Raw genomic sequence first — 72,089 nt, forward strand, 5'->3', positions numbered from 1 at the left:
AAAACTAGAAATTTACATTTAACATTCATGTGATTGCACCGAGGCATCGTATCGCCTGCAGCGATGTTCCATTGTAGCTTTCAGTCGCTGAAATATTTTGTTTATTATTTATTTTGCTCTTTATTGTGGAAAGTGTATAATTATAGCTGTCACAGGCCTGTGATTTGAGCGCCTGTGTTGTGAGACTGGCCCAGGTGTTGATACGGCTGCACATGCTGATAGTGCCAGTCGCCATCCTGACAATTACAGACGGGGTGATTGCTTGATTGGCAGGGTTATTTCTGGGCAATTATTTTGATTTTATGTCAGTCAATCCTGTATATTTACACTCGGCAGACCTTGACCTTTTTTTTTTTTTTTTTTTTTAACTGGGTATCTTTTGATGGAATTTATGCTGGGGGTTTTGTGTGTTGTGTGTCTGTGGAATAATAGATATGCCTGCTTGTTTTAATTTTATTGAATTCCAAAATGACATTTTTGACATCTTACTGCTTTTTACCCTCACCAGTTGTGTTTCTTAAAGGGGTCATATGATGCTAATTTAAATATCATTATTTTCAAATACTGTACATTATTGTAGTTCCTCTATGCCCCGCCTCTCTCAAACGCATCATTTTCTACAAAGCCCCTCCTTCCGACAAGCAGTCTGCTCTGATTGGCCAGCTGACAGTGCATTGTGATCGGCCGAACACAACAAGCACACATCGGAAATGTAACGCTCCCCTTTCCATAATCGCCAGCTTCAGCTTTCAAAATAAATGCAAAGACAGTTAATAATGTCCTTAGTTTTACCATCAGTTCAAGCCCGAGAGGGGAACAGAGTCGCATGACAGACACAGTGATGAAGCTCGTATTTGCACACAAGCCGCGGTTAAGAAAGCTGACTCCACTGTGATGTGACCCTGTCTCTCTCTCTCACACACACAAGACGTGATACTCTACATGGCGCAAAATTCCGCATTTGAACAGTCAATAGCAAATATTTAAACTATTAACAAAACATACGCCAGATTGTCATAGCAAAGTAAGAATTTACCCTTTTTTTTTTTAGATCTAGCCTTTGCACAGCCAGTCTTGTACTCTCCTAGGTTCACGAAACTGTCGTCCATTTAATGTGTTGCACAAATTCAAACATTTGGGTTGTGCTGTTCTGTTGTAAGTAATCTTAATGATTCCTAACTGCATCTACTTTCGGAAGGCCAAATAAAGTGCTTTTGCGCTAGCACAGAAACAGTGTCTCCCTGACATGGCTGCATCAACACTGCGGTTATTGAAACCACGCCTTCTTTCTTTGCATGAACATTTGGGCGGCATTACGCAAATATTTCCACATCGTGACATAGACATGTGGGGGCGTGTTTTAATGAGGCGTTTTAGCCCGGTCTGGATCAGCCTTCTCTTTTAGACAGAATAAATCCTCTTGTGGGAGACTTTGAGCTTTGTAACTCTGCAGATCTGATACATGTACAAACTGCTACATACCACACTAAAGAAAAGGAAAAATAGAAATTGCATCGTATGACCCCTTTAAAGGCTTAATTTAATCACCCTCACAATATTCCAAACCTGTTTGACCCCCTTTCTTCTGTGGAACACAAAAGGAGATATTTTGCAGAATGTCAGAGCTGATATTTTACTTACAATGAAAGTGAATGGAGACAGATATCATTTTTAGTAAACAAACAAGCAAAAAAAACATCAAAATATTGTATATGACTAAACAAAGTTTTGTTTCTCACAAAAAACAAACAAACAAACATTAAAATGTTTGCTTAAAATCACTGAAAAACATCTATATGCTAACATAACGTGTTAAATCCCAGAATAATGTATATTGAATAATGTATATGGTATGGCTTGAGGGTATATATATATATATATATATATATATATATATATATATATATAAATTGTATTATTTGTTGGTGTTATAGTAATCACTATAATAATTATAGAATCTATAATAATTGTTTAAATATATAATAATATATGACTGATACTAAAATATTGCAGTCCTTGTCTTGTATAGACAAGAAATATATTTTGGTGAGATTTTTTTTGTTGTTGTTTGTTTTTGTTAAATGCTTACATGTGCTTTGCGCAAACCAATCATATATCTTCAGAAGACAATTACTGCAGCACGCAAGTCATATGAGTTGCTTTTATTTGTAATTTTTGGAGCTCTGCAGAATCTCTGTTCTCCATTCAATTGCATCAACATTCTACAAAAGTACTTTTTTGCGTCTCACCAAAAAAAAAAGAAAAAGTAAGTTGAGTTACTTACAGGTTTGGAAAGCAACATAAGGGGGGAAAATTGTGACCGTATTTTCATTTTGGGTGAATGATTCTTTTAAGCTTTAATAGTCCTTGATTTATCTGTTTTTGGTAGTCATATTCATAGAATCACAGCTGCAGTATCTCCTGTTATTACACACTATAATCTTACAGTTTCTCCATCTCATATTTTTGCACCTGAAGCAATCTCTACCTAGACCACCACAGCAGCCAAGACCATTATCACTAAAGCACTGTTCCTCCGGCTGCAAATGCTGTTGATAAGGAACAGAAACCTACTTTGTGCCTTAATGAAAATGTCAGAAGACAAAAGGTCATTAGTGAATGCTGTGTGTGTGTGTTTGTGTGTGGCCCCTTTGCACCTCAGTTTTTTTTGCAGAAGGTTTCCCTTGGCTTTCCAAAAGCGAACCACAACGACCTTACTTTTCATGTTACTTCAAGGACAACACTGCACATGCTCTTTCAGACTAAATAGAATATCCATGGCAACTAGGATGTGTTGCTGCAAGGTGCTTTGTGTGTGTATTTAGTGATAATTCGTTTAATGAAAATCAATGAAGGTATTGCACAGAACAGTGTAGGCCGCACTAATACGGGTCATGTTCTCAGATTAAGAGCGGCAGCCTCTAAACAAACTATTAGTTCTAATGAAATCTCATCAGTACATCAAAAGAAAAGGTTTTGCTCCACGTCGTCTCAAATGAGCTCAATTAAATCAGGGCTTTTAGCTCTATTACAAACAGTGTCAGCAGACGCTACCTAAATAGCTTTCGGTTACAGTAAAGAATTACGCTCAGCATAACAGATTTTAAAGAAACGCTGAGGAGACTTACCGCTGTCTACAAATTGCCAGTAATCTGTCTTTTGGAATTGTGGGAACCAAAAATAGAGTCTAAGATCAGAGCGTCGCAGCAAAAATGAATTGACGTTGACACATCAACCACAACTATGAAGAAACTGCATGAAAAAGCACTTATTTAGCTTGGACGCCTGAGTAATGCGTTTCCTTCTGATGATCAACGGTTTTCCCCCTCACCTCTTTCTTTTAATGTCTGGGTGGTAATCGTTCCTGCTTGTGAGGGGGGCATCCATGTCAGATATAGGCTTGCGCTTCTTAAAAGCTTGCAGTGCTTTAAGCGCACGGGCCGAAACGCCTGAGTCAGCATCGGTGAAGCCAGTTCAGCGGGTGCGACGCGAGGCTGGGAAACACATCAGCACCTCCCCCTGTTCGATGAGACACGCCATACACTCATTTCTCCCCCGTGTTCATGAATTTACATGAGGTCAGTCATCTCGCTGACAATTTTCAGGGGCAGCGAGGAAATCCTGTTGTGGGGCAGAAATTTGATGTGATGTAAATTGCTCTAAACGCACGGCTGAGATTGACTGAGTTGTTACCGGAGCCGAAATTTTTCACTCTTCTGTAATGACGTTTGGCTCAGTGAGATCTATGGCGGAGGATGCCGTAAATAACGTACTTATCATAATTCTATGTAGCTCTGAGGGTTCTGGGCTAATTCACTCGTCGTGGCGTGTGCGGTGGGATAATTTCATGCAAACAAGCCAAAGAAGCCACTTACATGCCTCAGCGGTGGTTCATTGGCCATCTCCAAAGCAAACCAATTAACCGGCGACTCAGCATCTGTCAGGCTGGAAGAAAAGTCTGTAGAGAACGCCTGTGGATTGGTGGGTGGTATTGTACGAGACCTCTGTATGGACTGAAATGACGAAGGCGTGTGTTTAGAAACCGTATCACTGACATGAAAGGCTTCTGGACGCTGTTACGCGTCAAGAATCCAGTGCGCTAAGCTGCCTCCGTTTTCAAAGCCAATTCAGTGTCAAATCTTCCAAAATAAGCTTCAAATGAGTGCCAATGTAAATTTCTGCTGTGGAGTTAGCAGGGGTTCACTAGAAAGCCTTCACACTCTTGGTTGGCTGATCTAGCGAGGGCAGAGAGATTTGGCCTTAAAGTGTTTAGGTGTCAAACTCACTGCCCGCACCCTCCCCAGGGAGTCAACATTTTGCAGAATTACATTGGCCGCACAAAAGGAATTCTTAATTGGATGCTAATTAGGGGCACGGGACTGATAAATACCTTGGCAAGGCTGCTTTTATCCAGACTCAGGATAAAAGAGTCAGATGAGAAGAGTCAGAATCCCCTCTTCCAGTTCCATTGAAGAAAAGGCAGTTTTTGGCAGGAACAATTGCACTGCACTGGTCCCTTGAATGTGTCAGTCTTGAACAAGGAATTGCTAACGTCATACACCAAGGAGAGGGGTAATGTCCTCTTCAAAGGATGCAATATGTATGTCAATTTTTATTTATTTATTTTTCTTAAAACTATGAATATGACTAAATTGTAGAAATTAATTGTAAAATTGAACACTAGCATTTATTTATTATTATTATTTATTTAAAAGAACCACAAGCTTGGGAATGAAACTTTATTGGTCACACTTTATACATCTGATTCACTAAAAAGAACCAGCTCATAGGAATCATTAGCTTAATAATCAAACTTCACTGGTTGTGCTATTTGTTATGGAACTTTGAAAAATAATCAACTCATAATAGAATTGGACTTCACCGGTTGCACAGTACTGCATTGAACAACGGTGTTCCATCTGCACTGATACAGTACAAAGAACGCACATTCAAGAAAATCTGCTTAATTTTCATTCTAGGCTCATTGGAAAACTTTGAAAACTTTTCAAAATAATATTACATTGCTTCTTGCACATTTTTGGCACTTTCAAAGTGAAACATGACCCTGGACCACAAAACCAGTAATAAGGGTAAATTTTTTCGAAATTGAGATTTAAACATCATCTAAAGCTGAATAAATAAGCTTTCCATTGATGTATGGTTTGTTAGCATAGGACAATATTTGGCCAAGATACAACTATTTGAAAATCTGAAATCTGTGGGTGCAAAAAAAAATCTAAATGTTGAGAAAATGGCCTTTAAAGTTGTCCAAATGAGGTTTGTAGCAATACATATTACTAATCAAAAATTAAGTTTTGATATATGTACATTAGGAAATTTACAAACTATCTTCATGGAACATGATCTTTACTTAATGTCATAATGATTTTTGGCATAGAAGAAAAAACAATAATTATGACCGATACTATGTATTTTTGGCTATTGCTACAAATATACCCCGGCGACTTAAGATAGGTTTTGTGGCTCAGGGTCACAAATGTCTAATGGGTGATGATCAACTGTGAATTTGGTAATGTTTTATTTCAGTTGATTTGGTTGGTTGTTGTATGTATCGTGGTAATACATAAATTGGCCTTGGTGAGTGGTGCTAAAAAGTTCATGAAATCACATTTGAAAATAGTGAACTACCCACACTAAATTTATCTAAGAGTGTTAATTAGGGCTGCACTTTGATAACTATTCAGCTTTTGCCATTTGTTAAAATATTGCGTTATACAAATTCTATAAACATTAATTTACATCAAGATCTACTTTATAGCAAAAAAAAAAAAAAAAAAAAAGAGGGAATTCTAACTGAATGTGACAATGACAATGTTCAGTGTTTAATACTATAAAGCTGCTTGCTTTAAAGCAGTCTGTTGCATGCAGTGTTATATAACGTGGCATGACTTTACTACAGTGCTGATTGCAGAGCTTTTGCCAACGTCCACATCGCTATAGCCAGATGCTTGCTTAACTGATATTTTCTCAAGCTTTCATTTTTGTTGTGTCTTTATTTTGTTATTTCGTGTAGCACTACTTGCATATGGGTCAATATCACCATGTGCCTTTCAACCCTCACAATACTCAAAAAGTTTGGTTTTAATTTTCCATTCGCTTTATGTCATATCATAAATAGTAGACACTCAAGTACTATAGAAACATATTAGCTGAGCTCCTACACATTTTTTTTTTAAAGATAATTATGGGCCATTATTTGAAGCATAAACGATAAGATATGTCACCCTGTCATGGGCATATATATTACTGTTAAACATGTTTTCATTGCAAAATTAAGATTCAAATTATATTTTCTGAAAGGTATGATGTCCCTTTCCTAAACAGCGTTATTAAAAAATTATATAATAATAATAAATAATATAATTACATCCTCAATCACATTGATATTTTTTTTATTTATTTTATGATTTGACAATATTCTACTATAATTCAAATTTAATGAGCCGTGTATGGGACATTGCAAAATAACACACATCCTCTTGCATAAAACTAAAAATAAATCTAGAAAATGTATCTAAAGAGCCAAGTAATGCCTTTGTTATGAATATAAAAACTTAGCCTAATATAACAGACCCTTTCATTTTATGTTACGTTATCATGGCAAATGAGTTATTTATGTACAGGACACCAAAAGGCACCCTACAGTGATATTGACCCATATATCAAAATGCGTTTACCTTTAAACAAAGAAATAATGTAGCTTTGCAGTGAGTATACTGGGGCCTTTATACATGCCATCATTTTTTGTTTGTAGTTTTGTAAAAATGTCCCACATTCTACTGATTCAGCTCTATTTGCTCTTCTCATTAGCAATGATCTACCGGGTGAGCTACTGAGCAAGTTTACTACATCAGAAGAGCCATGTGAAGCTGGTGTTTATCTGATGAAAATACATAAATATATCGGTATTTACAAATAATACACAATGGTACAAGTGTTTTGAGGTCATCACTTGGTATTGTGCAAGAAATCATTAAAAAATGATTGGCGTTTTACTGCCACTTGTTCATTTCAGCTGGAAACTGTATTGAAATATATGTATGGACATGTTTTTAGAGTTTTGCAAAAATGTTTTTACAGCCACAGTTTTCCAATGAGCCTATGTTGTCCATTTTACTAGAAAAGAAGTAAAAGAGTGAGATGAAGTGATTGTGAGATACCTCATTCTGCTCAGCAATACCCCAAAAAACCAGCAGCCCCCGAGTACAAGACCCTCCCCAAAACCCCCTAATACATGCATGTGTCTCCACTGCCTCTTCGTCGCTTTGTTGCCATGGAAACCTGAGGATGAAAAGAGTTACTTGTAGATTAAATTAGATATTTGAAGGACAGCCACCCCTCAAAAACACACAGCAAAGTATAAGCTCTTTGGATAATGTTCCTCAAATTCATGTAGATAACATCATTTTCACCCAGTCAGCCTTTGATGGGCTTTAAACGCATTGATCAAATGCATCAATGTGCATCTGTGTACTAACAACGTTGCTGAATGCAGCATTTTTTTTTCACCTGAGTTTATGATAAAGCTTTCAGTAACATATTTATGAAACTGTGAAATAAGAACATGAAATATGATTTTTCTCAGGGGTGACTCTGAGTAATGGAAGAGATCCAGTTGAGTCATCTGTCACATAGACGTCTGCGTGTGCGTGTTTGAGTCTTCGCCAGACTACTTTGAATCGTTTCTGAAGACTGCTACATTTCCACAGGCTTCAACAGATGAGTACACCAATGACGGGATGACATCCGAAAACGGTCGAGCCGTTTGCATGCTTGCTGCCGCTCGGTGTGTGTGTGGATGCGTGTTTGTGTGAATGTCTCCTTTACAGATGGCCGCTCTCTGAAGGAGATTAGCCTGGCTAGCCTTCCCTATGACGAACACGGACAGAATATCCCAATTCCCTGGACGAACAAGCAACTAAGATAGCAGGCATTCAAACCGAGGAGGCAGCAGACACATAAACTGTTTCCCAGTCTGTCTCAATCAGAGTCCACTGAGCAGCCAATATAGAGTGTAATTTATTGTGCACCTTGTCTGCTGAATGAGGCCTAATGAATCAAGGAATTAGAGTGTTTATGGGTGGCAGCAATGTCCGTCCCACTGCTTCATTATAGCGCACTGAATTGCATGCTCTAGTAATGGACAGGCTTGGAGAGCAGCGTTGAAAGAAAAAAAAAATTGCCTCCCGAAAAGGGTTGCCAGATCTGCGTAACAAAACCAGCCCAACTGGTACTCAAAACTAGTCCAATCGTGTTGCATGGGAAAATGACTATTGCTCCAAAGTCACATTCTGGGGGTTTAGAATTTATTTCCAGGGTGTTACACCGTGGACTAAATACATTCCAGTCCACAAACTTAACAACAACCTGTAGAAGCAGTATAAAGGTAGCCTAATTCTACATAAAACCTGCAGATTTGTCAACACTGCTCCCAAACTACAGACTACTAATAAAATTGACTTCCTACCGACATTCGAGGAAAGCATGTTTGGTTTCTGCCTCAGTTTACTTAGCTGTAAAGCTACAAGTGCATTGAGACACAAAAACCAAGAAAATGTAGCTTGTTACTGAAAAAGCTACTCTATAAAACAGTTGCTGCCAAGAAATGTACAGTCATTATATTACTACATAATCTATGTTCAACTACTTTCAGTTAGTTACTCCCTATAGATTACTTGGAACAGCATTACATAACCAGAATATAAAATGTTTCCTATTATAGCTGTAAAAAATGCACATTGATCACGCCTTGTAAACATGGGAATTACTACATGATAACATTTTTCAATGTATAATGCCAAATTGTAAGGGGCCATTCACGTAGAACATGTTTTTGTGTTTAAAAAAGTGATTTAGAGACTTTTTTAAAAAGCTGAATTCCTTTTAACTTGAGCTTCATTCTTTTAGAATGTTGCATTGCATGCAAGACGGTGTAAAAGACATGAGATGAGAATGCAATGGTCAAAGATCCCTGCTGAAAAAAAACAATAGAACCCTGCCCAAAACACAATAGAAAATGTAATGGTTTTAATGGTTATACTGGGAATTGTACTGGTTTTAATGGAAACTATAATGGTATCTACTGGTATGTGATGGATTCTGTTGGTGGGATGTTAAATCTTATTGGAAAAATGCCCAAAACACACTACAAAAAGTTTTGTAAAAACTAAAAAAAAAACAATTTTGTAATGGTTTTACTGGAAAAAGCTAATGGTTTATAATGGTATTTTAATGGAAACCATTGGAATTTCTGTGATGGTTTCTATTGGGATTCTATTGTTTTTTGTTTTTACAGTACCCATAAATCACATACTGGTACTGAGTGTGTTAGCTGGGAAGGATTTGCATGAAGGTATGATATTAATTCTATTCAGGAGCAGTTTCCACGTTTCATTAACAGTTCATGTTAGTAATGTACAGGTAACTGTTGTTTCCATAACCCAAAAATACCATGTTATTTTCACTATATGTCATATTTGACACATGACTGTGGTGGCCCATAGTACCAACTTAATTGTATTAACAAAAACTAGTTTAGGACTGCTATTTAATAGCCTTTCCTTATGGGCTGTTTATTCAGTATTAGTCATATTCTTAACAGTCAAACTAAATTTGCTTTGTTTTATATATAAAAGTGGGTCGCAGCTTGATGACCAAGGGAAAACTTGGGTCCCAAGGCCAAACCAGTTGAGAACCACTGCTCTATTTGGCCCCTAAAGCAGCATTAAAGAATGCAATCCCAGAATGCATTGTGAGCTCAGTGGAAAAAAAAACATATTTTTAAATTACACATTAGCATGTTGCTAAGCTAACAACATACTAGAAATAGTTCATTTTTATTAGCATAAATCATTGTTATTGATAATTTTCTGTACTGAATGAATTGCATCTAAGATTATGATGTATTTTCAAGACTAGGGCATCTTGAAAGTGATTCAGAATTTATAAATGCAATTCATCCAGTACAAATATGCATCAAAATAGAAATAATTTTCATTACAACTTTTCTGCATTTTCATAATACATAAAAAAATGGATAATTTTCATTAGGTACACCTACGTACTGTATTTTATACTTAGGGTGTCATGTTGTTAGCTTAGAAACATGCTAACAAATAACTTTTAAAAATAAGACAAGTCATGTCTCCTGTATGCATATTGTGAGGAACACTGTTTGTCATTAAATCAAATAGTCATTTCTGAAGGAATATATTTTTAGGTAACCCTGCCATTCTGTTAATGGATAACTCAAAGGGGGTGGAAGGGATGAAAATGCCTGTCATATTTCAGATATATCAGCCGATCTCCCACCGGACTAAAGATTAACCAGAGCACCATTGTGTTGGTCTGTATACCTATTCACCTTCCTTTCTCGAGATCCCATGGGTAAACATATAGTCACACATGCGCTGAGCACAACACGCTTCACGCTATCAGCCCTCGAGGTGATTAGACATAATTCAACTTTAGCGCTTGCCAACAAGCCCAAACTATGGCGCTGTCGGGATGGAGGTCAACGTGTGTAAATATCTCCACACTTATTAATGTGTCAACGTTCTAATGTGGCCACAAACAGCCCACAGGGGACCTGTGGCGAAATAAAAATGGGTGGCTGAAACAAGGTTCGCCGCGCCATTATTTTTACACGTCTTTACGACTCAATTTAGGCCGTGAGGAAATAAAAGAAGCCCACGTCAAAGACAAGGGTGCAGATGATTTACCAGGCCTGCATGTGTGTGTGTGCGTGACTGCAATAGCTCTCTCGGCTGGCGTGGGTGTCAGCCAGCGAAGTCTGCTAATGAACAGGGCTTATTTTGATGAGTCTCTTTAACCTTGGTTAAGAGGCCTGGATGCATGGGTTCCGCCGGGGATCGGGTACGCTGTCATGAAACACTCGGTTGCCTGGCAGAAGCTTGTGTGTCTCACATGCGTGCAAAAAATGCCATTTCTCTCCTAATTACGCAAACAGTCTCAATTAAACTCACATTTTAAATGCAAATGAATGAGCTTTTATCAAAAGAAGACCCCCCACCCCACTACCCAGACTTCATATTCCAGATGGACGCCATGGTTAAGAATTGATTAGTTTTTTTTTTACACCTCAGTTTTTTTTTTTAACCAAGGTGGTATAATGGTAGATTGGCTGCTGGGTTTTTAATTGTGTTGCAGCTTTTAGAAGAGAGCCGGTAGCGTCTGTAATGATGGTGACTTGCCTCGCGTCGGGTTATTTTGCAGTTGTTTCAGAGCTGCTGGGGCGTACTAACACTGGAGGAGAGCGACAGTCAGTAATTAAAATTCTGTTCAGCATGACAACGCTGTTTCATGCCTCATTTTTCACACACAGGAGGAATACACAATCCGCACCATGAACACAATAAGTAAATAACAGACGAACACTTACTGTCATAAGAGACATGCAAATGAGGAGAGGGGAATGAAATCACAGCATGCCGTGTTTACACTTTACATAAATGTACAGTTTTACATATGTAACACTGTGAAGATTACACATGTATGCTATGTGGTGTACCTCATGTAACAAGCTGGCATGTTATTTCAGGTGATATATGGAATATGAATGATACGTTTGTAATAATTAGCTTACAATTTAAATTAAGCAACATTGTGATTATCATAATGACTTTAATGCATTTGATCATTGAGATGAGTCTGTCTTTAGACTAGTTTGACAGTCTTTACTTATAAAAAGCAAAAATAAGCTGATGTATTTCCAAATGAACATTGTAATTTTGATAGAATTTTATGAAGACAAACTTTTAATATGCTCATTTGAAATAAGTGTCTCTAAATACATTTCTGCAGGACCGTTATTACGTACCTTACTGCACGTTTCAAAGTTAAACATCCAGTGAATGGCGCTAAAACTCTAAAACGCCACATTTTTGTTACTTTGATACAGGCACATATTGCTGTGTTTGTATTAAGTTGCTTCAGGAACGTATTGCGGTGGTTCATAATTCAAATATCCGATGAGTGTCGCTAAAAGTTAATGCTCTATTGTGTTGGAAATATCCCCTACACCAGGGGTCTTCTACTAAAACGGCTCGAGGTCCAGTAATGAACCCTCCCCACCAGCCAAGGTCCGAACAATTATATATAAAAAACAATTGATGGTTTTTGCCAGGCCAGGGCAGGATATTTAAGCTTAAATTCAAGACTTTTAAAGACCTTTTTTAAGACTTGCACAAAAAAATTAAAATAAATTAAAAATTAAATAACTCTAAAAAGCATGATTTACAGTTCAGATGCAGGTTTTCACAAAAACAATCAAGTATTATATTAATTAAACAACATATAAATATATTTTACTGCCTTAATTTACATTTTATAACACATTATCTTCTTGTTGATCTACCAGTTCACATGCTTCAGTTTGCTGCTTAAAAACATGGGTTGATTTTCACATTGGCCTTTGACAACAGCAGACATACGGGCTGATTGAAAATGGAAAATCATTCTCTTCCAGCAGATGGCGCTTTGGGAATGGCAAAGCCCAAGAGACAGACTCCACAAAGCAGCGAAGCAGATGACTTTGAAATGTGCAGCGCTCATATTTATTCAATGAATAGCCTTTTTTAAGTATAATCGCAATTCTTGTCTTTCAGTCCCCACATTTAAGACCTCCTGAAATCATAATTAAGACTTTCTAACATTTAAGATTTTTAAGGACCCGTCAACTTTCCTAATTTTTGAAAATGCCATTGTTTTTCACCCACTGAAAGTTTCATCTGTCTGTGCGCAGACTCATCACTGCACACACGACTGCACCCAAACGTCTCTAGAGCTGACCTTGATCTGCTAGATATAAATTTGATTTACTAGAAATTAGCGTTTGGTATTTATTTCATTATGTCAAAAGCCTTCACGGATTCGGACCGGAGTCCACTACTGTAAAGACTACAAAAGCTGCGCCAGTTGAAATAGAAGCTAGATACGTAGGTCCGGGTCCAAATGGGACGGCTTCTGGGTCCGGACCCGGACCGCGGTCCGCCTGTTAGTGACCTATGCCCTACACCAAATATGATGCAGGGCAAAAACTCCATGAATGCAGTTTTGCCCTAAAATTCAAGATATTGGTGCAAAAAATGGTGTTTAGTTTTTGAATGAATCTGCATTTTGAACGAATCGTGTGAACTAATGATTCAAAGGCCCATTCAGAGAGAGCCACTTACTTCATTCCTGAATGAATCAGCCATTTGAATGAATGAATGACCTTTACAGCCACCTGCTGGCAGATTGTTTCTTATTTAGAGTATCATTTCATTAAAGAGATAGTCCCCCCCCCCCAAAAAAAATAAATTAAAAAAAATAAATAAATAAATAATTCTCTCAGCATTTACTCATGCTTATGTCGTTTCAAACCTTTCTTTTGTGGAACATAAAAGAAGATATTTTGAAGACTGTTGGTAACAAAGCTGATTTGGTTACCAATGACTTTCATTGTATGAACAAAAAATACTGAGATGTTTCTCAAATTATCTTATTTTATGTTCCATAGTTTACGTTGTAGACTAAACGATTATGTGTAAGAAATGTTATGTTGAATCAAAATATTTCTTTCTAAAGCTACAATTTGATACTTTTTCATTTAACACAAAGATAGCTTTAAATAATCTTTTGTGGGTATTTTCACAGTCAAATTTATTTTGCGATTAATTAATCGAAACATCATGCAATTAATTAGATTAAAATGTTTTATAGACTGACAGCCCTAATATATATACAGTGTGTATATATATATATATGTGTGTGTGTGTGTGTTACTATTTATAATATTTTTTGTTTTATTTACTCATAATTAAGTACTCATCCTTGAGTTAATTGAACAAAAAAATTATTTTTTTACTGTGTTTTTATTTCATTTTAAATACTGAATTCATGTAGCAAAAACGGATGCTTGGTTGAAATTGAGAAAAAAAAAAAAAGCCTGTTTGAATCATTTCTGATCAAATCAACTGACTGAAATACTGATTATCACTGAAAAGCTTATTTGCTATATCACCTAGCCCTCTTTATGTCATTTATACCTCTAATCAGATTATATTGTATAAGTGTGATTTGTAGTAATGGACATGTGTGGGCATTTATCACAAGCACATGACTGTGAATTCGGTGACTAGTTAGTATGACTGAAGGCAGACGCGGGTGGGTCTCCAGGGACGGTGTCCGTGGGGCTCGTCAATTATTGTCAGTCAGTTATCAGCGTTTCTCCCGGTATGCGGAGGTCTCGGCGGAGCAGGAGCCCACAGTCTCCGCGGCTCCTCAGCATTTAACCTGGGCCTCCACACTCTCGGCTCTTTCATCAAAAGCATCCTGCCTATTTTGTTTCCCAGCACCGCTGAGAGTTATTGCTCATGACAACAACTGCAGTTCTCTCTTTTCTCTTGCTCCCTCTCTCTCTCTCTCCACTCGCCACTTGCTGGGATTGTATTACCCTGTGATATTCTAGCACTCTCTATTAAATATGCATGAACCCCAGAGATGAAATTAATTTTGGGAATGCTCACTTTTGAATGTTCAAATATGCCTTCATCTGCCTTTGTATCAAACCTTGAATGTGTAATTTCATTTAGGATAGAGGCAGTAGATTAAAGCAGCACCATTTGGCCAGTGATCAATGCAATGCTGAAAAAGAATCGCAACAAAAAATATCAATATCTGTGGGTAATTTGGATAAAAAGTGAGGTTCAGTTGAAAGGCCTTAAGATATTCGAATGACTGGAGTGAATTAAAGTACATACTGTACGTTCACCAAAAAATTTTAATTATGTTATCATTTAGTCACCCTCATCTCATTCCATAACTCATTTAAATCCGCATACATTCAAATATCGGCGTACTAAGATGGCACTGTTTCAGCAAGGTGGTGATAGATCTCCTGGGGTATCTGGTACCCTAATGTCAACAGCAGGGGCTATGACCTCCAGTTCCTGTACATTGTGGGGTGGTGGTGATTGTAGCTCGATCCTGCTTTTCGAATGGTTCATGTCAGGTGAATTTGGAGGCCAAGGCATTAACAGAAATTCACCATCGTGTTCCTCAAACTGCTCCTTGACAATTATGGCATTGTGGCATGGTGCATTATCCTGTTGGTAATGGCCATCACCGGCAAGGAACACAGTTGCCATGAATAGGTGCACTTGGTCCGCAACAATGTTCAGACACCTGACAGCCGTCAGGGATTGTGCTTTTGGATAATGGGGCCTAAGGTGTCCCAAGAAAACATCATCCACAGCATAACACCGCCATCCCCCGCCTGTGTCCACGCACCAGTGCATCCAGGTGACATAGCCCCTTTTGGTAATCTGTGTATCCGTGCTCGGCTGTCGACGTCATACACCAGGAATCTCGATTTGTTCACTTTCTTCCAATCACCCATGCTCTAATCTTGATCTTGGGCCATTTCATGCGTTGTTGGCAATGGCGTGCAGTTTGCATGGGCACCCGGATGGGTCACCGCCTACGCAGGCCCAAACGCAGAATGAGCTGTGGATGACACCTAGCTAGACAGCAGTTCATCATTTGGCCATCTTTGCACCACTTTTGATATGTAATATTAATTTTTATTTTATTAATATTTTATAATATTTAGTTTCAGTTAACTTGATTTTATTTCAAGTAACGGAAGTGTTTTTATTGGTTTTAGTTTTAGTTAACTATAATAACCCTAGAGCTGCACCACATTTGAATCTACGCCTAAAATCCATGTCTAAAACTATTTAAAATTCCTTTCGATAACTGAATTTTTTTTTATAAAATATAAACATTAGATGAAAAAACTTTAACAAAATTAAATAATAAAGTTCCAGTAATAAAGATGGCAAAAGTGCATTATGACAGAATTACTAAAATTTAAACTAGAATTAATATGAGAAAAAAAGTAAAGTAACGCTAATTTAAAATATTAATAACAACTTTTATGATACCTTAGTACTTTTTGGGTAACACTTTAGTATAGGGACCAACTCTCACTATTAACTAGTTGCTTATTAGCATGCCTATTATTAACAAATTGGCTGTTTATTAGTACTTATAAAACACATATTCTGTATGATCATATTCTACATACCTAATCCTCCTACTCAATAGCTAAACTTAACAAATACCTTACTAAATATTAATAAGCAGCAAATTAGGAGATTGTTAAGGCAAAAGTCATAGTTAATGGTTTGTTAAGAGTGACTTTTTGTTATTTTTAGAGCTCATCCGCATTCATGGCTGTTCACTTCCACTGTATTAAAAGAGCAGCTTGAACATTTGTCAAAATATCTCCTATTGTGTTCCTCTGAGAAACAAAGTCACACTGGTTTGGGAAAACATAAGGGTGAGTAAATGATGACAGAATCTGCATTTCTGGGCACACCATCCACATTCTGTCACAACCCTGTTGTTGTTGTTGTTGCTGTCGTACGCTCCAGCTGTGAAGCTTCCCGTAAATCCCACACTCACCAGAGTTGAGACCCAGCATAAAAGCAAAGTGTGCGAATGGTTCCAAACACACTTTCCCTCTAACTACATCTGCATAATTACATTCTGCAGCAGGGAAGTCTCTCTGGAGCCATATTGTTTGGAGACCAGTCAAATCCCCTCTCAGGCAGATAACCCAAAGGCTAACCACAGCTGATTCCAGAAAGGTGTTTTTTTTTTTAGCCTTTTCCCCTCAGAGTTATAATTGGAAATCCAGTTTACCATCTTTTTATCGATGGCGAGACTATGAGCCTAACTGCTACCTTGATTGGGGTGGGTCAATAACAGTTCGGGTTGGATATGGCGGGTCGCTCGTAGGCGACCCCTTGGTTCTTATCAAGTAAAGTGGTTTTTGATTAGTGTTAATGGGGATTGGTAATGGCCTTTGGCTGTTACATGGACGGTCATGCTTCAAGTCAGGGCGCACAGTGGGAGTTGTTTGTTGTTGCGAATGCACACGCATAATTGCTTTTCTCAAGGGCACATAAGCCATGCGTCGCTCTTCTATATTGTGTGTGTGCCGAGAAACTCATAAATCCATTCGCAGCGTCTTGCAGCCAAGTTATTCGAGTAATGCTTTAATGTTTTGCGCTCACGTGCACCTGGGTGGTACAAACAAGGCCGGTTAAACTGCATGCGCTTTCTTTTCGCCCACCACACTGAATGCATATCGAGCTTCGCCCTTGCATGCTAATGCATGCGTAATATTATTCTTATGAACTGCCAGTGACTTCATACGTTAGCCAGCACTCTGTCAAATTAATGTCAATTCCATTAATGGCGCTGTCCATTTTCTCGCTCTCTCTCTTTCGCCGCTCAAAGTTTCTCTCCCCGGCACGGTCGCAGTGGGCCGTCGCTGCCGCTCTGCTCAGATGAAAGACAGAGAGAAGAGAATTAACGTCCGGGGTCATTTATCAAGAAGGGGACCCAAAAGTGCGGATGAAACTCTGCCGATGAAAATCTGTCCTGAGAAATGTCACTGAGATATTAGGTTTAATATATCAAATTATGGGTCTTCCCAACAGTGCTGAGCCAACACCAGTTCACCGCCTCATGCTGCGCGTAAACACCGCGGCACGCCATCGGTTTCATCATCTACAGGAAACGGTCAGCGTGCGAGAAACGCCAAAGGTGTCATGATTGATGTCTGGTTTTGCATGCTATCATCTGTCCTACAATAAAATTTGAGAATCTAAGAAAACTATCAGCTCACTATCTGCTTCATGAGGGATGAGCTCTTTTTGAACGCTGTGTCTCTGTTGTCGTGATCGATGTTTCGTTTTAGAAACCAATGTGGTGAACAGCAGCTGTGATTGTTGAGAAGACAATGCTAGTTTTGATGAATGCTGCTCACCTGAATTCTGCACAACCTCACAGTTCATGCTGGATTTGAAATCTAAATTGATCAACAAAGTGTGAGAGAGTTGAGGCTGGAATACACTACATGATTTATTTATTTTATTTTATTTTTCGGATTTTTGCATGGATTTATAGTCTGGAGTAGTTTGACGATAGATGTCAAAAGTCAGAGCCAGCCTGTCAACTCAGATTTCATAGAAAATCGTGTAGTGTATGACGGGGCAAAGACTCCCAATTTATTTGTATTTATTTATTTTTTTCGGTCACCCTGTTTTTATGCGCAATTTGAAGTGTCGCATCAGAATCAAGTGATGAAAATGGCAAATTTCTAAAGAAAAAAAAAATCCCTTAATTCACATAAAAAGTTCTTACACTTGCTTGAGGTGGTTTTTGACTTTAATGCAAATAATGGGAGATGGAAAGACATTTGTCAAATAAACTCCTCCATGAACCTCAAAAAAGTCATATAACTTTGTGCAATGGAATGGGATAACTTGACTAATCTTGTTGCACAGCATCTGAATTGTTGTTTTGGTCATTCTGAAATGCCTGAGCAGAGTCTTTTGTCAAAGTATTTTGGTATAATTGCCTCTCAGAACTGTCTTACATGACTGCATTCTCAAACAGCAATGACCGCATTTATTGTGTTTCGTCTGCTTGCTCTAAGGCGCAAGTAATTTATTACTTATGAAAATGATTTTATTCAGTGGCTTCTCCTACTTCTCTTAGTGATATTAAGTGCAGTTTATCAGGAAGTTATTCGCAAATTTTTAATGCAATATTCCAAATTTGCACATTAAATTCGCAACTTTGGTTGGAAACATAGCTTATCATTCCATCCAGCTGGACAATATCAAACATGTTTGATATTTTGAGCCATTTTTAGAACACATTGTATACCATTATGCAGACAAAATAATTGGTGGACATTTAAATTTTGATTCTTGCTTCAAAAATTGCCAAGTGGTACAGAACGCACTCTAAAAAGCTCACGCCTCTCTAAATTAGACCAATAATTTAGTTAGTTTATAGTTTATATCCACCCCTACATTATACATTATTATTATTATTTGCAAAAAAAATCATTTTTCAGTGTGGAAATGACACTGTTGGTGGTAAATCCAAATAATGTGTACCAATTTATATACATTTACAGTGTGTGTGTGTGTGGGGGATTTGACTCCTGCACGTTTGCCAACTGACAAAGAAATGATTAGTCTATAATTTTAATGGTAGGTTTATTAGAACAGTGAGGAGCTGAGATTAGGAGCACTCTCTTAAAGGGAGTCTCAGCTTGTTACCTGTATAAAAGACACCTGTCCACAAAAGCAATCAATCAATCAGATTCCAAACTCTCCACCATGGCCAAGACCAAAGAGCTGTCCAAGGATGTCAGGGACAAGATTGTAGACCTACACAAGGCTGGAATGGGCTACAAGACCATCGCCAAGCAGCTTGGTGAGAAGGTGACAACAGTTGGTGCGATTATTCGCAAATGGAAGAAACACAAAATAACTGTCAATCTCCCTCAGTCTGGGGCTCCATGCAAGATCTCACCTCGTGGAGTTTCAATGATCACGAGAACGGTGAGGAATCAGCCCAGAACTACACGGCAGGATCTTGTCAATGATCTCAAGGCAGCTGGGACCATAGTCACCAAGAAAACAATTGGTAACACACTACGCCGTGAAGGACTGAAATCCTGCAGTGCCCGCAAGGTCCCTCTGTTCAAGAAAGCACTTGTACAGCCCGTCTGAAGTTTGCCAATGATTCAGAGGAGAACTGGGTGAAAGTGTTGTGGTCAGATGAGACCAAAATCAAGCTCTGGGTCGTGAATGGGTATTCCAGCATGACCATGACCCAAAACACACAGCCAAGGCATCAAAGCAGTGGCTCAAGAAGGTCATTAAGGTCCTGGAGTGGCCTAACCAGTCTCCAGACCTTAATCCCATAGAAAATCTGTGGAGGGAGCTGAAGGTTCGAGTTGCCAAACGTCAGCCTCAAAACCTTAATGACTTGGAGAGGATCTGCAAAGAGGAGTGGGACAAAATCCCTCCTGAGATGTGCAAACCTGGTGGCCAACTACAAGAAACGTCTGACCTCTGTGATTGCCAACAAGGGTTTTGCCACCAAGTCATGTTTTGCGAAGGGGTCAAATACTTATTTGACTCATTAAAATGCAAATCAATTTATATATTTTTTTAAATGCGTTTTTCAGGATTTTGTTGTTGTTATTCTGTCTCTCACTGTTCAAATAAACCTACCATTAAAATTAAAGACTGATCATTTATTTGTCAGTGGGCAAACGTACAAAATCAGCAGGGGATCATATATATATATATATATATATATATATTTTTTTTTCATTGTATGTTTTGCATTTGTAAGTCACTTTGGATAACTTTGGATAACCACCTACTGAATGAATAAGTATAATCATTTTCCAACATACTTTTAGGGTAACTTGTAATTATGTTACATATTGATTGGTGGCTAATTTGTATGAATTTGTATGATGCCATTCATATGTTTTCACAGGATCTGCTTACTCACCACTGATGGTTAGGGTTGGTCTTCCTTAACATTTTTTTTTTTTTAATAAATATCACATGTTTTTGTACGAATCAAAACATATGAATTTATACAAAATTGCCACCTTGTAAAATAGTTTTCTTTAGTTATCTTTCTTTTTTTTTTTTTAATTACAAATCAACCATTTGGAAGTGCCTGTATTTAAAGAAATATTCATAAAGGAGGAGGGCCAGGAGGGCATGGGTTCATCTTGGGAGTATATGAATTTATGACTGTTAAGTGCCCTGTTCAGAGTTCAAAAACAAATTACAGCTATTATTCCAAATTAGAAAACCATTATACTAGGTTTTATATTAGTTATGCAATTACCTTTTAAAGAAATCTTGCTTCTATCATCTTCCTGCTAATCTTGCTTAGAAAAATAGCAAAACATTTCATTTTGACAAATAAAAATGATCCCATGGCACATAAAAATCTAAACTACTGGCTCCCCTGGGCCAGCAAAAAAAAAAAAAAAAACTCAGTTGATGAATATGAAAAGCATTGTTCCTTTTCTTCTCTGTTTAAGCAAGTGCAGGAGAGCAGATCAGCAGTAAGGCTCTTGATACCATCTCCAATAACAGACGAGAAAGCAGTGAAGCGTACAGCCCTTAATCAATGAAACATCCAGCGTCAGATACTGTACAGCACACAGTACAGTAGAGATTTGTTCAATCTGCCTGCGAGAAAGCTTCAAAAAGTCCCACATTCATCATTCACGTTTTATCGAGCTGCAAAAGCTGGAACATTACGCCAGTTTATTTCTTCATGGATTTATTCATTCATAAATATTCATCCTCCACATATGTCACGCACACACACACATGATTTATCTGAAAGAGAAATATTGCTTTTCTAATATTACACACCGAGATTTATTGTCTCTCATTACCATTGTTATCGCAGTAGCTTTCAAGTAATCTATTTTTACCACTATGGGCGTTCACTATTTACTGCACGGGAATATCATTCAGGATCATACGTCTTTCTCCAGAAATCCATATAAGTGTGGAATCAAAGGCAGAAATCTGCAGCACAAAGCATTCTGGGACACCACGGTGCCTGAATTAAGCGTCTCTTTAATGGTAATGCTCTATTTTCCAGGGCATTAGAATGATCCAGGCCTGGAGTTTAATTGGACGCTGGGTTTCAGAGGAGTGATGTATGAAATGAAGTTCAAGTCAGGCAAGTCCACGCATCTGGGCCTGATACGGAGCCTCAAACGAGTCGTCCATCCGTTGGGCTCAATCAGTCCGATGAGATCAGATTCTGATTTAAGACGGAAGGAAATAACAAGGGAGAAATGAAATGGTAATTACTATTGATTACCTATGTGCATATGACCCCACAGGCCTTGCTTTGCATACTTAAATCAACTTAAATAATTGGATTTGCTAATTTTTGTATGTGTAAGCCAGTGTGTGTGTGTGTGTGTGTGGCTATGAAATGCGTCCAAGAATAAAACATAAAAAAAAAAAAAAAAGTGACTGACAAATGATGCAGCCATGACCCTTGTGATGCATTAGTTTAAGGTGAACTGGTTTTATTTGTGAAGTTTGCTGCATTGGTCGTTGCTCTGCACTTGATTTTGCTTCAGCAAACAGGAGGTTGTGATTCTGAATTGTCTGGGAATCATTTATTATGTGATACTTATTTACAAACAATACTGCATATATTTATGCTGTGAGTACACAGGCGGTATAATGAAAATCAGGAGGCAAGAAGCAGTTGTGGTGTGTGTGTGTGTGTGTGTGTGTGTGTGACAGAAGCATGGCTGACCATGCTGCAGAACACGTGCTCACAGCTTTAATGTGACAATGCACTGCTGCCCCCTACTGGATCAGCAGCCAATCACATCATTGTAGCACTTACTACTATAAGCAATCGCTAATTATCCTACAGACTTTATAATGCATGTTGCTAAATCTGAGTTTTGCATATAAGTGGTTTTGTTACAAAAAATAAATAAATAAATAAACTACAAAATGTAAAATGTTCTGCTTTGTGTGATAATTAATTCAGTTATTCCATTCAGTATTAGATATATGGATCACATAGACTTTTCTTTTTCATTTCACTATGGTGAAAACAGAATGAAGGACACATTACTTCACATGTCTGTGGCTGGCATACTGAAGTTTATGGCTGGCATACTTGGAACATAAAACATAAGTTACGTTGTAAACTTGGTCGATCATGCAGTAGATATTTTAGATATTTTATGTCACCATTATGTCTTAAATTTTTTTTATTAAATCAAAATAACTTATCTTTTATCACAGTATAACAATCAGTGGTGACAAAGTAGTTTCAGTCCGTGATTTTTTTTTTTTTTTTTTTGATTCAGGGAGGCTGATGTACACCAATATTTATAAAACCAATATAAATACATTTTGCAAACTATATTTGCTGCTAATTGATTCAGTTTAAGAATTTCAAATGTTACCAATCAGATAAAAACAGTACACTCTAAAAAATGCTGTGTTAAATATGGACAAACCCAGCAATTGGATTGTTTTAAACCAACAGTTGGGTTAAATGTTTAATCCAACCTTCTGGGTAGTAACCCAAACGCTGGGTTTGTCCATATTTTACACAGTGCTGGATTGTATTTACCCCAGCATTTTTTAGAGCGTATCATCAAAAACACAGATGTGGCATGAATGCATTACTGCAATTACAATTGCATAAATAATATTATGAGATAATAGTTTAAAAATAAATACTGAATACAGAAAAAAAAAATATTTTAAAAATGAAACAGCCGATTCATTCATGGCTGCATCTGAAATCACATACTTCCCTAATATACAGTAAGTGAATAAAAACCGTATGTGGAAAGAGCAGTATGTCCAGATTCACAGTATTTCCAAAACATAAATTACCTGGATTGCTTACTACTGTGGCGAGTTTGTGGCTAAGTGTGTATCTGAAGGACACTTTTCTCACACTTTGTTGATGGTCTGTGACAGTAATGGAGAAGCTAAAGCCAATGGTTTTGTCCATTATACTGCACTTAAAGCTGCTGAGAGGCAGTTAGGAAGATGGTGTGCTGCTAAATGACCGTCTAGTGACTATATATGCCACGAGGCCAAATGAGGAAAACACACAAAGCAAAATACCAATCCAGACCCAACAAAAAAAAAAAAAAGAAAAAAAAGATTACAGTCATCATGGCAAAATTTGCCTTACAACTTGGGCTGTGAGGAGCTGTGCTCTCTATTTTCGGTGTTCAGATGTGTCTGCAGTGCAAATAATGAAGAACATCCAGAGCATGGGTTATAGTTTTGTATCAAATTCCTCTCTTTATACCAGTAATGAATGGCTATATTGTCAGTAACCAGCCATTTAAGGTCACTTTCTTCCAGAGTGTGGACCAAAAAAAACTAATAAAAAAGGAAAGAGAACCCCAGCGAGAGAAACCCAGACATGTCACTTCCTGTCAGAAAAGAACAAGACCAGGCCGACCCCAGTGAGAGCAGCTCTGATGCACCAGCTCCAACATGCCACTTACTGTCAGAGACCAGGATGAAACTAACACTGGGCAAACAGTGAAATAACAAAACACTTATCCCATCCCTGGTGCGAAGAAAATAATAATAATAAAACCTGGTGCAAAACCCCCAAACCTTTAATAATAATAATAATAATAATAATAATAATAAAACTTCAAAAAATGTATTTGTGTGTGCAGCAATTAAAAATTATTCACTGATCTTTCTAATATTCCTTAGTCTTCTAAATTGATTGCATAATTAATTATTATTATTCAAAATGATTAAATCATAACTTGAAAGTTATTTATTTAAAAACATATTATTATTATTTTGTCTTTACCTGAATGATGAATATATAATTATTTATATTTTACAGCTGATGGGACATATTTCACATAAAATTGCATGCATACATCATTCACAAAAATCCTAAATTTGCAATACTGAAATAAAACTAATGTTATTAATTAATGACTTTATTATAGTTATATATTATTATTATCAGTCACTTTTGCCACAAGCACTTGTTGATTTCTCATCTTGCTGTCAGCCTCCTTCAATCAATCAATCAATCAGTTTGTACCACAATATTGGCATTTTCAAATACCATGGTATTTATATAGTGCAGTATTCATTACATGGTACTTCAAAGAATACGAGTAGCATGGCACAAGTCAAATAACCGGGATAATGTGTATAATCAGACAGCAGACCGATATTTCCACACATGTGATTGTGGTCTTTATTGGTCAGGCAAATGTTAACACTTGATGCAATACATTCAAACATCAAACGGTGCTCTAGCGATGTGGATGTCACCGCATACGGCGCTTCACACTGGAAAGTGGAATTTTTACTTCTTTCCGAGAACTTCAGAGAGAGAGAGAGAGAGAGAAATGTGCTTTGAAGCGGAACACTATTGCACAGAGACGGGGTGACAGCGGGGCGTCAGGAGCGAAGGACATAAAACAGCAAAATGAAACGCCACTGCTTCTCACACTCTGTTACAATTAACAGTGATTTCTGTAAAATAACAAAGGGTGACATTTTTCAAACAAAGTGCTGACAGAACAATGTGCTGCGGCCCAGAGAACAAAAGTGTCAAGGACAGCGGTCGCAGGACAGGCGGCCCATCTAAAGCGTGACCTTTGAACAGCGCCGCTGTTTGGATGCGTTTAAATGGCAGCCATGGCCTCAGACTCTTTGGGTCGGTTGAGCACCACGTGTTCCAGCTGTCCAGAGTCTGACACGTCGTAGCTGGTCTTGTACTTGGCCAAGATCTTCATGAGTGGACGTAACTTCAGCCACCACTGTTCCTTAGGGATTCTGTGACTGAACACAGGAGAGAAGTTCCGATATCATTACAGATATGAAATATTTGATCTTGTGTTTAGAATATATATTTATAAAAACTGTGGTATGTACTTACACAAAGTCGGTCTCGTCTTTGAGCTGAACCACAGGCTGGAAGACCATCGCACGCCGCCGCATGCCCAGCAAACAGGCCGAGTCTTCTGTGTTAGCAAACACTCTCCCTACACAACACACACAGATTCAACACACAATCACAAAACTGCCAATAAAAACAAATCAAAACAAAACAGTGGAAATACACAGATTAACAAAACAAAAAATTACATTTATATAGCTTAGTATATTAATAGTTAGTATTTATAGTCTATTATAGTAATTGTATATATTATACAGGAATTAAAAAAATAAACAAATAAACAAAACAGTAAATCCACAATGAAAATGATAAAAAATATATAGGAATAAAAATATATAGGAATGTTTAGAATAGTTAAGTGGCTAAAATAAAATTAAATAATAATAATAAAATATTGAAATCCACAGATTTTATATATATATATATATATATATATATATATATATATATATATATATATATATATATATATATATATATATATAAATCTAAATTATATTTATATAGCCTAGTATATTAATAGTTAGTATTTATACTATATTACATTAATTATAGAAACTATATAGGAATATTTACAATAGTAAACTGGCCTAAATAAAATATAGTGAAAAAAAATAATAATAATATTTATATAGCTTAGTATATTAATAGTTAATATATGTAGTATATTATGGTAATTATATATTGGAACAATTACAAGAGTGAACTGGCCTGTTAAAAATAAAATAAAATATAAATAATGGGATATTGAGAATCCACAATTAAAGTGTGTATATACTGAGGTCACCAAATCAGACTGATTAAAATACAAATGTTTACCTTCATCTTTATTCATCCACAGGCACAGCACAAGTAATAAAAACAGACACACACACACATAATACTGAGCTCAAACAATGCAGCGACTCTACAATAATATTTCAAAATCAAGGTCAAGGATTATGTTGAGTACTGCGGTGTATGTGTGCAGTCATGATTATGCTTTAACAATATGACAATTAGTGAACAACAGCACAGGTCAGTCAGAAGGTTGAGTGCTGAGTGAGTTCTAATGAGAGATTTAGTGAAGTCTTCCATACCTTTTCTGTAGCTTTCATTCAGCTTCTTGGTGATCCACTGCATGGCCTTGGCAGCGATTTTGGTCCCAAAGTTACGGTCAAATGGAGAAGGAGCACCACCCTTGTGAAAGATAAACATATGGATAATAATTAACCCTTTAATATTTATTTAGAACTTATTTGTTATTTTATTAGTTAATATTGTTTAGGTATAATATTTCTATAATGCTAATATTATAATTTAGGTTGCATAGTTTTATATTACTTATTTCATTTGTTACTAGAGATGCACCGATCGACCGGCCAGGGACCGGAATTAGACGATTTTTTGCTTTATCAGCCGGTCAGTCTGCCGATTCACAGCCAGTCCGTTCTGACGTCACACTTACGCACACATCCGCATGTAAACATGTCGTCAGCGTGGAAGTTCTTCACTGGGAGTGAAGAAGACACAAAGTTCGCAATTTGTAATACGTGTAGGGCGACCAAGACGACCCTGATTGCAATGTGAGACTGATTTTATACAATAGTGGATAAATAAACAAGAAGTTAAAATTAAAGCCCAAAGTATACTTCACTTTTTACGTGTACGCGAGGGACAGCGTACAGTGCGCGTGACGCAAATTGCAAATTACTTTGTACGCTCAGGTCGCACATACGCACTTAAGTTATTTTGCAGTAATCAGTTTTTCCACATGGTGGCAACACTGTTCCGGGCTGTTGTTTCATAGTTGAAAACGAAACTAAAGAGACGGACAACAAAATAGCGGAGACTGCAACAACAGACACTCACATAGACAAGCGCTCGTTAGCGAGAGGGTATGAGACAGCTCAGCTTTGGTTTATAAGAGTTCAAAAATATTTGTTATCAGTCATGACTTAACAGGGAAAAATAGAGCAGACGCTGAACATGGTTGAAGCTTTCTAGAGTGCATGCGCCGACCGTCCGCGTTCGCGCACAACTTCAAATGGAGTATACTTTGAAAGGCTACACGTACAAAAACGAAGTATACTTCGGCCTTAAGAGCTTACATTTTAGACACAATATAGAAGAACTGTTGTGTCTCCCAGCAACACACAGTGGCGTTTCGTTACTGAATGAATCCACGTTTTTGAACTGATAGAGTGAGTCAATGATTGAGTGGCCCATTCACAAAGACACTTGCCTTGTTTCTGAATGAATCAGCCGTTTGAACGAATCGGTTGAATGAATGACTAAATGACTCGCTCATTATAACAGTCATTTGCTGCCACCTGCTGTTGGTAAGGGTGCGTGATATATATATATATATATATATATATATATACAAATATATATCTCATCTGCCATAATATCATAATTGTTGTTTTAACGATGTGCAATTTGACGTTATCGAGTATATTGCAAAAACCAAAAACACCTACAGAGTGCACGCATACATTACACGATAAAGTCTAGTAGGTTAGACTAGTGCATATGCAATTTAGTGTGCGTTCTTTCACTACATGATTCAATCTATTAAAATGCATTAAAAATAATCACACAATTCAAGATATGGGGGCAGAGAATGCATATTGGCATATTTGATATTTATGTCTAAAATATCAAAACATTATTTATGCATTTGTAACTGCAGGTTAAAGCATCCCATATCTCCCTGAGCTGCATTAACCAGTGTGTAAATATATCTAAATGCCATTTTACATGCAGCTTCTGTGTTTCCTCTGCATTGCAAAGATTCATTTTGTTGATACTGATTTCATTTGCCTAGTAACTCAGTCAGTTATTATTCTGACTGCTTAAATGTAAGAATTTGACTCAAAAGATAATGCACACCTTTAGAAAAAAAATGGCTTTATAAAGGTAAAAATGCCCATAAATGGTAGGTAATAGTAGGTAAGATTAATTTATATCACTGCTGTGAACTGACCACCGGACAAAATATGAAGAATATCAAACATTTTAGGAATCAGCCCACAGTACCACAGTAGTCCTTAAGATATCAGTACAACAACACACTCAGCAAAATATTGTCTAATTAACGTTAAATCCCACAAAATATCAAGATATCTTTTTTGTCAATATCACACACCCCTAGCTGGTGGTTTGGTTTCATATTTAAAAGTATCATTGCATTTTGAGAAAGATGCAGCTTCTGTGTTTCCTGCAGTGGAAAGATACCGATTTCATTTGAATGGCAACAACTCTACAGTTTCTTATTATTCTGAATGAATAAATTGCACCTATGTAAGAATCTAATGCGAAAGATGACACATTTAATAAGGTGTTTGTATATGCTGTCAGAATATAATTTTTGTTTGTATATGCTGTCAATTATAGTTCTTAGAAAGAAAATCAGTATCGGCAAAAATTGGTATCGGCAGGTCACACAAAAAAAAAAAAAATCAAAAATTGGAATTGGCCAAGAAAATTGCAATTGGTCCATCTCTATTTGTTACTACTACCTAAAAGTCAGCATAGTATTATACATAATGAAAAAAAAAAAAAAAAACTAAATGCTTAAAATAATATATCCCAAACAATAATATTAATATAAGTATACAAACATTTTGGTAGGCCAGGTATTCCATGCACACAGAAACCAGCACAAATAATACAAGCACCATCTAAAGCAATCATAATACTCTCGCTTGCTCACTTGAATTAGCAGGCGAAAGAAAACGGTTTGTCTGCAACAGAATATTGATTCATTAAAGTGGAGTTAATGGTGCCTGTTGGCCGGTGTGTTCTGTGATGTATGATTTATGTGCAGTACCTGCTGCATATGACCCAGAACATTCTTCCTGCAGTCAAACACTCCCTTGCCCTCCTCAGAGTACAGCTGATAGATGAAGTCTGTGGTGTAGTTTTCATTACTGTTCTCATTCCTGCATTAACACAAGCACAGACAAACCGGCTGAGTGAGTGACAGACCGCCTGAGGCTCTGCTCCCACATCTCAATCACACACTGACCCAAAATACTGTCATCGGAGCCGAGAGGAGAACAAACATGAGAGAACAAGCCACAAACTCAGATTCTGTCTGCTGAGATAGACAGATAGATAGATACCTCAGGACTAGTCCTCTCTGAATGCTGGTCTTCATTTTCTCTGTCAAGTGCTCTACATTAGACTGAAGAAAAGAGAAACGCAGTTTCTTCATTCAACCAACAGATGGAGCTAATGGTTATTGTTTAATAACTGCACTAGACTTGACACTAAATCAAAGATTATATAACCTTATGTGTAATTATTAATGAATCATGTTACATAGTTTTATTGCTGAGACACTAGTGTTTTAGCTGTGTGTGCGTGTGTGTGTTTGTAACCTGTAGGTCTCTGATGTCAAACGGCTCCTCAAAGATATAAGCAGCATCTGCTCCTGCTGCCAGTCCACCAACACTGGCCAGATAACCACAGTAACCTCCCATGGTCTCGATGATGAACACGCGGTGCTTCGTTCCGCTGGCAGACTGCTTTATACGGTCACATGTCTGACAAACACATACATGCTTAGTCATTTCATGTCTTCTTGAGCAATGCTATAAATCTTGCTACAACCTGCTGAATCACTTTGTGCTTGCCAATCAACAAGAGCCACTTTTGGAACTTGTCTTACTAACTGTTATGAGCACAAATCAGTTTGGAGACATGGAATATTTACTTTTCAGGACAGTAAATCTAAGCCAAGATAAATTATTTTGCGTTCACAGAGAGCTTTGGGAAGATAAACTGCACTCAATATGGGCTTTTCGGAGCACCTTACAGACACAAAACAATTTATGATACACAATAATGCTCCTCATACCAAACTGTAAATAAGACTGCATATGCTATTCCAAAATACATTGCTTTCTAAACCGTCTAAATGTTTTTATTACTAAGTATCTTTGAGTCATTCTCAGGAAACTGTGCCATGTGTGTACTGTATGTGTGTTCTCACGTACTACTGCTATAATTAAATCAGTCACAATATTTGATATAATTTAGTCTTTTTATTATGTAATGTAAAATATTTTGTGTACTAAAAAAAAATATATATTTTACTCTTCGTTTTTAATTAGAATATCAACCATGATTTGCATACCCTATATTCATCATTAAATTAAAATGTTATAAATATATAGATATAGAATAAGTGATATATAGACAAATATTCTTTAGGTATAATATTACAATGCAAAAAAATAAAAATAATAAAAATACAACCACATTTTTGCTGTGACATTTCCCTTTAAAATAATGCTTTGACATCACATTCAAGTAAATAACATTAGAATTTTAAGTAACTAGGTGGTTCAAACAGAGATAGGTTTATCTTTATTTCAGTGTTATTAATACATACTTTTGGGTATGTCAGACTCAAAAGATCAACTCTGTTATGGGGGAAAATATTAATATTAAGCATAAAGAGCTAGAATACTGACTGCAAATGTGATATTTGCAAACATCATTATAGACATTTTGCAATTTCAGCTTCAAATTGAAATCTAATAGGCTTGGCACATTCTTTTAAAATTATATTAATTGAATATTAAATTATATTTATAAAAAAAAATGAAAGCTATAAAACATTTACAAGGTAAAATAAAGATTATATAATTGTATAATCTTTAGTGGTATTTCAATGTTCTTTTGGCCTTGTCAGTCTTAAGAGTTCAACTCTGTTATGGTGAAGAATACTAATATTAAGCACATAAAATAATGGGATATTTGCAAGCTAACACTTATTAAACCTTTTGCAATTTCAACCCCAAAATGTGACACTAATAGACTTGCCACATAACCTGTTTTTCGTTTCAAATTATAATTATGCACATAATGTAAAATAAAGAATATTTAATCTTAGCATTTTTAATAATTATCTCAATGTTCTTTTGGTCCTGTCAAGCTCCGTATTTCAACTGTGTTATGGGAAAAATATTCATATTAAGCACAAAATACTGACTATGCATAATGTGACAGCTGCAAGCTAACACTTGTATTAAACATTTTGCAATTTCAACCCCGTAACATTCAACCCAAAAATGTGAATGTAACAGGCTTGGCACAAATTAACATGATATAATTTCAAGTAATGTGACTGAGTAGAAATAATGCTGTTTCCTAAGAATGACTCCTTTGCAGACAAGAAGGTGGTTTATCATCTTACCTCCACAATGGCATTGAGGGCCGTATCTGCCCCGATACTAAGGTCAGTGCCGGGCACATTGTTACTAATGGTGGCAGGCAGCATACAGAGCGGGATGCAAAACTCCTCATAGCTGGACCGAGCCTCACACAGCTGCAGCAGACACTCTAAGGCCTTTGGCAGGTCAGCACAACACAGCAGGGGACCACAGGGGACAGCACAATGCACACGTTAGACCAGCAGGGGAAGTACTGGTGCAGGAGCGGACCCTGCTGATGGGACACCCACCGTGTGATGGCCGCCATGGCTTCCGATTGCGAGTCGAGGGGAGAGCAATGGGGGTACGGATGGGATCGGATCAACTTTTGCAGTCACACGCACACAGGGTTGTCACGTGGCAAAACACTGAAGCGAAACGGCAGGGATTCTGCACACTTTTAACAGACACAGAGGCAGCAAGATGACTCATTCCACACATTAACACTTTAAAGTGTGCTGTAACCGACAGTGATGATGGCATCGGAACATTAGCATACTGAATTCCGACTGGTCTTGCATACTATTTGCTTCCTAACTTGTGATTGTGAGTGTATTTAAATGTGTCAGTTAACCCAAATTCTGTCATTGTTTACCCTCATGTCATTACCAGTTTTTTTTTTCCCCATGAAAAATAAACATTTCCCAGAATTACATATTAATAGCGCGCTATATTTGAAATCTGAACTCACGCAGTAGCTTTAAGTGAGTTTTTTTTTCTGAACATCTTCAAACATGGTATGACGTCTATAGCTACGACCCCATACTCTATTCGTGCTATTCTATTATCGACAAAGTGTAAAATTTTTTTTTTTTCTTGTTTCCATCAAATTGGCCTTTTACAAGCAAAATGGTGTGATGACATCCCTTAAATAAATAAATAAATAAATAATAATAATATTATATTTTATATATATATATATATATATATATATATATATATAGTTGCATTAGTTTTATCGCAAAAGTATTTCTTTTAGCTGTTTACATAATTACAAGTGTATCGCAAATTATTTTATCTTTTACATCCCAAATTGGCATTTTACTGCTTACTAATTTCACAACACTTATTAAATAAGGATATATAAAATAATACAAAGTAAAATGATCCTCAAATTAAGATGTGTAATCAATAAAAATATATAAAAAATAATAGACAAAATAAAAATAAAAAATTAGAATAGATGATTTTTGAGAGGTAACATTCTTACAAATAGTAATAATATAATATAATTTTACAGCATATACAATTTAATCATATTAATAGAACCGATTTCACACACCTTTGAACACTGCAGAAAAAAAAAAAAAACAGTGCTTTAATGGAAGCAACATTACATGTAAGCACCATAAATATTTAGGTTAATGCTATTTTTCTCAACAAAATGTGTTTCCAAACTAGTTTTTGCAAAATTTTAAGCATCGACGTGGGATTTATTTGCTAAAGTTAAATGGGTCAACATTTGAAAAACTGTATTGATAAATGGCAATTCCAAAAAACCTAGGATGGACACCTGGCTACAGACGCTTTATGTATAAATGTTTATAAGAGAGTGACATTTGGAAGTGAAGGAAGGGAAGATTTCAGTTTTGGTGTTTTGTTTTTTTCAAGCTTGATATCCCTAGACTCCATTCATATTTTTTAATTATCTAATATATCTAAAATTACTTTGTATTTGAGTTCAATAAAAAGTTGAGTTTGTAAGGACATGAGGGTTTTTTGGGTGAACTATGCTATATATGAAAAAAAACTGGCAGTAGCCTGTGCTTTAGTAAGGCTTGTGTTGGTTTAAACCATGGATGTAGAGAAACTATGCAGACAGAGTCCAGTTCTGCCAGCGTTAGCCGGGGTCAGCGATCTGTCATGACAGGTTAATGCAGTGTGATCACAGCACAGCACAGGCTCAGTCACATGACAGCCACAAAAAAAGCACAGCCCAAAACATGCCGCCATCATGTCATCTCCACTTACCTGTCAGCTATCGGCTCGCCTTTGAGTTTACCAGCCAAAACATTAATGCTCAATGTAGAAATATCAGGCTAAATCTCACAACACTACTAAGAACATGTCCGGGTCATATTTCATCACCAAATCAATAAGGAATAATATTTTGCTTAAAGAAAATGAAGCTGGAATTTGGGCCGGACATATCTTAATAAAATGCATCTTTCTTAAGTTTGTTAATGAAGTTAATTAAATGAATTATGTCCTGTCTACTAAAATGCTTCATGTTGTTGGTTGTTGAAAGCAACATACAGTATGTGAATCCTTTGTTCAAAAATGTTGACTACATTTATACTGATGAATGAGCATTGCAGTTGTTGTTTTTTTAAACGCATTTGAATTTAATTAGCTCATTAGGCATTATATTATGGCGACTTGGATGCCTGTCTCAACCCAGCAGGCACAGGACGTCAATATAACGTCAGGTTGACGTTGGACAGGTGTTGCATTTTGGTTGAGAATGAAAATAGGATTGACGTCAGTATTTGACGCCAATTTGAAGTTGACAACATTGGATTTTGGTTACACAACTTAAAAATAACAAATATCAACGTAAGCTGAAGTCGGTATTGGACATCAAATTAGCACTGACATTAGACCGTAATTGACTTTGAATTTTGGTCACCCACCGTCGCAACCGAAATTTACCCAAATATTAACGTCTTATGACGTTGTGTGCCTGCTGGGAAGTTCCCTTAGGATGTGCCTTCAAGCCTGTTGAGTAATTGACTGACTGGGCAGCAAAGGAGCTGCCTAAAGTTTCGGTCACATTAGCGAACTTTTGGTGAAAATTTGCAGCCAAGGAAAGATCCATACTCTTCTGCCAATAGTGTAGCGATTTATGAAGTATAGTTCACGCGCTGGTCACTTTCAAACCAAGTATCTTTGTGTTGGCCAATTTGAAATTCTCAATTGTGACTGGATTTCTTCCGCGAAAATTCACCGAAGAATGGTAAATGTGACCGCAGCTTCAAGTTTGTAAACTACTCCAGCTGGTAGCCTAGTCTGACATGATTGGCTGGTAAACATAAGGCGGAGCCTCTGTGATTGGCGTGTAAAGAGAAGACAGAACCTCTGATGTGATTGGCTGGTGGGTGGTTCCCTCCAGCCTCACTTACATCAGTGATAGCGTTCAGAGCCGTGTCTGCGCCAATGCTGAGATCTGAGCCGGGCACATTGTTGGAGACGGTGGCCGGCACCATGACCATTGGCACACACAACTCCTCATAAGTCCCGCGGGCTGCTAACAACTCCATGATCCCCAGGAAGGCCTGCAGGGCAGGGCAGAGCCGGGGATTTAGTGAACCACCACCGGTGCTGGGAATGGGGATGGAATGAGGGGACAGACAGGGAATGAGAGAGACAGACGTGGAAGGAACCGAGTGGAAAGCCACGGCCATCACGACGGAGAGCATGAGATAGAGGATCCACTCCGTACACACACTTCAAATAGAAACACTTGCGTAAAATACATACACACACATCCTGATGACGTCTGTATAGAAAGAGAGAAGATGAGCCTGAACTCAAAGCATGAGATGACTTTAGAAAAAAGCAGGTGAGATATTCTGGAATAGAGGGTCATTGTTCGGTCTTTAATGGTGCCGTTTGTCATCTCAGCTCTCAGCTGTGTGAATGATAATGTTGTTCATTCAAACGGCTGAAAGATGAACCGGTGCCTGCTAAGATGGTGATTAGCACCATTTCTGAATGCTTTTGGATGTTTATTATGAAACGAACAGGAGCACAGGAAGCTTTAGGTGATGCTGCATAGGACAAAATGATGGGGAGGGCAGGCAAGTTAACAAAATGACTTTTTAAACTAAGAATTAAATTGGTTTATATAAGACTATATGGACAGACATCAAAGTGCAAAATGATTGATATAGTTTATTCTAAATTCTAAAATAAATAACAAATAATATGTTATTGTTAATAAAGTTGTAATATCTATGGGTAACACTTTACAATAACCTTTCTTAGTTTATGCATTACCTAGTATTAACTAACAATGAGCAGTACATTTGTTTTAATATTTATGAATCTTTGTTAATGTTAGTAGTTCACGTTAGCTCAGCTTCATTAACCAATATTAACAGATACAAGTTTAAAAAATATATATGTTTTAAAAATGTATTAGCACATGCTGAAATTAATTATAATTGTTTAATGCTGTAGAATAATTTTTTCATTGTTTGTTCATGTTAACTAATGTAGTTAACTAAGAAAGTTTACTGTAAAATGTTGCTTATTTATGTGGTTATATTTTACATAACTTAAATACAAAATTACATTAAAATAAAATAATTCTATGAATATTCTATAACATATTAACAGTAAAGCACATCACTTTAAGCTATTCATAAAAATGACCATCTTGTGACAAACTAAATGCAAGATAAAAAATTGAAATGCATAAAGCCCAGGCTGGAAGACATACCTCAAATCCTCCGATCACTAATAGTGCATTTATGTTATACTTCCGCATCTGTTCTGCAATTTTATCAATGTGCTTTGCAGGAAGCATTCTGCAAATTTGAAAACATTACACTAAGTATAGCACATTGCATGCAAAATCATCTGCATTATTAAAATCTGTATATAAACATGCAACATAACCTTTGTATATAAGACACATACCGTTTAGTTCCCAGCAGGGATCCACCCTGACCCGTCCATCCACCCACATCTGCCCATTTGATCTCTTTTATCTGAGAAAGGAAAGCATAGTGGGTCAAAAATGTGTTGAAACAACGATTTCTTATAAGAGTACATTAATACTTCAAAATGTGAGTGAGAAGCTTAGATATATACATGGCCAGCTGTCCTCTAAGAGACAGTCTTACATGAACAGAAACCTTGTAAATAACTAATCTGAGATAGGCAGCAAGTCAGCTCTCCACACAAATGGTATTTCACACGAACTGCACTGGTGACTAAACAACAGTTTAGCATTTTTTATGCGTCTAAGAATAAGTTATCTAAGCTTACAACTCTATACTCAAATAAGCTTACACACACACATATATTTTATACATTATTATACCACTACTATTATATTAGAAACGTGTAAATTAAGTTATTACACATCATTATACACATACATTGTTTTATTATTTTATTTGATTTTAATGTACAGCGCTTGTGTTGAAATGTGCTTTATAAATAAAATATAAAATACAACAAATATTTACATTTCATATTTCACATTACAGGATTTTCCATGGATATCCCCTGTGAAAAAGTGTGCTTAACTGTACTGAATGTGCACTTGTAGTGTACTTCAAATATAAAAAGTATATTTTTAAAAACTGTACTTGTAGATAATAAAATATGAATGTAATAAAATTAAACTGAAGTGTACTTAAAGGGAGTACACATTCAGTATTTTAATCAAAGTTAATATATTTTAATGGACTAAATTGCAACTTCATCATTGCAAATGTGTAATTACTAATACATATCAAAAAAAAAAAAAAAAGAGGTAATGATGCAATTACATACAAAGAAGTGCTTAAGTACTAGGGGTTGAACGACTTCTGATTTTTAAAAGTCGACTTTTATGTGAAGAAAGTCGATTCAAAGTCGACTAGTCGCTGATGACGTCATTAATCAACAAATAAGTCTGGAGCTGTGACAAACACATTATGGCATATGACACAGTGCCGCCCACATGGCTATTGCTCCTATAACAGCTCATTTTTATCAGTTCTTTTGTCTTTATATTCGTTATATTTCTCAGTTCTAAATCAGATACAGATAAAGTTGCACAGTAAAGATTACATTCATATGAATGCATTAGTGAGAGCGATTGTGTGAATTAATTCTACCTGGCAGCTACTCTCTACTAGTAATGAAGCTGTGGGATTTAGTTAATAAGAAATATATGCTTGAACTTTTCAGTTTCTAAGCTATTTTACTGAGAAATCGCAGAACGGTGTTGACAATACATTTCCGCGCTGAACGATTCTGTGCACGTGCGATTTGCGCATGATGTACGCGCTACTGTCTGAAGCCTATGTGTGCGCGTTACAGAGCAGCAGCGCATTATATTAGAATGGCGATTAACTGACCTGTACTATAATCTGTTTAAAACGTGCATTCTCCCGTTCAATTTCGAGCATCCAGTAATATAATCACACAGGTCTTGTGGAGAGCTTTCAGAGTATGCATTTATTTGTCATTTTAACTGTTTGGAAACGGAGCGTAAATGCGGAAGTCCTTCAGAGATTTCTTATATTGTTGCGCCCTCTATAGGGCCAGCGACTAGTCGACGTCAAGCTTAAAGCGTCATGGCAGAGCATTAAAGTCGACTAGTCGATTAGTTGGTGCAACCCCTATTAAGTACTATTAACGTGGATCAAAGAGTATTTTAAAGTTTAGCTAATTTCATTTAATATAGTTTAAACTACATTTTCATTTAATTGCAGTGAACATGCAATTAAATGTAAAACATTACATGCAGTTTGCACTTAAGCATATTCTTTTAAAGTATAAGTACTCTTTTTAAATGTATGCTTAAGTGTATTTTTCACAAGGGTCTATACTTAAAAATACTTATTCTTTCAAGGCAACATTCTTTCTTTTTGTCTTTGTCAAAAGTGCCCTATATGATCACTTACAGTAATTGTTTTTAATGTAGTTTTTCAAACAGAAATCCGCATGGTTTAAATGCGATTACCACTCATGTGCTTTCTAAATTCACTGGCTTATTGGATTAGACTGGCTAAAGAGATCATAATGGAGAACTCAGCTATGATGAGACTCTTTTAGCCAAAAATAACTCAATATGCCTATCAATGTATCAGGGCCAGAGAGAAAGTAAGAATTCATAAAAAAGCTATTGATAAAAAACACATGGATTTGATGAGGCATTGCATTCTCTAACTGAGTTTGTAATCCTCCTTGAGTTTGATCAACGAGATAATTAATTAGTGGATCATGTCCTAATCTAAGGGCCAAGCCCATGTAATGTAATCAATTGCTCAGTGTTTATCTTGATTCCTCCGAAAGCTCTTACGCATACGGCTAATGGATTTTACACATCGCACGGCCCCCTATCAGCCCAGAGTGGTACTGCAGTGGTGAACTGGTTTATGTTAATCCTGTCATGTTCTGCGTCAGAGCAAAGAACAGCAGAGCAGGGATAGAGGCGACGCCACAGCCTGTGCCGTTTTCAACACCTACTTGAGTTAAACGTGTTAATATGCTGAGTACTTCCTGTTCTTAATGCAATTACTAAAGCAATACAATTAGCACAACTGGATGTGAGCGCGCCATTTAAAAGTGCAGTATATAACTGCTGTAACCTAGAGGCTGCTGCTAATAATGCTACACAAAACAGTGTTTGTATACGTGACCTGTAAAAATAGTGATTTGAACCTAATGTAAATTTTTATATTTGCCTTCCAAGCATGGCATGCTTTTGCTCATATGTGAAGCACATTTGCGGCTCTTGTTTTACATCACTAACAGAACGTCTCCCATATAAGCCACTGCTGGATGGTTGTTAAATATAGGAATTTCGAAATAAATATTTACCTGTCCCTTATAGAATCCTTCAAATCCGTCGCTGACAGCAAACATTTTGTGTCCCTCGGAGATGCCCACTCTGACAGCAGAGCGCACGGCTGCGTTCATGCCGGCGGCAGGGGCGCCCACGTTCAACACAGCCACGTTAAAATTGCTCTGAATGGGGGATGAAGACATAGTATGTCAATAATTTACATTAAAATCACTTCTCATAATCCAGCAAACCGTTTGCTAGCATAAGCCTTCAGCTATATTACACACATATGTACGGTTGTCTATAATAAATACAGCAAGCGTCCCCGTAGATTACTGTAAATCCTGCTGGATATATGCGGCCTGACATATACAGCACATTAAATATGGCCATATCTGTTTATATAACTAGCAGGTATGTGTATATTTGAGGCCTGGCATTTCTTGATCATCATCGTGTTTTTGTGTCGACCACTCAATGCCTATTAAGAATTTAACAATGTCTCCAACCAGCTGTGCCTGGTTCATCAATCTGTTTTCCATTCCCATCGGTGCAGGGTAATTTGGTCTTTCGTATACTCCACACAGCCCAGAGCATCAGAGAATGATTATTGACTAAACACTTCTGGACAAGCGGCTGTTTGACTTTGGTGACTGTGATGCAGCAGCTGTGCCATTCAAGACTCTTGTTTTCTGGTTTACACAAGGCTTTTAGAAAAGCAGCATATTATGCATCAGTGGTTCACAAACTTGGGGGTCGGGACACATTGGAGGCCTCAGCAAGCTGCCCAAAGATAGCTTAAAATGATTAAAAATAGGACAAGACAACTTTAAAATAAGCTTAAATAGCTAATAATAATAATAATAATAATAATAAGATGATGTTAGCAGTAATTATTTGGGTTCTCGTGGTCTTGGAAACCTTGGATATAGGAACATTTTAAAACTGTGATTTATAAACCTGTAAAATAAAATAAATAGGGAGAAATTTATATTTGCATAATCATGAATGACTAGTCAAGTAAATTCATTGGAGTTATAAACCTGGTAAAGTCATGGAAATAAGAATCTTAAAAGGCCTTATGAAATAATTATAAAAATAATAATAAATAATAAAAATGCTTAATAAAAATTGAATTTTCCAATTGTGTCAAATTCTAAAATATATTATAGGGTAGAGATCGCTGGAAAACTGCTATGTGCAAAACATAATCATGAATGATTAGTCATGTAAATTAATTGGTAATAAAAAGTGTAAACCCTGAAGAACAATTAGTCATTGAAACTTCTGGAATGCACTTTAATCATTTATAATTATCTCATTTAATTATTCTATATTCTACATAGACGACTGATAGAATCTAAGCTGCGGAAGCCTGTTGGTGGAAAATTGTTAACTAGAAACTCATAGTATTGCTTCCTGTTGTTAATTTTGAAGCTTTAAAGCAAGCTAAACACAACTAAAGGCCCTTTAAGGATTATTTGACATTGAGATAATAATAGCTAGAGAATAGAGCTAAAAATAACTGTCCACAAGCAGAAATATTCACGCAGGATGTGTGGCAGGACTAATTCATCTTGGTTTCCTCTGGAAGCATCTGCTAGGGGTGGAATTCTGTCTCACAGCATGCAGTGAGGGCTTGTGAATAGCTAAGTCTGGTCCAACAGCATGCTGATGTCAGTCAATAGAGGTGTTTAGTAAAAGATCACCAGGGTAAAACAAACGCAGCATCCCTCTCAGGACCCAACACTTACTTGTGGAAGCTCAGACTCTGGTTTGCGGTGAGCCAGCAGTTTGTAAGTCTTCAGATTGTTCTCAAAGCTCCTGCATGTACACACAAACATATAAGTGTTATTCTTATATTTAATGAGACAGAGGTGTTATATTTGTAGTTATGCTCAAAATAAATAAAACATAAATTAGCCTTTAAAAGTTTGGGGTCAGTAGGATTATTTTTAATAAGAATACATTAAATTGATCAAAAATGACATTAAAGACTACAAAAAGTCATTAGCTATGTTTCCATCCAAAGATTCAAATTAAACGTGTGCACAAGACTGGAATACCGCATAAAACATTTGCGAATAAAGCACCGTTTCCATCCAACAAGTCAAAGAGAATAAAATAGACACTTCCTGGTAACTGGCACTAAATATCACTAAGAAAACTAGGAGAAGCCACTGAATATAATAATTTTCTTATTACTTGCGCCTCAGAGCGAGCAGACGAAACACAATAGACGCTGTCATTGCTTTCGGAGGCGGATGTTAGCGGATGACTTGTTCGATGCGCATGGAGGAATTGATTCGGTAAATGTGTTTCCATCGTAATTTATGTGCATTTTTTCTTATTGGATAAAAAGTTTATCCTACTCAAATATGCGCATACGTTTTTTATGTGCATTTTTAGAATGTATGCGCATCTGGGCGTTTCCATCCAGCATTTTTTTTTTTTTTCATGCGATATTCCAAAATGCGCATAAAAACAGGTGGATGGAAACATAGCTATTGTTTCAAATATAATAAGAAATGTTTCTTGAGCAGCAAATCAGGATATTAGAATGATCTCTGAAGGATCATGTGACACTGAAGACTGGAATAATGATGCTGAAAATTCAGCTTTGATCACAGGAATAAATTACATTTTGAAATATATTAAAATAGAGAACAGCTATTTTAAATTTTAATAATATTTAGTAGTGCTGTCAAATGATTAATCACGATTAATCGCATCCAAAATAAAAGTTTGTTTACACATTATATATGCATGTATACTGTGTATATTTATTATGTATATACTGCATAAATACACATACAGTATATTTTGAAAATATTTACGTTATATATATATATATATATATATATATATTTAAATTCTTATATTTTAAATTATATATAAATGTATTTAATATATGAACATAACATATTTTTCTTAAATATATACATGCACCTGTGTATATTTATTATGTATATATAAATACACATTATGTACTGTAAACAAAAACTTTTAGTTTGAATGCGATTTATCGCAATTAATCGTTTGACAGCACTAATATTTAGCAATATTACTGTTTATTCTGCTTTTTTTTTTTTTTCAAATTCAGCCTTGGCGAGCAAAGGAGACTTCTTTCAAAAACATTTTTTAAAAAATGTACCGACCCCAAACTTCTGAACAGTAGTGTACAAGCTACTCACAGTCGGAAAAAGCTATTGTCAAACGACACAAAATAGTTAGCCACACCACAAGTTACAAATAAAACATAGGAAACACACCTGCCACGTAGCTGCACAGCCTCTTCAAATCTTTTCTCATCCATGGCCTTCTGCACCTGCTGAGTCTACAAGCCAAACAAAAGCTCTTCAATTATACTGTAAATGCTATGATACATGATTTTTTAGGTTGAACTGACTCATTAGAAACAATATCTGGATCATAATCCATTTTAACGTTGTAAAAAAGTTATATTTTGCAAAGTTCATTTTTAAATTAACAATCCCTTAAAGCATATTTTTTCATAATGTGTAAAAAAAAATCTAATTTACATTAACGTAATGAAGTAAAGTGAATCATTTTGACACAGTTTTTATTTAACTAAATGTAATTAGATATTTAAATTGAAATAAATTCCTGGTGATGCAAATGCCGGAATGATTCACGAGTGTAGCAGTAACGCTGTTCTCATTCCTCTGCTCAACTGTGTGAGTGAGGATCTTTATTATCACAGCACTAAACCCGACGTGGCATCTGTCCAAGTCTTACCATCTGCACACACTCCATGAGGGGCAGCCGCACAGACTGGTTCCCACACAGAGACACCACGCAGGCTGCCGTGTTTGCAGTGGTCTCAAGAAGCGCCAGAACTGCCTCCACACCCATACGACTGGCCTGACAACAAACACAAAACAGCATTGCAATCTGTAGTGCACTTAGTCAGCTCTAATGTAATCTGAGTCACTTTATGTATAGAAGCAGTTTTTATTCCACGTAAACAGAAAATGTCATTTTAAATCCTCCTGGGAATTACATACTTTACTTTTTTCGCCCCGGAACTAAGAACTCCAACATGTTGTGTTCAGTAAATATATTTAATCTGAAGTATTGCTTGTGTATTATGTTTAAGCAGACAGATCAAATTTTATGACCAATTTATACATGCTGAATCCAAGAGTAAGTGTTGCTTGTGATCGACAGCATGCCAGAGATGATGTACATAAACATAATGTTGAAAATAAATATAAATACCCCCAGAAAGACCACTTAGGAAAAACGCTCAAGTCCTTCTGTTCCTGCATTATTTATTTTTTTATTTTTTTGTATTTCCCCAGAGTGCACTTGAGCCTTTATTTTGTGCTTCATCATTGTGGAAACAGCAGAGCACGTGCAGTGTGTGGACATCAAATCTGTTTATGTACTTAATGTAAGCTGCCCAACCCTCCTGTTTTTATCTCCAAGAGTTTCTCACCAGAATCCTGTCAAATGCTGAGGGGGTCCCTCCTCTCTGGACATGGCCCAGAATGGTCACACGTGTGTCGAAGCCCAGACGCTGAACCACCAGCTGGAGGGGTAATAAAGAAGATTTAGAGTTGAATTACAGGAATCAAGGGAATTTAGAGGTTTTAGGTCACATTTTGTATATATATATATAAAAAATAAAAATAAATAAATAAAAACCTTCTTGTCCATCATGCAAGATATAATAAAAAGCTAAACCCAAGTTTGTTTGTTTTTCTTTTGTTTTTTTTAACCATTAACCATACAGTAAATAACATGATAATAATTAAGTAAACCACAAACTGAAAATTATGTTGTCATTTACTCATTATCTTTAGAAGTATTTCTTAGAGTTTGCTCCTGGTCACTTTTAATTTATTGAAGAGGACAGTGTTAGAATTCTACAAAATATTCCCTTTTTGTGTCCCATTGAACAAAGAAAGTCATATGAGTTTGTAATGACATCAGAGTCACAGTAAATGATGACAGAATTTTCATTTTTGGGTGAACTATTCCTTTATATGTTTTACTAAATTTAAGTGTTATACACTGTTAGGTTAATTAATGATAAACGTGTACAAGCAAAAACAACAACAAAAAAAGACAGGAATATCTGATAATAATGCATGCATTTAGCATAAAGATTCAAAAGAAAGCTGCAACGCACATGCAGAGAATAGGAAATTTAGCATTATTTGGTGAAATCAAAACAGCGTTCTATGCTAGTCAGTAAATTAGAGCCCATTTTTAGTAGTTAGCGTTCTGAGACTGTGCTAAACATTGTAAATAGTTCAAGAAATGTACTCCCACTCGGTGTAACACAAACCACCATGATGTTGGTGTTAAATTGGAAATTTCCCCATACTTTCCCATTTTTATGATATTTCTATGATATTTTGTGCCTGGATAAGGCTGGGGCCCCACATTTGTACAGTACATGTACCCCATTTCTCTATGATGTTCTAATAAGTTGATTTTTTGAGGTGTCATTTATGTCAGTATCTCAAAAAAGTGACAAGATATGGAATGAAGTTTAAAATTTAGGTTTAGGAGTTTTTAAAAATAAAGTATGAGCAATATTAATAGTGACGCTTACCTAATTTCTCTTGTAACAAAGTATTCTGAAAGAACACATACGACTGAAATGTAAAGCACTGGAAGATGTGCATGCTCCTGCTTAAGTTAGCATCCAAAACACTTACGCACTGATGCCGTGCAGTAGTTAAGATATACAGTAAGTAGAGGATAGCCGTAGCTGGTTATGTTCCGAGGTGACCACAAGTGCCTTACCAGAAAGAGCGTGTGTGTGTTTAAGCAAACCACACCGGACAAAGCCAGAGAGGGCAGACATACAGAGCTCACAGAGGTCAGGGGGTCAATGCATGAGCTGGATCTCTATGCACCTCATGTACTTACATTCTTTACATGTTCTGAGGTAATGGCCTTGTTGTTACGATCAATCGCACCTTCAGCTACTATTATGATATTCAGCCTTTTCATTCCTGCCCGTTTCTAAGAGGGTAAGAGACACGTCACAAACCGAAGACAAAACAGCGGGAGAGATTCAAAAAGCTGGAATTCAGGCTGCAGAAGTGACTCCATACTGAAACACCAATCCTACTGAAACAACTTTTGCTTACCCACCCAGATATTTAACCACTACACCATACGACCCAGTTAAGGTGCATTCTCACTGACAGCAATTAAATCGTTTGCCAAGTTTCTGTGCTGCTGGTCAAGGTCTTAAAGTAGCTATACTGTTGGTCACCAAGCTGCTGTACTACTGGTTGAGATCTCCAAGTTGCTGTCCATATACTGTCCGGTCAGTCTTGCCAATTTGCTGTACTGTTGGTAAATGTGTACAAATCACTTTATTGTTGTTCAGTGTACTCAAATGACTACTGTTAATCAAGGTCTTTAAGTCATGGTCACCAATTCCCTATACGTTGCTGTAATGTTGGTCAAGATCTCTAAGTCGCTCTCTGTATACTGTTGGTCAACAAGTTGCTGTATTGTTGATCATGGTCACCAAGTCACAATAGTTTTTGTCAAGGGTTCCAAGATGCTGTATTGTTGATCATGGTCACCAAGTCACTGTCCATGTACTGTTGGTCAATGTCACCAAGTTGCTATAATGTTGGTCAGTGTCTACAAGTTGCTCTCCATATCCAGTTGGTTAAGGTTTCCAAGTTGCTATACCATTGTTCGAGTCAGTGTCCAGTGTCTACAAGTTGCTCCTGCATGTTGTTCCATGTCCACAAGTGGCTGTAATTGACATCACATACTGGGACTAGTGGAAAAAGATTTATTGTATGCAGATGTGGATAAATGGGATTAATATGTAATGCAAATACGTAATATTTACGTAAATATAATTACGTAATGCAATTATAATATAATTATGTAATGTAAATACGTAATATTTAATAAATACAGGGTCTTAAAGTCACTATATTGTTGGTCAAAAACCATATTGTTAGTAACCAAGTCACTGTACTTTTGGCCAATGTTGCCAAGTTTCTATAATGCTGGTCAACTTCTCCAAGTTGCTCTCCATATCCAGTTGGTTAAGGTTTCCAAGTTGCTATACCATTGTTCGAGTCAGTGTCCAGTGTCTACAAGTTGCTCCTGCATGTTGTTCCATGTCCACAAGTGGCTGTACTGTTGGTCAAGGTCAATACAGCCAATATAATGTGGGTCAACAAGTTGCTGTACTGTTGTTTATAGTCACCCAGTTGCTTTACTTTTGGTTAAGTCGCCAAGTTGTTGCACTGTTCACAGATAATGTTACTGTTAATTGAATTCACTATAACTATTTTCAAATTTTATAAGTCAATGTACTTACGGTCAAGGCCAGCAAAACTCTATACTACTGGTTGCTATTGAACTGCTGTATCTAAATGCTTTATCCGATTCCCGTTGAAAAAGAATGACTTATCAAGTTGTCGATGCAAATTGCTGTCACTGTGAAAGCCCTTGTACATTGTATGGCGTGTAGTAGAATCTTTTTGCAGCAAGTCTTTGAGTCTCTTTGGAGTCTTATTGGCGATGGGCCACTCCAGGTATGGACCATTCCAGATTTTTGCTCTCTCCCTTTAAAAACATTCAATACTCACATCCTTGACTATACTAGAAGTAATAGCTTTTCCATGTCTGTCAATGGCTCCTTCAGCGACTATGATTATGTTCAACCTTGAACCTCTTGATCGCGTCTGGGGCAGTGAACACATTTGTTTCACAAAAAAACAATAGTATGTTACAAACAGAAGAGTATGTACCAATTGACATCACATACTGGGACTAGTGGAAAAAGATTTATTGTATGCAGATGTGGATAAATGGGATTAATATGTAATGTAAATGCGTAACCTAGAAATGTGCATGTACAACCAATCTTGAAAAGTAGTGATGCTGCTCACTTGATTTGTATTTAAGTAGTGCATCTGCTTCACATACAAAGTTTTACAACTGATAAATCCATAATAAATACTGTATCACACACTTCTAGAATGTCTCTAACAATTTATGATGGAAAGATATGCATTTCAGTGAATAGATTCACATTCATAAAAAGTGAAGCTTAACTGTAGTTAATCCAGTTGACATTATAGCTTGCAGCTTGTCAGAGTCGCTTCCCTAACACTGTGCATATCCACAAGCTTACTTCAATGGTTTTGACAATTTTCCAGGTAAAAAACTAGTAAGAATAAACCCCAATGTAATGCAAGTGTGACCACTTGACTAACATGAGAAGTTTATCAAGTGTGCTGCATGTAGTTTAGTGAGAAGTGATGTATTTTTGTTTTACCGCAGAGAGTTTTTGACACATTTTCTCTTCCCAGCCATCCTCTGGGGGCATTTCAGGAATCAACACCCAGTCGGCTCCACATGCCAGGGCACTCACCAATGCCAGATAGCTTTACACACAAGCGCATACAGATATATAGAATACAGTGTCTTATTTGACAGTATGCAGCACGCAAACACCATGCCAATCATATGTTTTGAACAAATCCAGGCCCAAATTATTGGTTATAATATGTAATGAATCTTACCCACAATGCCTGCCCATCACCTCCAGTACAAATGTCCTCTGGTGACTGTAATCCACAAAGAATTATTAGCTTAATGAGAATCACTCAAAAACTGTCTTGTTTTCACAAGGTGCTTTTAGATGATATCATTCTAGATTCATGTAACTTTTGAATTATTCATTGTTATGGACTGTTGAAGTACCTCTGAGCTGTAGTCATAATTGCATCCACCACCTCAATGATTCTGTGGAGGGCTGAGTCTGTTCCTATTGTCATGTCGGTGCCACAGAAGTCATTGTCAATAGATCCCACCATGCCCACAATGTGAAGAGCAGAGTATTTCTGAGCTGCCTCCTCATCAATCAGACCTGTGATTAAAAACAGCAACAACAAAAAAAGCCTATTAGATCAGATTCTGGCCAAACTTTTTTGGCATATAAAATTTCTGTGTTTGATCTTTATTTTTTGGCTAATTTAAGCCTAATTGAAATCATAGAAAATTCATGACCAGTATTTTCAAAATGTAAATGTTTTGAACCGCTGAAATGATTTGCATGTGAATTTGTCCTTAAGATAGCCCTCAATAAACTTTATTTCTATTGTGTCATCTGCAGCTCATACCTTGCTGGACCAGCTCTGCCAGCAGGCCGCTCCACTCCTCTCTGAAGAGATTGGCCCCAGTCAAGCTGCCATCTCCACCAATCACACACAGGTTAGTGATGCCCCTCTGCACCAGGTTATGAGCTGCCTTCAGACGACCTTCGTGCGAGCGGAAATCTTTGCATCGTGCGCTGCCGATAACAGTGCCACCCTGAGACACAATCGTACAAAATCTTAACCACTGCAAACATGAGATGGAAAAGCTCTTGGCTCATTAATCCTGTGACACTAGCAGCACTGGTATGTACGGTACGAGTGCTTTGAGGGGCTGTATGCTTCACATCACACTCACCATTTGCAGCATGCTAGACACACTCTCCCATGTCGCCTCTTTGATGTTGTCGCCTCCATCCACCATACCCTGATATCCCTGTACAACACACAAACATGCATTTAAAATCGCACCTCTTATCCTTGAATGACCTCTTAGTTACCAGAAATGAATTCAAGTAATCATATGAACCAGCTTACGGAGATTGGCAGGCAATGTTCTGTCTTGGCAAAGACATGGCTTTGTGTTTACAAAATGCCTCTGCACGGCACAAGGTGAAGCGTGTCATTTCTGCACCACTAGCAAATGCTTGCTTTTGCAAATGTGACAAACAAATGATTTAACAAGTCAAATGACACACTTCACCTTTAAGAATGAGGGTGGAATCATGAGAAAATGAATGTGTGGGTTTCTTCACTGAAGCAGTTGCATAAAAGCAGAGTGGGTGAAGATATTCGGCCTATCACAGCCAGACATCTCTTCAAGCAGGGCTAAGATGCTATGTGATGCTAATGGAAAAATTGTGTTTATATGAGGCCAGATGGGCTTTAATTCAAACCACCGTGGAAACGCTTCTGCTATGCCAACAACTCCGAAATGGATTAATATTATTTGAAATACATGACTTATTTCACTAAAAACCTGTGTGTATTCACAATACTTGAAACATATTGGAAATAAATGACTGGCCATTGAGAGAGAGAGTGAACAGCAACATTGAGAGTCACTGCACCCATGTGTTATACAACAATTACACTAGTTTGTCTTATTAATGTTTACACATCATTATAAGTATATACAGCATCATGTAAAGCCATATCATTCTGATGAACATAATCATCTGAATTCTGTAGAAATGAACTAGAATCTGACCTCATGAACGAAGTACACTTTGGCTCCAACATATATTCCCATTCGGACCACAGCCCGAACAGCAGCATTCATTCCTGCATGCAGAGGAACAACAGACAGATCACGTTAGAAGGATATCTGTAGAAAAATACTGGGAAAACAGGTTAGAACTGGCTGTTTGTTTGTATTTTTGTATATTACATGTATATTTGTATTTGAGGATCACTGGAACGCCACTGTGCAGCATATTATAAAAATGAGGGCCTTCCCTGCCATATTTGGTTGCCAGCCTCCTCCTATAATACCTCACTCAAATGAATTTATAAAATTGGTTAGATCTGGTAATTTGCTATATTTGCTCACTGAAAGCAACACTGCTGTTACTAGGCAACACAGGAAAGGAATGAATATGCAGAATCAGTGTGAAAAGCAGAACAACTCAGTTCATTTCAGGATAAATACTGTAGGTGATTAAATTTCTGCAGACACCTGGGTTGAAGGGACAGGTTACACAAAAAATGAAAAGTAATTTAATTTACACAACTGTGAGACTTTTCTTCTGCAGAATACAAAAAAAGAGCTCTTTTCCATGTGATTTCAACTACAAAAGCACCATGAAAGTAATGCATACAATGCGTGCATATATTCCTAATCCTCTGAAGTCATATACAGTCTTGGGGAGAAAATAGTTACATGTAACGGAAATTATGTAATTTAACTACAAAATAAATGTAACTGTAGTTTGTTATATTTACTGAAAAAAAGTGTAATTAAATTACAGTTACATCTACAGTTACAGAGGGTTACGTCGATATATTTTTTTTCTTCACACACATACAGATATGATTGATTTCTTTCCTAAATGGCATTGATGGTGCAAAAAAACAAAATATTGAGAAAATCGCCTTTAAAGTTGTCCAAATGAAGTCCTTACCAATGCATATTACTGATCAAAAATTAAGTTTTGATATGTTTACAGTAGGAAATATACAGTGAGGAAAATAAGTATTTGAACACCCTGCTATTTTGCAAGTTCTCCCACTTAGAAATCATGGAGGGGTCTGAAATTGTCATCGTAGGTGCATGTCCACTGTGAGAGACATAATCTAAAAAAAAAAAATCCAGAAATCACAATGTATGATTTTTTAACTATTTATTTGTACGATACAGCTGCAAATAAGTATTTGAACACCTGTCTATCAGCTAGAATTCTGACCCTCAAAGACCTGTTAGTCTGCCTTTAAAATGTCCACCTCCACTCCATTTATTATCCTAAATTAGATGCACCTGTTTGAGGTCGTTAGCTGCATAAAGACACCTGTCCACCCCATAGGATCAGTAAGAATCCAACTACTAACATGGCCAAGACCAAAGAGCTGTCCAAAGACACTAGAGACAAAATTGTACACCTCCACAAGGCTGGAAAGGGCTACGGGAAATTGCCAAGCAGCTTGGTGAAAAAGGTCCACTGTTGGAGCAATCATTAGAAAATGGAAGAAGCTAAACATGACTGTCAATCTCCCTCGGACTGGGGCTCCATGCAAGATCTCACCTCGTGGGGTCTCAATGATCCTAAGAAAGGTGAGAAATCAGCCCAGAACTACACGGGAGGAGCTGGTCAATGACCTGAAAAGAGCTGGGACCACCGCTTCCAAGGTTACTGTTGGTAATACACTAAGACGCCATGGTTTGAAATCATGCATGGCACGGAAGGTTCCCCTGCTTAAACCAGCACATGTCCAGGCCCGACTTAAGTTTGCCAATGACCATTTGGATGATCCAGAGGAGTCATGGGAGAAAGTCATGTGGTCAGATGAGACCAAAATAGAACTTTTGGTCATAATTCCACTAAACGTGTTTGGAGGAAGAAGAATGATGAGTACCATCCCAAGAACACCATCCCTACTGTGAAGCATGGGGTGGTAGCATCATGCTTTGGGGTGTTTTTCTGCACATGGGACAGGGCGACTGCACTGTATTAAGGAGAGGATGACCGGGGCCATGTATTGCGAGATTTTGGAGAACAACCTCCTTCCCTCAGTTAGAGCATTGAAGATGGGTCGAGGCTGGGTCTTCCAACATGACAATGACCCGAAGCACACAGCCAGGATAACCAAGGAGTGGCTCTGTAAGAAGCATATCAAGGTTCTGGCGTGGCCTAGCCAGTCTCCAGACCTAAACCCAATAGAGAATCTTTGAGGGAGCTCAAAGCCAGAAACCTGACTGATCTAGAGAAGATCTGTGTGGAGGAGTGGGCCAAAATCCCTCCTGCAGTGTGTGCAAACCTGGTGAAAAACTACAGGAAACGTTTGACCTCTGTAATTGCAAACAATTTCTCAGGTGTTCAAATACTTATTTGCAGCTGTATCATACAAATAAATAGTTAAAAAATCATACATTGTGATTTCTGGATTTATTTTTTTAGATTATGTCTCTCACAGTGGACATGCACCTACGATGACAATTTCAGACCCCTCCATGATTTCTAAGTGGGAGAACTTGCAAAATAGCAGGGTGTTCAAATACTTATTTTCCTCACTGTATATTATGGAACATGATCTTTACTTAATATCCTAAAGATTTTTGGCATTAAAAAAAAATGTATTTTTGTAGTTTTACTTTATTTTTGATCAAATAAATGCAGCCTTGGTGAGCAGAAGAGACTCGATTCAAAAACATTTAAAACTCTTACAGACCCCAAACTTTTGAATGATAGTGTATGTACATACTACAAATAAAATAATTTTACAGATGCTATGCAATCAATCAATCAAAACATATTTAAAACAAGTATATATTATTGTTATAATCATTACACTTGCAAGTATGTATGGTAATACTTTCACTCTAAAAAATCCTTGGTTATTTTTTTTAACCCAAATGCTGGGTTGAGCCTTTTGGGGTTATTTTTTCAGTGTTTGGGTAGTTTTTGTGTTACTCAGATCCTGGGTCAGACGTAAACCAGCGGTTGGGTTATTTATCGCGGGGATTTTGCGTCGTCTCCTGAAGAGAGCAGTTCTAAGCGCCATCGAATTGAAGCATTTCTTCAGTAAATACAGGTTTGTGTACATTTTATTTTATATATAAAATCGTTACTGTGCTGTATATATCGTTCAATTTTATGCAGAGCAACAAACTGGCGCGCGGCGTGAATCACCTTTAACGAGTGTCGCGGTCTTTTCGCGTGATGGAAAAGCCTGATGCTTTGCATAAAATAAACAATTTTATTCATAAAGATACAGAATACAAATACTTTGGATGTTAAAATGTGTTCTCAGAGCTGTTTACTGTTTGTTTGTGGGCAGGTTGGTGGCAGTCGCAGTATATTTCGGCTATGAGTGAAACGCAGGTCGGCGGTCTTATCCGTGAGCACAGAATTACAGAGAGTGGTCTACTACAAGTGAATTACTTCTGTTTAATGTTTAATTTTTACTTCTAATGTTTGCTAAACGAGTTTAAATAGGGAATATGTATAGCCTACGTAAAAAAAAAAAAAAAAAAACCGATATAAACAATGCTGTAAATGAGAAATAAAGGAAAATAAAGGAAGTTATCATGCAAACCAGTGGTTGAGGAGTATTTTACAAATGTTTAGAGGATTTAAGTTAATCTGTAAACATTATTTAATGTATAAAGTAAAAAATAAGCTAGTATTACAATAAAAATGAATCAACCCATGAGCTGGGTTAAATCAACCCAATTATGATGGGTTAAATAACAACCCAATTTGCCGAGTAAAATTAAGCCCATATGGGTTCTGTCCTATCATATTTACCCAGCCCTTGGGTTAAAAACAACCCAAATTTTTTAGAGTGTTGCAATAAGGTTAAATTCATTCAAATTAATATTGGGTATCATTAACAAAGTTTTTTTTTTTTTTTAATAGGTTAATCCACTGCAATTACTAATTTTGCATGCAAGTTACATCAGATCAGTCACTACAGAAATGACACATTCCATCTATGGTGACTCATTAACTACTATGAAATTGAATGTGATTTTTTTTTACACAGTAACCTACACTGCAGTCCAAAACAAGAACATTTGAATTTCTCATAAGAGCTGCAGTGAAGTCCCTTGTGAAGAAGTACACTTTAGCATACAAAAGAGCAGCCTAATACTTTACTTTACTTTAAAGGCAATACTTTAAAGTAACACCTTTGATTGGACGTGCAATTTGTTAGTGTATAGTCATGAAAGTGCACTATATTTAAGTGCACTTGTGGCTTTTTATGTAATTAATAGTTTCTTAAAAATATTCTTTTAAGATTTGAAGTACACTGCAAATCCACATTCAAAAACTTTTTATTTTATTTTATTATTTTTTTCACAAGAGGTGCCTGAATGCTCTTATAAACTAGATTAGCATTTTCCTTAAGGAACTAGACTACTAGTCTTTGAAATTAAGGTACAAGTGTGTCTGTGCACATCTAAACTAACTGATTTTATTCAAGACAATATTGTTTAATACGACTAAATCAACCTGCCTAGATTCACAAAAGGTAGAAACCTATTAAGGTAACAACTGCACCTTTTACAGCGAAGGTGTGTTTTTTTATTCCACTGTGTAAAACGTGGTTTAACCCCGTGCGCGTTGGTCACGTGACTCATTTTCCTGTGACGTAACTCGTCTCAAACGCTCAACGGCTCCTCACGTACGCATCCTTCAGACTTTCTACACCCTAAAAATCACCTAAATTCACCTCTTCTTTACAAAACACATCACTTGATGAAGAAACAGTCATGAGCTTTAAAACATAAACACGAGAAAGCCACTGTAAAACGCGCAGCAACTTCCTGGTTGATGGAGACGCAAAATCGTCGTTTCGTTGATTGACATACAGAAAAGCGCTGACACGAGGTAACACACAGATGATGGTTAATGTTAAGCAAACATAAGCACGCATCATAATCTTTTACGCTGGATGGAGACAGTGAAGACACGCGCCGTTCGTGAAGGTCACATGATTCCGCAATGCAGTGACATGTATTGATTCCGGAATAACTTAAATGTAATTAATTCACCTAAACACCAACGCAACAGAGACGCAAAGTAAAGCTGTCTGTTATCTGAAAACATTATGATAGAAATGAAAGCTTCTGTCATCTGACACGAGCTCAGATTTATTTACTGTGAGCTGCTTCATCCTCATCCTCCTCCTCACCATCATCCCAACCTGCGTTTCTACCAACATTAACCAGTAGAAACAGCGAGCAAAACGTCAAACTATAATAACAACACTGATCCTAAACATCAACCATGTGTCGCTCAAAAAATCACATTGCAGAATCTGTGACCTTGTGATTATCTCATGGTTACATTTCCATCCCTTCGGACCTTCGAGGGCCATTGCATCCATCCTGACGAGAAGCAAACCCAAGTAGGACATTCTAACAAACTTGCAACTGAACAGCCAATTTAACGCTGGCAATAGTGTAGCTACAATGTAACAGAATGCACATCATGTGTCAAAGTGAAACCATTCTGAACACAATGATTCAATATATCACAGATAGTGAGGAATTAGAGTTATGCATTAAAACACAATGTAAACAGAATGACCATGACGAGAGGTTTGAATGATAACAATGTAACGTTACCTTGCGCATCTCCTCCGCTCGTCAGCACTGCTATGGCTTTCCCAGCGCCCGTCAGGTTCTCAAAGAACTTCTTGTTGTCTGTCTGGGCCATTTTCCCTTTTAATACTCACAATAGGTTAAAATACAACAAAGAATAAATTAAAATAAATTGAGTTTGAAACTCTGGCGCTTCAGGGGACTCTAGTATCCTCCCCTCTCCTCTTCTCTCTCCTGCGGTCTCCTCCTGCACGTCCTTCGCTGCCCCTCCTGAACATGCAGCGATAATATCTGTGACTGACAGCTCTCTCAGCCAATGGCTGGTCAGATCACGCGTTCCTGTCGGAATTTTAACCAATAGTAAGCGCTGTCGGCGGTGTTTCCGCGTTGGAAGATGTAGGCGGGACAGTAAGTTTGCATTTGACAAATATGATCCGGCTAGGAAACTGTGAGATGCTGTCAAAGAGCAAGGTCGTTGAAATTAAATTTACAATAAGTTTATTTCTGTCATCTGTAAATTTGTGTACAAGTGGATTAGTAATTAAAGTGAACTTTGGCGTTATTATAATAGTGCTATAGTCATGTCAGTAGCTTTGCGACCGCTATTTTTAGAATATGCTGCCGTCTGTTGGTTTGTGTAAAAAACTGCAAGGAGATGACATTGTAGGAGCATCATTCACAAGCAGGCCTGTATGTGTAATTTTCAGACAATATGATTTCTTGAAAACAACAAATGTCAGAAAACCGCTTTTGGAAGTCTGATATCCAAATTAACAAATGAAAATGCACTTTTTAAATAGTGTGTGTGATTTAAAGATTTAGGCTGATGAGACACGGTGCAAGTTTTTTGGAACAATGTTGCTTTGCCCCTTTCCTATTGAGAATAGGTAACAAATTTCTATCTGGATATTTTAGATCAGTTGTGGGCCCTGTGTCTCATCTGGTTGCCCGTTGACGGTAACACTGCCCAATTGATGTAGATGTTGTACCAATATAAAATACAGTTTCAAACACCATATAAAACAGAATGATGATTTTATTAGTTGTCTTTGTCATGTTTGTTCAAGAACGTCAACATTAGGTAGCATAAGTACAAATGGATGTGTCAGAAGTTCAGGTCACATCAACAATGGCATAGAAGAATCACATTTTAACACTAAAACATGCAAATAATAATCTCACATTCTATGTATTAGAAAAAGTGTTTGCATTTCATTCCAATTTTATTAAAAAAAAAAACTACTTCTAGATCAAGCTTCTCACACAGCAATAAACTTAAAAAAACATCATGAATTTGAAACATTGTATATACATTTTGCATTTCTTAAAAGTATATACATATCCATCAAGCTTATACAATGACATCTTATTTGCAATTAAATAAAAGCATTAATACATGCATGATAAAATCTCTAACGTCGCCGTCTGTCAGAGAGTTTCTCCAGCCTCTGAAGAAACTCCCTCACTTTTGAATTAATGATTTCCCATGCACATTGCGAGTGGGACTGAAAAAAATAAAATAGAAATATATAGACGTTAATATGGAGAGATAGATAAATTAGACATACAGAATAAATAGACAGACAGATTAATACTTTAGGATATTACCTTCTTCTTAAGAAAAGCTTCTAATTTGCTGAAGCATGTGGCCACAAGCTCATTTTCAGCATTGTCAGAGTGACGAATCTGCCACAAAAAAAAAAAGAAACACATAGACAACTTAATTATGTTTAAAATGAGCTGTGTGGTGGTATTATACTCTATAAGAACACATTTGTGATTCTTACACATTTGCTCAGGGTGTGACGGGTGTGAAGAAGAGCCTCAATAAACGTCTGTGGGTTTGGATTCTCCCTGTACATGGTTTCTGTTTTCTTGACAATGTCGACCAGAAGCATTGCATTATGAGCCACCTGTGAAGAGCAAAACATTAATCTTAGTTTTTGTTTGTTTGTCTGTCTGTCAAACCTTATAAAAAAACATTTATCAGCAGCATACGGAGTAAGGGCAGATGTACAAACCATATTGGCCAAGTGACTTGGATTACACAAACTGGCTTCTTCATAATCAAGTGCACAATCGTGAGATATCGCAACACCCTTTGAAAACACAAAGCATAAGTTTGTTTTAAAATTGCACATTTAGTAGAAATCAGAATTGTTTGTTTTAAGGACATTTACCATTGAATTTAATGTCTGAATGAGATGCTTCCATTGTATGCGTCTTGCACACTCCTTATGGGCTTCCAGCAGAGTTATGAACATGCAAACGATGGTGATTCTAATCCAGAACATATTTTCTGAAATCATGCAATAAATCTTCATTAGTAAGAAAACTGAGAATTACGTTTAAATGTCAAGTACAGTACATGCAAATCACACGTAACACTTAATATAAAATGAAAAGTTTGCTCACCTGTTGTAGTTCTACTGTTTTCCAGTGAGTGCAGTTGAAGCTGAAGCTGAGATGCTGATGTGACAATGTGCTTTGCCTTTTATACCTTGAGAAGTGACACCTGACATTCCACACTTGTCAGGCTGGGTCAAAATGAAACAGGCCAAAAACACTGACCACACCTGTCAGGTAGGTGATGCCCAAATTCTGGTATTCCTTGAGGAAGTTCCTGTCAGTGGAAATTGTGGGGGTGTTCAACTGATACTATAGGCGGCTCATTAAAACACTGTTGCAACTGTTTTTCCACAGTTTAAATACGATTCATTTTATTTTCATTGGCCATTTATTTTTTAAACGATGAAGTAGATTTATATTTGTTACAATTTTTAATTTGATATGTTAGTGCATGTTATGCTTGTTTAGTGTTTATACTGTTTATGGGTTTTTTTGTTATCATTTTAGTTAAGGATAGTTAGTTTTGCATCCACATTTATGAAATGTATAATTTTGTTTTAACTACTTGCTAAAACTGAAAATTCAGTTATGGTGGTAATTAAATAATTATTAAAAATGAACAATTAGACCATTGAAAAACAGAATACAACAGTTAACCAGTATGAGAAGCATTACGAGAAAAAAAACACCCAACTATAACGGTAAAACATTTTATCAGAAAGGATAAAATGCTTTGTTCTGTTGCTGGTAACGTCATTTAATTTCCCTCAGGCACTGAAGGTTCCCCAGCATGTCAACCTTGTGATGCGTCGTTATGGTGAAAGTCGGAAGGTAGCTCGTGTGCTGGAAATGAAAGTGAAAGTGCTCTCACTGTTCATGCTGACACAAGAGATTCACTTTAGGGGAACTGAACAGCAGTTGGTGGAAAATGCGTATGCAGCACATTTTTCTCTTAGCCTATTGTACTTAATGGCCTCTTACAACATGCAGCATGTGGCAAAACATATGCGCAGTAAAGTGAAAACATTAATTCATTAAGGAGATTAATCAATAAACATTGTTTTGCACAATCAAAGCTTGCAAATTTTTTTTTTAAGTCATTACAGTCATGGACAACCAGGAGATATCAGGGAATTTAAGTATTATTTTCAGGCCTAATCATAGAAATCTCAAAAAAAAAAAAAAAAAAAACACCACATGGAAGTTTCTAGACCTTATGTGTCTTCGCAGGTGTGTTTGTTAACGCAATTATCTAATCAGCCAACCGCAACCTGATTACATGACGAAAACGTACCTGTGGGAACTTTTTTGCAAGACGCGAAATATGTACCTCCACGTCTGTAGGCTACTTCTTCAACAGATAACGAAATGCCACTTTTTGGTTGTTTAAAAAAGGGTCCGCTCATTCAAAACAGTAGCGTTCAATCCTTCGCCGGCTGTGCTGATTTAAATCTAGCGGGTCTGTTGTGTCTCCTGTCGCAAATTAGCAGTGATTTTCTCCGGCCAATCAGTGATCAGCAGAGTTTACACGTCACGTTTTGGTAACGGTACGGTTCGCTTGTAACCTCAGCCGAGGTGTTACTGAAAAAAGTACCAGGTACTGTACCCAGTGGAAAAACCCAAAAGTTAACCATACCGTGTCGGTGTCCTGACATTTTATCCTACCCGTCAGATTTTCCTACCAGGGCTTACTGCGCATGCTCACATCAATATTGCGTCGTTTTTCTCATGCTGAACAACAATATTTAATGTATCTGCATTACTGTATGGATAGGTTTAGGGTTGTGGTAGGTGTAGACATTAATAAATCATAATTTGACATGTAGCATTTTTCATTGTCGAATTGTACTACCTACTGTTTTAATGGGAGGTAGCAAAATCTGACAGGGTAGCACAAATCAACAGAACACCGCACCATGCAGTGGAAAAAGCGCCATATGTCTAATGCTCCGTGGCGTTTTAAAATAACGTAGCCTACCATCTGCACTACACCTAAACCCAATAGAATGGACAAAAGCAAATGTGAAGTAAAAACACTATCGCAAGCTTGCCGTTTTACACTGTAAAAAAAAAAAAAAAAAAAATTGAGCCAACTTAAATTTTTAAGGCAACCAGCTTCAGCAGATTTTTGAGTTTTCTCAACTTGTCGTTTTAAATTTATACAACAAAAATTAAAAAATCTCCCACAAAAATAAGTTGAGCAAACTCAAAAATCTGCTGAAGCTGGTTGCCTTAAAATTTTAAGTTGGCTCAACTTTTTTTTTTTTTTACAGAGTAGCTTGTTTTTTGATCTCTCATCTTTCATCATGAGTCATATTTTTCATGGGATTCGTACCCAAGGATTCTGCATCCTAAGGCCAATTTTGTGCCGGCTGAGCTACCGAGCAAGCTTATGACGTCCGGAAAGCGAAACAGCTGTAATCATAACTGTACAAAAACAATTACAAGTACTCAGTGTTTTACCTCTAGTGATAATTTCTGATATGAATTGGATATGTGCATTTGCGTCTGCCGTGTAAGCGGAAAAATTGGATAGTCCCCTGTCAAAGTGAATTGTTCAATGTTGAAAAAGCGATAGTGGTGAATGACGGCAACTCAGGTGGACGCTTTTCTAGGTCAGTACACAGTTTTGCGAAGTCCACGGTTTTCCTGTGGAATTACACTGTTGCCGTGGGTTGATTTTTAGTCTGTGAGTTAAAGAGATCTCTCCCCTTCACTATTTCGATGGAGAAGGGACCCCTGTCAGAGGGGAAAACCCCTGAAAAACGCGATTGGGTTAGTTTTGTTTTGCAGACCTGGGAACCTGTCAGTATGCAAGTATTAATGCTGCCTTCACTTGCTATTGGAATTATTGTAAATGCATGTTTCCTAATCGGAAATTATATGTGAACAAGTCGTATTTACTACTGGGATAATTTTGATACCAGAGTTTCCAAGTTGGGCGGGCCATACATTTTAAACATGGTGGAGGGGACAACCATTGCTGCTGTCAATGCTATTCTATGGGCGAATTCCAAACGGCATTTTTGCGCCCTTGAAGGGCTCTTCGGGAAGGGGACACCATTTGTAGGGACGTTCCAAATGAAAGTGAACAACTGAATCTCTTCACGAAGGGCCCTTCGCAGAAGTCCGTTAGCGAAGGGAACATGCGATGGTCACTTCACGGAAGTAATTTCCATTTGTGATCATGTGACCTTCAGGTATGAGCTCTTGCGATGCATTTTAAAGCAACGTTGGGGTTGATTTCAACTTCACATACAAACGTAAGTAGAATAGGCTAATTAAATTTGTCTTTATTTTAATGTAATACAAAATATTTTTTGTCAGTGACAGAGATTTAAGATGGTAGTGAAAGAAAGTTTAAGTAAGTTTAGCTTGATAAGGTTTAATAGTAATAAGACACAATTAGATAATATTTGAATATAATAATAAGAAGAAGAAATATTTATTTGCAACAACTGAAAGAGTGCCAAATGCTGCATGCACTCGCAGTGTTGTCGAGGTAACATTTGATTGGTCATTCCCTTCTCCAAGGGAGTTTCAAATGCTTAAACAGTACGAGACAGTTATGCCCTACACCCTTCAAAGAACACACTTCAAGGGCTCTGCCCTTTGAAGGGAGTAGGACATAGGGATGCTCACTTCCATTTGGTATTCGAGTTTTTTCAATAATCACATCACTTTGTCTTGTCGCTAAAGTAGTGTATTTATAGGCTATATGTGTCATCTGTCACAGTCATTTGAAGCATATTGTATGTTTTATTAACAGTGAAATAAGCATGTATTTGATTAAGTTCCAGAATGTAGTGCAGTGAATGTTTATATGTTTGTCAACCAATGGGATGCTACATTTTATTCTTTCCAACAGCAAAGCACTTGAATGTGACTAGCTCGTGATCTTGACTTCATAAGTAGTAGGAAATTTCCGATAGCACGTAAAGGCAGCATTAGTATAAATGCAGATATCAGATATGAGTCACTTTTAAAAGAAGATGTAGGCTGCTTATCAGAAAACAAAAATCAGATATAGTCAACAAATCATAATTTGGCGTCAAGAACTTTAGTGTAAATGCAGCCTAAGTGACTTTGAATATGGCCACGGCTGATCTGAGTAGTTCAGAAACTGCTGATCTGCTGGGATTTTCATGCACAACCATCTCTAGGGTTTACAGAGAACAGTCCAAAAAAGAGAAAATATCTAGTGAGTGGCAGTTGTTTTGGTGAAAATGACCTATTGATGTCAGAGGTCTGAGGAAAATGGCCAAATTGGTTTGAGCTGATAGTAAGGAAACAGTAACTCAAATAACCACTCGTTACAACCAATGTATGAAGAAGAGCATCTCTGTCGAACCTTGAAGCATATGTGTGCTACAGCAGCAGAAGACCACATTGGGTGGCATTTCTGTCAACTAAGAACAGAAAACTGAGGCTCCAGCTTTCACTGGCTCATCAAAATTGGAAGAAGATTGAGAAAAGGAAGCCTGGTCTGATGAGTCTCAATTTTTGCTGTCACATTTGGATGGTAGCTGCAGATTTTGGTGTGAACAGCATGAAAGCATGGATCCATCCTTCCTTGTATCAACATTTCTGGCTGATGGTGATGGAGTAATGGTATGGGAGATATTTTCTTTGAGCCCCTTATTACCAATCGAGCATTGTTTAAACGCCACAGCCTATCTGATAATTGTTGCTGACAATTCTCCATCTATCTCCATCTATTTATGTTCCCATCTTGTGACGGCTACTTCCAGCAGGATAACGCTCTATGTCACCTCAAACTGGTTTTGTGACCATGACAAAAAGTTCACTATACTCAAATGGCCTCCACAGTCACAATCCAATAGAGTTCCTTTGGGATGTGGTGTAAAGGAAGGCCAGTCTGCAGCAATTGAGTGATGCTATCAAGTCAATATAGACCAAAATCTCTGAGGAATGTTGAATCTATGGCATGAAGAATTAGGGCAGTGCTGAAGGCGCAAAAACAAAAACTAAAAAAAATCCTATATACTGTATATATGTGTGTGTGTGTGTGTGTGTGTGTGTGTGTTTTAATGGAATATCTTATGCTCATCAAGGCTGTATTTATTTGATCAAAAATACATAAAAAACAGTAATATTGTGAAATATTATTGCAATTTCTAATATTGGTTACCTACTTTAATATACTTTAAAATATAATTTATTTTTGTGACACAGTGCTCAATTTACATCAGCCATTCCTCCAGTCTTTATTGTCACATGATCCTTCAGAAATCATTCTAATATGCTGATTTATTATCAGTGTTGAAACTGTTGTGCTGCTTAATATTTTTTTTGGAACCTGTGATAAAAAATGTGTTTCTTTGATTCTTTGATGAATAAAAAGTTAAAAAGAACAGCATTTATTCAAAATAGAAATCTTTTCTAACAATGAAGTCTTCACGATCACTTTTTTTTAATCCATTTAACAGATCCTTGCTGAATAAAAGTATTAATTTCTTTCAAAAAAAAGAATAAACAGTTTTTTTGCTGACTTTTGTACTGTATATCGTAACACAAAATTTCTATTTTGAATAAACACTGACCTTTTTAACTTTATATTTATCAAATAATCCTGAAAAAGTAGCCTATCACAGGTCCCAAAAAATATTAAGCAGCACAACATTGATTATAAATCAGCATATAAGAGTGATTTATGAAAGATCATGTGACACTGAAGACTGGAGTAATGATGCTGAAAATTCAGCTAAATATATAATTCTGCTACTCATGAATGACTGGGGATCCATCAAAAAACGTGGAAACCCTGATTGACCTTCTAACCCTTTTTTTTAAAACTTGAAACGCAAGTATCTATTTGCCTGGAAATATGTTTGTGACGATGCTCTGATCTGATGCTCCATTATTGGAAAAGAAAACTGAAATTCATTGGGGACAACAGTTCAGAAAAACAGGCTCTTCCACGCAGAAGACAGCACTATATGGAATAAAGCCTGTCCTGACATGCACCGCAGAGCACTTTTCTTTGAAACCAGGAACAAAAATGTAATCTATTCATTCACCTACAGCAGTGATGCAATTTTGATAGCAACATGTAAGTTTTGATTTATTTAAAATGCTGAAAGTACATGTCTCGGGGCTTGTTGAGGAGAGGAGAGGTGTGATATTACTGAAAGCATAATTACATCAGCAACCACCTACATAGTAACACCATAGCAATACTAAAAACCCTCAGATCACCTTTGAAACTCCCTTTTTGCACAAACTAACCAGTAAAAGCTCCAGCTCTCTCCAAATCTGATGTGAAGTGGTTATCTGACTAACATCCCTTGACTAACATTTATCGCTCATGCTATCGATAAAAGTGTCCAGAGCAAACTCGGCTCATCGGCAATACGTTATTCTGTCTTCATTTCTGCAAAACCTGAAATATGGTACATTTGGCTACATTTTACAGATGACACATCCACAAGAGGTGCTTTAAGCAATATCATTGTTTTCTCCTTTGAGATGCGGGTTTAATAAACAGCGGAAAACATGCCTGTAGAAACAAAATGGTTGCAAAATTATATTTTTTTGTTACTCATAGCAGATTCCACGGCAGTTTCAAAGTGAACTGTCCAGGGTCTGCCACTAAATAGCATGTTCAATTTTCTCCAAAACAGAAAAATGTGACTGTGGCATTCTATTTTGTACGTATCACATCAGTAAAGTCTCGGTAAAGTCTGTTATTCATTGATAATCTGCTCCTGTAATCATTATTTGTTTGAAAAGGAACAAAAGTTTTTGGTGTTTTACTGACACTAACATTAATTTCAGCTGGAAACTACAGTAAAAAGTATGATTAGGTAGGTATAAGTACATTTTTGCAGTTTTGAAAATAAGAAATAAATGATTATTTCCATTAGAAATAGTTACATTTTTCACATTTTTACATCTTTAATGGTGTGGGCTTTCACCATTATAATAAGATAACTGACTAAAAGAAAGAAAGAAAACGAAATTTACATTTTAGATTTGTGGGGCTGAATTATAATAAGATATAGCTTGATTGAATTATCTTATTTCAAAGCTTGTTGTTTTCTCATTAAAATTATTTTGTCATTTTGAGGCCAATTTGTAACATTTGTTGAGGCTCCCTGATATTTAGATTTAATTTGATTAAACATGATATTAAGTAATAAAATATAAATTAATGAAACAATTAATTCTATAATTAAATAAAATATCTTATATGTAAAAATCCCATTTAAGCCCTAACCGGTACGCTTTTCTAGAACGTTTTGAACTGTGTAAATAAACTAAATTACCAGTACAATATCCTGCAAGATTTTCTTTTTTTTTTAGAAACATGTACCCACTGTGGTTTCAGTTAAAGATACCAGCAGTGCATAGGAATTCTAAACAATGTTCCAAGCACAGCAGTGATGTCATGTTTCGGGAAAGAGCTACAATTAATGTAAATCCTGAAACCCGTTGGGGCAGTAAAACACAGTATTTGTATCAGATGTCAAAAACAAGTCAATCAAAAGAGAAATTATCACATTAGTCTATGTGCGGAACTCCTTTTAATGAACTATTATTCAACAGAAATATCGAAAGTAAGATATACAGATTTTAAAGCTTAAAACAGATCTTTTATTTACAGTAATTAGGCCTATACTGAATCTGTGCTGAATTCTGTGCAGGTTATTGAGGAAACTGAGCAGAATATATAGAATGTTTTGTGAATATGGTAAAATGTGTATTTTATTTGAGTAATTCACTAATAGACCCTTTGCTAAGCCCCACGTTAATGTTACGGTCCTGTCCCGTCCTGCCCAGAGGTGTTTCTAGCCTTTCACCTGAACTGGGCCACAGGCCCCCCTCCAAAAATGACCCCATATTTTGATACTCTTTTTATGACACTGTTGTGAATTTATAGCCATAAATTGTCTTTATTTGTCGTTCACTAGCTTTATGTGCAATAAAGAGCTGCTTCATCGTTGACAAACGATAAAAGACCTTTAGTTTTGCTTCTTAGTGGATTGTAGGTACAGTAAAAATTCCTCTAATCTTGCTTTTTTTTCACTTTCGGAAGACAAGTACATTTTAGCAATCTTTAAACAATGGTCTCCTACTTATTACTAAAGTAATACACTTTAAGTGTGAACTGAATTTAATGTTGTTAGACTCTGAACTGTGTATTAATAGCAATAAAATAAAAATGTACAGAGTGTAAATTTAAATCAAACACAATTCAAATTTAGAGTGCTTTTTCATTTATGTAAGACTTAAGCAAATATTTATGTCATTTCATTATTCTGCTTTCTTTAAAATATATTTAAAGTGTCCTGCTGAATGTACTGACAAGGATTTATAGTAAACTAAAATATACTTGTATGTCAAGCATGATGAAAGATTATTAAACCATGATGATTTAAAAATGTACTTTAAAGTAAATCACACTTTTTAAAAGCATATTTAAATATGTTGTGAAAGTGTACTCTCTTAAAATGAAGTGCACTTCTTTTTCACAAGGGCTTGTTTTATATCATTTAAACTGTCCCGTTACTATTTTGGTGTGAGAAACTGCAGCAAATGTTTCAGGGATTAAGTGAATTATCCGAATGAATCAAAGTGAATTGTAAACACTTTCAGATCTGCTTGCAAACCTGTTTGACTGATTAGATCAAAAAAGTGTTTCATTCTTGAATTTGGCATCACTAGTTCTATTAAACAACTAAGAGCAAACGCAAGACATGATTGCTGAAATATTTGCAGAGAAACAAATTCTCAGGTTATTATACAGTAATCTCAATTATAGACATGTTAGACTACACTAATATTGCCACTTGTAATGTCTTTTTAAACACTTCTCAGTGTTTCGCTGATTCTGAGAAGCATTTGTAGTTCATTCCGGCCCACGTAATAATCATTTTATGAGTAAATGTTTACTGAAAATCACACTAGGAAATCTCCAGTTCATTTCTATGGGATGCTCTGTTAGATTTAGTGACAGTAATCCAACTAAAAGCTTATTAGTTGAAAGCATTATCAGATGCTTATAGCCCCTATAAGTTATGATCAGACTTGCAAACTGTGTAATGTGTAGAAAGTCTAAGGTTCTGCAGGAATCTGTGGCAGCAGTTTCTGTAAAAACCTCCTGATAATCAGATAATCATTTTTCAGGGAGTTTCATATTCTTAAACGTATACAGTACAGTGCATTTACGAGGGACAGTCCTGTAAGAAAGGTGTCTTGCTCTGGGCACGTTGCTGAGCTGATAGGGGATCCCAGCACATCTTAGCTGGAATCATCTCTCAAGGGTTTGAACGATATAGCCTGGAAGATGCTAACTATTAATCTTATAGCAAGTATATTAACTAAATTTCCATGCTACACTCTTTAATATAAAGGCTCTTAAAGGGGTTTTGTGCAGTGATGCCAGAGAACCTTTTTTTGGTTTCCCAAAGAAACTTTCAGAAGCTTTTCACTCTCAGAATTGTTTTGTCATTTCTCTCCTGTATAGCAAATGGGGAATTAAAATTGTGTCTCCAGAATGATTCAATTTTACTGTAATGCGACCATATGACAAAGCTTAGCAAGCACAAATCATCGCAGCTCATTACATAAGTCAAACGTTAACAGTGCTGTAATTCTTGTTTACAAAACCAACATTTACAGTTTATTGCTTTTTATTAATCCTATTAAGAAGCCATTAACAGGGGATTAATGGCCATATGTCAAAACTCACAAAAGCTGTTTGCATATTTGCAAATTTTGTTATATATATTTTTGTTAAACTTCATAGGTTTTTAAGGCATGGTGCCAAACCACGTGAAGGTTTGTACGTATATGTCAAAGCGTTCATAAAATATTGCAATTTTCATCAGAATTGACAATGATCGACATGAGCGAAACTGGGTATTTTTCAATTCAGTAAACCTCACCAAATCTAACGACCCTCTAATCTTATGATTTTTGACCAAACTGTTCAGAAATTAAAAACAAAAATGTAAATTTTTCATAACTTTTGACCAGTATGTGGCGCTGTGCCACAACTGTGCAAATACCCTCAGGTCATGCTTGTAATTGCTGGTACCAAGTTTTGGTACAGTATGCCAAAGCATCACGGAGTTACAGCCTCACATCCACTTCTTCTTTGTCAAATTTGTTGATGTGTTATATGAGATCTGTTTGGTCCACTGAAAATCATTTAACTTTTTACCAGCACAGTCTGAAGATGCTCAGAAACATCTAGGATTAGTTAGAAAAGTTTTTTTTTTTTTTTTTTTTGAAAATTCAAAATGACAGGAAAATTTTCATGATGGAAAATTATGTCATTAATAGACTCATAATCGGTTTTCGCCTTTATGGATCAAAGTTGTATAAACGAGTGCAATTTGGACAGCTGGTGGCGCTATGGGGTTTGAGTTAGAGACTCAAATTTGCTGTGGTTCATGTTGAGACAGTTCTCTATCTGTGTGCCAAATTTCCTTACGTTGCTGTAAGCGGTTCTATGAGCCTCCATAAACTTCCATGGGAGAAGAAGATTCATTGAGATTTTGAATGAACTTTTGGTAACACTTTAGTTTAAGTTTAGTTTAGTTGCTTAATAGCATGCTTATTACTAGCATGTTGGCTGTTTATTAGTACTTATAAAGCACATATTAATGCCTTAGACTGCGTTACCATTTTTAGATCCCTTATCTCATATCTAAACAGCTACTTTATTAACAATTATTACAAATGAGTAATTAATTGAGGAGTTTATTATTACAAATTAGAAGTTTATTGAGGCAAATGTTATAGTTAACGAGAACTGGTCACCAAACTAAAGTGTGACTGAACTTTATTTATTCCCTCAATATAATTATACAAAAACACATACCAAAAATATCAATAGTTGCGTACAAAATCAATAAAATCTATTACAGTTTAAAAATCTGAATTTACTCCAACATTGGTGTAAATATTAAATTAGAGTCTCTCCATAACACCACAGAAACAAAAAACAACAACAACAAAACAATAACAATAAACAAACTCTTTAAACAATAAAAGTACTTCTGGTCCATTTTTCACTTTCAATCATGTTATTTCTACCAAAATTGCAAGTTTAGCTTGACCCATACAGAATTTAAAAGTTGACTTTTCTTTCTAATCGATAAAGTGTACTTTGGTCTAAAAAGAAAACTCTTAAAAGAAAATACTTCCCTGAAGAAGAAGATGAAGAAGAAGAAAAGGTGAAAGAAGAAATAGAAAAAAAAATGTTTTCTAATTGAAAAAGTGTACTTTGGTCCAAACTCTTAAAAGAGAACACTTTGCTGAAAAAGAAGAAGATGATGACGACGAAGAAGAAGTAGAAGAAGAAGCAGAAGAAAGATAAAAAAAAAAGTGTTCTAATTGAAAAAGTGTACTTGGTCCAAACTTATAAAAGAGAACAGTTCCACAAAGAGAAAGAAGAAACAGAAGAAGAAGAAGACGAACATGAACAAGAAGCAGAGGCAAAAGAATAAGCAAAAACAAAATAAGTAATAAAAGTAGAAGCAGAAGGATTGAAAAAAAAGTTTTCTAATTGAATAAGAAACTGAAGAAACAGAGAAAGCTTTGAGACAGCAGAGATTGACATGTAGCCATGTCTCATACTCGTTCAACACTAGATCATCTGTAATGGCAGGAGTTTTGTTATTCAGCTAATCACGTGTTGCAAGTTATTTACAACCCGAATTCCGGAAATGTTGGGACATTTTTTTTTTTTATTTGAATAAAATGAAGACTAAAAGACTTTCAAATCACATTAGCCAATATTTTATTCACAGTAGAACATAGAGAACATAACAAATGTTTAAACTGAGAAATTTTACACTTTTATCCACTAAATGAGCTCATTTCAAATTTGATGCCTGCTACAGGTCTCAAAAAAGTTGCACGTGGGCAACAAAGAGCTGAAAAAGCAGGACATTTTGAAAAGATTCAGCTGGGAGAACATCTAGCAACTAATTAAGTTAATTGACATCAGGTCTGTAACATGATTAGCTATAAAAGGGATGTCTTAGAGAGGCAGAGTCTCTCAGAAGTAAAGATGGGCAGAGGCTCTCCAATCTTTAAAAGAGTGCGTAAAAAGATTGTGGAATGCTTAAAAAACAATGTTCCTCAACGTCAAATTGCAAAGGCTTTGCAAATCTCATCATCTACAGTGCATAACATCATCAAAAGATTCAGAAAAACTGGAGAAATCTCTGTGCGTAATGGACAAGGCCGAAGACCTTTGTTGGATGCCCGTGGTCTTCGGGCCCTCAGACGACACTGCATCACTCATCGGCATGATTCTGTCATTGACATTATTAAATGGGCCCAGGAATACTTCCAGAAACCACTGTCGGTAAACACAATCCGCCGTGCCATCAGCAGATGCCAACTAAAGCTCTATTATGCAAAAAGGAAGCCATATATGAACATGATCCAGAAGCGCCGTCGTGTCCTATGGGTCAAGGCTCATTTAAAATGGACAGTTTTAAAGTGGAAGTGTTCTATGGTCATACGAGTCCAAATTTTACATTCTTGTTGGAAATCATGGACGCCGTGTCCTCCGGGCTAAAGAGGAGGGAGACCTTCCAGCCTGTTATCAGCGTTCAGTTCAAAAGCCAAAATCTCTGATGGTATGGGGGTGCATAGGTGCATACAGTATGGGCAGCTTGCTTGTTTTGAAAGGCACTATGAATGCTGAAAGGTATATAAAAATTTTAGAGCAACATATGCTCCCCTCCAGACGACGTCTATTTCAAGGAAGGCCTTGTGTATTTCAGCAGGACAATGCAAAACCACATACTGCAGCTATTACAACAGCATGGCTTCGTAGTAGAAGAGTCCGGGTGCTGAATTGGCCTGCCTCAGACCAGATCTTTCACCTATAGAGAACATTTGGCGCATCATTAAACAAAAAATACGTCAAAGACGACCACAAACTCTTCACCAGCTGGAAACCTATATCAGGCAAGAAAGGGACCAAATTCCAACACCAAAACTCCAGAAACTCATAACCTAGATGCCCAGCCATCTTCAAACTGTTTTGAAAAGAAGAGGAGATGCTACACCATGGTAAACATGCCCCCGTCCCAACTATTTTGAGACCTGTAGCAAGCATCAAATTTGAAATTAGCTCATTTTGCGCATAAAATTGTAAAAGTTCTCAGTTTAAACATTTGTTATGTTATCTATGTTCTGTTGTGAATAAAATATTGGCTCATTTGATTTGAAAGTCTTTTAGTTTTCATTTTATTCAAATTTAAAAACCGACCCAACATTTCCAGAATTTGGATTGTAACACGTTCAATGATTCATGTGTTTCTGCAGACACTGCCACAGTCTTTCTGCTAACTAAAATGGAGAATACAGCAGCTGCAAACACTGAAACACATGGTTCAGATGAGATCTCCTTTAAGCCAATACATGTTGCACTTCACAAATATCTAGATTTTATGATGCAGTGTAATTTAACATTTGTTTGGCTAATGAGCAGCGCCCCCATTGACCAGCCAACCGCAGGAACTTGCTGGTCCATTAAATAAACTATTACTCCATGCTAATAAGAATCATATTACTGCTGCGTGGGTGTCTGATAGGAAGACAATGAGCTGCTGCTTATTTTCACATAGAAAACTCACAGCTCACAGATCTGTGCTTAATGTGGCAGATGAAGACGGCCAGTAGACCTTTCTCATTAATGACCTGCAGATTTTGTGTTTCTACTCGCATTCTGTTGTTCATTTTATTTATTTAACAGTAAATGGATAATGACATTTATTTAACAACACTAAATTAGATAAACAACACATGAATACAGACTAAATGCGTTTTTAATGGTTTAATATGGTCACTCAGAAATCCACTTACATGAATTCTTCCTCTTTTATATGTAGATTTATGATAATGGAGTGTATTATTATTATTGAACATTTCGTTTTAAAATGTTCTTTATTAAATATAAAAATATATTGTTTAAAAACTGTTCTTCAAAATAAGGTACCATATGATTTTTTTTCAATATTTTTGAAGGAAGTCTCTTATGCTCACCAAAGCTGCATTTATTTGATCACTAAAAACAGTAATATTTGTGAAATATTATTACAAATTAAAATAACAGTTTTCTAATTGAACACATTTTAAAATGTAATTTATTCCTGTGACGAAAAGCTGAATTTTCAGTAAAATTACTCCAGTCATCAGTGTGACGATCCTTCATAAATCATTCTAATATGCTGATTTGTCCAATAAATAAATAAATAATAAGTTCAAGTATGTCATTAATATGTTTGTAGAAACTGAGATACATTGTTTTTCAGGATTCTTTGATGAAAAGACTAGATCTAGAAAAAAATCTAGATTTTTATTTTATTTTTTATTATCATTATGGTCATTATTATTTTTTGAAAGGTGGTATGTATAATCAAAAATTATTCATATATCAGATTTAATCTTTGTTTAATAATACACATTTATTATTCTTCATACTGCTTTATTATAATACCTTTATTACAAAGCAACTGGGCTAATTTTGCTAGGTTTAAATGATGAACAATTTTAAAACTGTTTTGACACTTAATTACCCCCAGTTAGGAGACGCATATTCGCTAAAAACAATCTTTGACACCTAGATCTGAATCTGAAACTGAAAGGTGTTATATGTACGTTTTTCAGTAAATGAAAGCATTGCAGTTAGCTCTGGTTTGACTGAAGTGTGTTCTGCTTGTCATGTTACAGTGTGACCAGCAGAGGACAGCAATGAAACA

The 72,089-nt window shown here is 36.5% G+C and overlaps 1 protein-coding gene across 7 annotated transcripts; it reads right to left on the reverse strand.

Annotated features, from left to right (window-relative positions):
• Positions 1-24,650: 24,650 nt before the first annotated feature.
• On the reverse strand, positions 24,651-55,281 carry pfkpa (phosphofructokinase, platelet a). Of its 7 annotated transcripts, none has more exons than XM_058765025.1 (23): positions 55,012-55,281; positions 49,432-49,505; positions 48,580-48,657; positions 48,249-48,438; positions 47,830-47,995; positions 47,649-47,693; positions 47,402-47,510; positions 46,710-46,805; positions 45,010-45,105; positions 43,565-43,657; positions 42,862-42,987; positions 42,375-42,439; positions 40,857-40,926; positions 39,138-39,284; positions 36,237-36,307; positions 36,037-36,124; positions 34,715-34,867; positions 29,754-29,918; positions 29,496-29,557; positions 29,201-29,312; positions 26,466-26,565; positions 25,366-25,471; positions 24,651-25,268 (listed from the first exon to the last, which is right to left on the reverse strand). In XM_058765025.1, exons 1-23 carry the CDS (start codon positions 55,100-55,102, stop codon positions 25,112-25,114), a joined length of 2,460 nt encoding a protein of 819 aa, XP_058621008.1. In that variant the 5' UTR covers positions 55,103-55,281; the 3' UTR covers positions 24,651-25,111. The 7 variants fall into 7 exon arrangements, with proteins under 7 accessions (XP_058621008.1, XP_058621013.1, XP_058621007.1 ...); XM_058765030.1 differs by lacking the exon at positions 46,710-46,805 and adding an exon at positions 31,577-31,729 and having other exon boundaries at positions 55,012-55,280; XM_058765024.1 differs by lacking the exon at positions 34,715-34,867 and adding an exon at positions 31,577-31,729 and having other exon boundaries at positions 55,012-55,279.
• Positions 55,282-72,089: the final 16,808 nt, after the last annotated feature.

This window comes from Onychostoma macrolepis, chromosome 24 (assembly GCF_012432095.1).
Source record: "Onychostoma macrolepis isolate SWU-2019 chromosome 24, ASM1243209v1, whole genome shotgun sequence".
Taxonomy (NCBI): Eukaryota; Metazoa; Chordata; class Actinopteri; order Cypriniformes; family Cyprinidae; genus Onychostoma; species Onychostoma macrolepis.

Coding starts and splice junctions, on each gene's coding strand:
- pfkpa (XM_058765030.1), bottom strand. CDS start 55,102: ATGGCCCAGACAGACAACAAGAAGTTCTTTGAGAACCTGACGGGCGCT. Junction 47,511..47,648: donor GTGATGGGCAGGCATTGTGG/GTAAGATTCATT, acceptor TTGTGTGTAAAG/CTATCTGGCATTGGTGAGTG. Junction 43,658..45,009: donor CCTCAGAACATGTAAAGAAT/GTAAGTACATGA, acceptor TTACCCCTCCAG/CTGGTGGTTCAGCGTCTGGG.